Source organism: Lithobates pipiens, unplaced genomic scaffold (genome assembly GCF_037356315.1).
Source record: "Lithobates pipiens isolate NorthernLeopardFrog02 unplaced genomic scaffold, aLitPip1_a1.2 Scaffold_1, whole genome shotgun sequence".
In the NCBI taxonomy this organism is placed as follows: domain Eukaryota; kingdom Metazoa; phylum Chordata; class Amphibia; order Anura; family Ranidae; genus Lithobates; species Lithobates pipiens.
In genome coordinates, this window is record NW_027507685.1 from 237,498,582 (window position 1) to 237,570,670 (window position 72,089).

At 43.6% G+C, this 72,089-nt stretch overlaps 1 protein-coding gene across 5 annotated transcripts; it reads left to right on the forward strand.

The window, feature by feature from the left end:
- The first annotated feature begins 1,605 nt into the window (after positions 1-1,605).
- On the forward strand, positions 1,606-22,960 carry LOC143985729 (carbohydrate sulfotransferase 6-like). Of its 5 annotated transcripts, none has more exons than XM_077484742.1 (3): positions 1,606-1,722; positions 16,518-16,596; positions 18,140-22,960. In XM_077484742.1, exons 2-3 carry the CDS (start codon positions 16,572-16,574, stop codon positions 19,336-19,338), a joined length of 1,224 nt encoding a protein of 407 aa, XP_077340868.1. In that variant the 5' UTR covers positions 1,606-1,722; positions 16,518-16,571; the 3' UTR covers positions 19,339-22,960. The 5 variants fall into 5 exon arrangements, with proteins under 5 accessions (XP_077340868.1, XP_077340871.1, XP_077340869.1 ...); XM_077484745.1 differs by having other exon boundaries at positions 16,518-16,584; XM_077484743.1 differs by lacking the exon at positions 1,606-1,722 and adding an exon at positions 8,131-8,329.
- Positions 22,961-72,089: the final 49,129 nt, after the last annotated feature.

A 72,089-nucleotide genomic window follows, 5' to 3' on the forward strand; every position in this document is an offset into this window, starting at 1 on the left:
GGTCAGGGCAGAGTCCATTTAAGGCTGTGGCTCCCGGGTTTGGTGCACTTTGTGCTAGTGTCTAGTGAAGAGACAGGTTCTCTGTCTGGCAGGGACAGTGGCAGGTAAAGGTGTTAGGGGAAGTGCAGGGATTACTCTATCCCCATATAGGAAGCCTCCAGTTTTGGGTGTGGACTGGGCAGAAGCTGTTGGCATCATTTCAGAATCACAATCCTTTGCAACTGCTTGTAAGTGGCTCCGGTCGGATGTGCCTTCCTGCCAGGCCTGATTGAATGTTATTGGAACTCTCTCAATATACTATTCTCATCCACTGTTCTCTGGGTGGACTCTGATGTGATGAAAAGACTTGGTGATGGAGGACTCTGATGCGATGAGAAGACTTGGTGTCTATGGGAAAGTTTGACCATTCTTCCAGAAGCACATTTGTGAGGTCAGGCACTGATGTTGGACGAGTTGGCCTAGTTCGCAGTCTCCGTTAAATCGGGTTCAAGTCAGGACTCTGTGTAGGCCAGTCAAGTTCCTCCACTCAAAACTCGCTCATCCATGTCTTTATGGACCTTGCTTTGTGCACTAGTGCGCAGTCATGTTGGAACAGAAAGGGGCCATCCCCAAACTGTACCCACAAAGTTGGGAGCATGAAATTCTCCAAAATGTGTTGGTATGCTGACGCCTTAAGAGTTCCCTTCAATGGAACTAAGGGGCCAAGCTCAATCCCTGAAAAACAACCCCGCACCATAATCCCCCCACCAAATCATTTGGACCAGTGCACAAAGCAAGGTCCATAAAGACGTGGATGAGCAAGTTTGGGGTGAAGGAACTTGACTGGCCTTCACAGAGTCCTGACCTCAACCCGATAGAACCCCTTTAGGATGAATTCAAGCGGAGACTGCAAGCCAGACCTACTTGTCCAACATCAGTGCCTGACTTTACAAATGTGCTTCTGGAAGAATGGTCAAAGATTCCCATAGACAAACAGCCTTCCCAGAAGAGTTAAAGCTGTTAAAGCTGCAAAGGGTGGGCCAACTCAATATTGAACTTTCTATTATATTGAATATTGAATTGGACTAAGACTGGGATGCCACTAAAATTCATGTACGTGTAAAGGCAGGCGTCCAAATACTTTTGATAGTATGGTGTATATCAGGCAACATCCTAGGAGCTAAAGAAGAAAGAAAGTGGCCTCTCACTGGAACGAGAAGTATGCTTCTTTATTTACAGATGATACAGGGCCAAGGTAAATGTTTCACACGGATATGCCATGCTTGTTCACAAGCAAACTTCTCATTCTAGTGTACGGCCTCTTTCTTTCTTCTATACATTCCAGTAACGGTGGTGAGCTGGGATGAGCACCTGGAGAGATATTGCACCTCATTGGCCTGAACGGTGTATGCTTTGTGTTGTAGTCTTAACATACTAGAAGCGTTAAACTATATTTTAGGATTTTTTCTGATAAAAATGGATTTGCATTTATTGTTTTTGTGTTGTTTGTGCACTTATATACATAAGGTCCACTTTAACAGCTGGCTGTTTATAGTGAGGAACAGCTGATAAGATTTATCACAATGAGTATTGATTTATGCCTTTTTCCCTTTTTCTGCTGATAAGCTTTTCATAAAACCCCTCCAGTAAAACTGAACAGGAAGAATAGACAATGGCCAAAGAATAGAGAAGAGGAGCTCCTCACACAGCGGAATAATTCAGACTTTTATTCCTTCAATTAACGTAAGTGTTCTTTTTAGTTTTTCTCTCGTAAAATTCTCTTTTGGGTTTCTGCTTGCTGCAAAGTAATCAGCTACAGCCAAGTTCTAATTGCAGAATAAACTAATTTAGTTTAGTTTTTTTGTTTTTTTTTATGTCTCTTGTAACATATACAGTTTATTAGAGATAATTTAGCTTTCACAGAAGTATTGCACAGCTAGGTCTTCATTTGATTCTTCCAGCGCTGGCTTACTCGTCCCCCTCCTCTCCCATATTTGGTTCTTGAGGTTCCTGATTTTGAGGTACCCTTTTCCATTTCCACACATATATATATATATACATATATATATATATATATATATATATATATATATATATATATATATATATTGTACAGGAAGCCAAAGTTGGGTCCTGGATGGGTGCTATGTAGCACCTATATTCGGGTTGTGGTCCCTTTAAGGGAATCCTGGTAGGCTTCAGGGGGTCACCCAAAAATGGATGAGAAATTCCAGGGATAGTTTTTGGGAGAGGACTGACTCGCGGTCCTCTCTATATTAAGAGAGATAGTTGGGACCCAGAATTTCGGGGGCTCTGAAGTGACATTTGGGTGGGAAAGAGCCTCCCTCCCTGACGACAGGGATTCGGCACACAGGGGGTTAAAGGCCTCCGAGAAGACAGCTCGTAAGACGGGAAGTAGTATAGAGGTGGTGGTGAGGAGGAGTAGGAGAGTAACACCTGAATGAGGAGCTGTGTTGCTGTCTTGCTGTGTTTTGCTGTTTTGGAGGCTGCAAAAGATCTATGTAAGGACTCTGAAAACTTTGGGGTGAAGACTCGACTACAGAACTGTAGGTGCTTTCCTTTCTTATTATCTGTGCTGAAGATAAGCGGACTTTAATTTACATTTTGTATGCTGAAGAAAAGCCTTATTTTTGATTTAATTATAAATAAATGTATTTTGATTTCACCTTTTACCGGATTATGCACTTGGTCCTGCGGAGCTAGTATCCCCAAACTTTACAATATATATATATATAATGTGTAGCACTAACCCCCGAAGGAGCTGCTGGTTATTTTTGGGCTTACCGTTACCTTCCGCTTCTTCTTATGGCACGTCTAGGGGATGTCCCGTGGTAGATGACCCAGTAACTTGAGACTGACAATAGATCCAGTTGAATGGATTTTATTTGCAAACTTAAACCATTGAACAGTCTTTAACTTGGGATCAGAGGGTTGGAAAGGAAAGTTCAGGTTCTCTCAATGTCAAAGTCAAAAACGTTAAGGAACTTACTTACTTTGACTGCATCCAGAGAATAGCCATTCGCAGCTGGATGATCACTCAGGTTGGACAGTCCCTCTCTCACAAGGCATAGCAGCCAACAAGGTGCTTACTCAGGAACAAAGTCTATATCACCGACGTTGTTGCAGAACACATAGTAAACTAAGCTGTAGAACACTTGTAGGAAAGCTGGATCTTTCAACCAGCTTTGTGATATCCACAAGTCCGGATTCTCTTGGTTACTTCAGCCCTTCCAGGCTCTTGTTAAGAAAACCAAACTCACTCGTGGTAATCTTCTAAAGAGTCTTCCCCTGGAATGCTTGAAGTTCAATGGGTCTCTCCTGAACCAGAGACGGCACCCAACCACCTTGGAATCCTCCTTTAGTTTCCCTGCCTTGGGCTAGCCAGCCCTGAGGCATTCAAGTCGGGTGGATCCGCACCCCAGGCCATAGCCTTCCTGGGGGCTGGTCAGGAGGACCAGGACCATGTAATCAGCACTTCATACTGGACCGGAACCCTGAACCACGTGACATCCGTGTCTTAAATACCCTCTAACAAAGGGCACAGCGGGAGGACCACTCCCACTGACCTGGCTCAGAAAGAGAGTAGCTAAATGCCTGACTAGACCATAGTTCCACGCCTGCCACCAGAGACAGCTCCCCCTTGTGGCCAGACTGAACATTTCACAGCCCAGTCTGACTAACACAAAAGTCCAATTTAGACAAATAGGCCCAAACCAAACTGTAGTCTGGGTAAAGTTTTAACTTTGAAAAACATAGCGGGTGCTCTTCAGGAGCACCGCCACTACATATATATATATTAGGGCTGAGGAAATGAAAGATTAATTCCTCGATTAATCGATTAATTTTTTTGATCGTTCAGAATTCTTTTGATTGGTATGACATCACCCGCTGCTGCCCTATGGAACTAACACGATTGTCGGTTTTTCATGCTGTGTTTTTATCATCTATATGTGAGTAGTTTGTGTTTGAACACAAAAATGAAATCGTATACTTAGGCGGTGAGCACTTAGATCTTTTCTTTCTACCCATGACCTGGCGTCCTTGCTGAGATCTAAGGAGACGTGAGAGAAGTTTATGGACCGTGTTAACTCTTTTGATACCCGCTTGCATAACCACCTATTTGCACAGGGGTCCATGCCATAAGGTAAGAGTGATTAGTTAGACCGGAGGTGGAGGGATTGTCACGCTACTGTGGGAAAAAAAATGACTTAAGTCAGTGCTACAGTTTGAATTTAAAACGTATTTGTGTGAACTGTGAAGTTAAGTCATGGATTGTGGAAACTAACTAGTGTTGGGTGATTGTATATAGTGTATACCACATTTACCACTGACTAATGCAGAGTTGCAATGCAAGGAGATCAGCTAAAAGTAGTTGGATCTGTATGTGCGTTATAATTAATTGAAATTAGTCGATTAATCAATTTAAAAAAATGAATTAATCAAACACGAAAAATTTTAATCAGTAACAGCCCATATATATATATATATATATATATATATATATATATATATTATATATTATATATATATGTATAGGAAAAGAAAATGAAATCAAATACTAAGTACAAATAAAGGAGGTGATGGAATGGATTAATATGACTGTATTAACCACTTGACCTACGGAAGATTTGCCCCCCCCCCCCCCCCCCGTGACTGGGCCATTTGTTTGCAGTACGACATTGCATTACTTTAACCACTTCAGCCCTGGAAGGTTTGGCTGCTGAATGACCGGGTCATTTTTTTGCGATTCGCCACTGCGTCGTTTTTACTGACAAGTGCACGGTTTTGCGACGCTGCACCCAAACAAAATCCTTGCAATCTCTTGTGGCCGGCAGTCATCCAAACAAAACTGACATCCTTTTTCCCCACAAATAGAGCTTTCTTTTGGTGGTATTTGATCACCTCTGCGGTCTTTATTTTTTGCGCTATAAAGAAAAAAAGGGGCGACAATTTTGAAAAAAAACACAATATTTTGTATTTTTTGCTTTTTTTTTCACCATTTTTTTTTTTAAAAGCAATTTTTTTCCCTCAGTGTATGCCTATATGTATTCTTCTACATATTTTTGGTAGAAAATACACAATAAGTGTATATTGATTAGTTTGCGCCAAAGTTATAGCGTCTACAAAATAGGGGACAAAATTTATAGCATTTTTATTCTTTTATTTTAAACTTTTACTAGTAATGGCGGCGAGTCGCGATTTTTATCGTGACTGCGACATTATGACGGACACATCAGACAATTTTGACACATTTTGGGACCATTGGCATTTATACAGCGATCGGTGCTATAAAAATGCACTGATTACTGTCAAAATGTCACTGGTAGGGAAGGGGTTAATACTAGGGAGCAAGCAAGGGGTTAATTGTGTTCCCTGTGTGTGATTCTAACTGAAGGGGGAGGGGACTGACTAGAGGAAATGACAGATCGTGGTTCCTAGCTATTAGGAACACACAATCTGTCACTCCTCTCAGAACAGAACACGGATTTGTGTGTTTACACACACACTTCCGTGTTCTGTCCCTCGTGCTTGTGATCACTGGTGGCCGGCGGTCACCCAAACAAAATTTGTTCCCCACAAATAGAGCTTTCCTTTGGTGGTATTTGATCACCTCTGCAGTTTTTATTTTTTGTGCTATAAACAAAAAAAAAGAGCGACACTTTTAAAAAAAAACACAATATTTTGTACTTTTTGCTGTAAAAAAAATATCATTTTGTCTTAAAAAAAAAAAGCTTTTTTTTTTTCTCAGTTTAGGCATATATGCATTCTTCTACATATTTTGGTAAAATAAATAATGGCGGCAATCTGAGATTTTTTTCGTGACTGCGACATTATGGTGGACACATCAGACAATTTTGACACATTTTTTGGGACCATTGGCCTTTATACAGCAATCAGGGATAGATTTATGGCATTTTTATTATTATTATTTTTTTATTAGTAATGGCGGCGATCTGTGATTTTTATCGGGACTGCGACGTTGCAGTAGACACATTGGACACTTTTGACACTATTTTGGGACCATTGACATTTATACAGCGATCGGTGCTATAAAAATGCACTGATTACTGTATAAATGACGCTGGCAGGGAAGGCGTTAAACACTAAGGGGCGATCAAGGGGTTAAGTGTGTCCTAGGGAGTGATTCTAACTGTAGGTGGGATGGGCTCACTACAACCTGACAGAGATCGCTCCTCCCAATGACAGAGAGCAGTAGATCTCTGTCCTGTTGCTAGGCAGAACAGGGAAATTTCTTGTTTACATCTCCCCGTTCTGCTGCTCCATGTCACGATCGTGGGCCCCAAGCAGACATTGAGTTTGCGGTACCCACGGGCACGCTCACGGAGCACACAGCAGGCGCGCGTGCGCCCATTTGGCCGCGTCTTAAAGGGGACATAAAGCTACGTCCATTTACCCAGCTGGTGCCATTGTGCAGATGTACATCATCGTGCGCTGGTCGGCGAGGGGTTAATGACACCAGAATTGTGGTTAGCATGCCATTATTCCGAGACAACTGTGATGCGTTTTTCCGAAACGCGCAGCAAAACACGCTATTTTGTGAGGGTTGTCATCCATTTGGAAATGCGCAAATGTGATGGCAGCCTAATTGTTAATTACACCCTAATCACGGTTAGCAGATGCGTGTTTTGCCATAAGTCTTTAGTGAGAAAGAAACGCGCTACAAACCCGCACGAAAAAAACAGGTGGCGCTCCCTGACTGAAAAGGTTCTTGAACTACTTTAAGCTTCCCTTCCCTCGTCTACATATGAAAAATGTACAAAAAAGCAAGTGGGAATGCTCATGCTCGGGTGTAAATGGAACGTGTTTGGTAGGAGAGTTTTCAGGCCATCATCTGTTCACAGATCACGTGTATATATATATATATATATATATATATATATATATATATATATATATATATATATATATATATATAAAATTATATATAGATATATACACACACACACGTGATCTGACACTTCCGGGTAGGGGGCTCTTCTACTGTGATTACACACTGCAGAAGCTGATCGATGAGTCCATGGCACCTGATGTCCTCCGGCACCCGCCGACCGTTAGGCAGAGCGCTGACCTGCCTATGTAAACAGGGCAGATCGCCATTCTTTCAGGAGGGAAGGAATGGAATTTGTGTCTCTGCAAAGCTGTAGTATAGTAAAACAGTGGCTAGGCCCACGTTTAACCCTTTGACCGCCCCTGATGTTAACCCCTTCCCAGCCAGTGTCATTAGTACAGTGACAGTGCATATTTTTAGCACTGATAACTTTATTAGTATCACTGGTCCCCAAAAAGTGGAAAAAGTGGCAGTGAAGCTCCACACACACACGATCAGAAATTCTGCCAGCAAAATGTGACCTTTGGGTCAGAAATTCGGACCGTGTGTACACTCCATCGGACTTTTGCTGGCAGAATTCCAGCCAGCAAAAGATTGAGAGCAGGTCCTCTATTTTTCGGTCGGAAAATTCCGATCGTCTGTACAAATTCGGGCGTGCAAAATTCCTACGCATGCTCAGAAACAATTCGACGCATGCTCGGAAGCATTGAACTTAATTTTCTCGGCTCGTCGTAGTGTTGTACGTCACCACGTTCTTGACGGTCAAAACTTTTGTGTGACCGTGTGTATGCAAGCCAAGCTTGAGTGGAATTCCGTCGGAAAAAAACTTGGATGGTTTTTCCGACGGAATTCCGATTGTGTGTATGGGGCAATAGTGTCCTAATGTCTGCCACAATATCACAGTCCCACTACAAGTCGCTGATCGCCTCCATTTCTAGTAAAACTATATATATATATATATATATATATATATATATATATATGAATAAAAATATCCCATAGTTTTGTAGGCGCTATAACTTTTGCACAAACCAATCAATATATGCTTATTGGCATTTTATTTTACCAAAAATATCTAGCGGAATAGCTATTCTAGAAGTACGGTTATTCTGTAATAAGGTTGCTGTCTTTTCCTTTCCAACTCAAGTTGCTTTTGTGTAATTATTGGGCATTGCATAGTTATAAATTGTAAAGTCCTGGTTGGCCGTCTCAGATGTCATGTGTATTTCATAAGGAATTTGTTACGCATGACATGCCAAGTGTAGGGGAAAACTATTTTGCTATTCATGAATGGAACTGGCTTTCCTATTCAACTGTATTTACAAAAGCACCATAAAATACCGTTCCAAGTCAGTGAACTGAACACAATAGATGTTTGATGGATCTCTCTCTACATTGGCTGAATCATGCTTATTCAAGTTTTCACCACCTTCAGAAAAGTCCAACAGCTAGTTCAGTGCTGAGCATGGCGGGCGACAGGTAGGACACTTCCATATTCTTTATTTTTTTTACCCAACAATTCACAAAACTTTTCAGCCTTGTAAAGTGTCTAGCAAAAACTTTTTTTTAGTTTATGAAAGGGGTAGCAAAGACTTAAAACTCATACAGGTCTATTCTTTGCTGTCTGTGTCCCATTGGGGATATTTTCCTTCACTTCTTGTCCTAGAGACACAGCAGGAAGTGAGAAGAAATCTCTATCAAGTGAGGTGGTTAGGCAGTTATCATTTACCCACCTCAAGTCTGGACACTTTCACCCCCCTTCCAGTCCAGGCCATTTTTCACTTTTCAGCACTGTCTTGCTTTAGCCACTACAATACAGGGCACTTTCGCCCCCTTCCTTCCCAGCCCAATTTTCAGCTTTCATCGCTCTAGCGCTTTCAGTGACAATTGCGCGGTCATGCTACACTGTACCCAAATGACATTTTTATCTTTTTGTTCGCACAAATAGAACTTTATTTTGGTGGTATTTATTCACAACTCCGTTTTTTATTTTTTGCGATATAAGCGCAAAAATTGCGGAATTTTGGAAAAAAAAACAATATTTTCTTCTTTCTATTTTTAAAGAAATCCAATAAAATATAATTTTGTCATAAATTTAAGCCAAAATGTATTCTGCTACATGTTTTTGGTAAAAAAAATTCCGTTAAGTGTATAATAATTGGTTTGTGTGATCACGGACATATGTACGCAAATGATCATGTGCAGATGTGTCCAGGTGATCACATACATATGTGTGCAGATAATCATTGGGACATGTGATTTTAGTGGGACATATGTGGGGGACATGTGTTTTTATTATTTGGGGACATGTCTTTTTATTATTTGGGGACATGTGTGTTTTGGGGACATGTGTGTTTTATACTAGACTGGTGATCAGTGAGTAAAAAGCTGTAAAAACAGCTCATACTCACTGATCACCAGCCGGCTGCAGCGATTGGAGAGCCGATTGCCTAGCAACCGGCTGTTTGTTTACATCACATGACGGCTGTGATTGGACATGGCTGTCATGTGATCAGGAGGGCCAATCACAGAGCCCTCCTGCCGATCCGAGATGCGCCGTGTCCGGGTGACACGAGCGCATCAGGATTGCACCGCTGCACGTGCACGCACGCACGCGCGCGATCCCCCTCCTTCTGAAGGACGTTTCTGAACGTCCAGTCAGAAGGAGGAGGCTCCCACCCGGCCGTTTATATACATTGGCCGGGTGGGAAGTAGTTAATGGGCAATTACTCCTTCATCCAACACTGTATCCAAAATTAATTCCTTGCTTTGTGCACTGGTGCACAGTCATGTTGGAACAGGAAGAGCCATCCCCAAACTTGCATGAAATGCATGAAAGCATGAAATTGTCCAGAATGTTTTGGTATGCTGATGCCTTAAGAGTTCCCTTCATTGGAACTAAGGGCCAAGCCCAACCCCTGAAAAACAACCCCACAGCATAATCCCCCCTCCCTAAAATAATTTGTGCCAGTGCACAAAGCAAGGTCAATGAAGACATGGATGAGTATGTTTGGGGTGGAGGAATTGGGCTGGCCTGCACAGAGTCCTGACCTTAACCCAAGAGAACACCTTTGGGAAAATTAGAGCAGAGACTGCAAGCCAGGTCTTCTCATCCACATCAGTGCCTGGCCTCACAAATTCACTTCTGGAAGAATGGGAAAACATTCCCAGAGAATTCCTGGAGGACTGGACCGACTTCTCAGTCAATAACCAGTACTATAGAAGGGATGGACAGCTGGGAATGAAGATGGCCAAAAAGTTAGAGGAGTTTTTAAACTATGCGATGGGGGGGGAGGGTCCAGAGATAGTAAGCACGGAACATATTCCAGAGGGTAGTATTGGGGGCATTAGTGGTAGGTTGACCAAAGCACATAAACCCAAGGTAAGTATAGTAGCAAGTCCTAGTTGCAATCACGGAAAAAAAACAATAAGAGGATAATATGCAACCGGTCTAAACTATATGACATGTTCATCAATGCCAGGAGCCTGGCGGACAAGATGGATGAACTAGAGATACTGTTGTATGAGGAGGATTTGGATTTTGTGGGAGTTTCATGATTGGCTGGCAACCATTCAAGGGTATACCCTTTATCGCAAGGATAGAGCAGGTAAAAAAGGGGGAGGGGTATGCCTATATATCAAAAATAATGTACAAGTGAATGTGAGAGATGACATCACTAAGTGAGCTAGGGAGGAGATGGAATCCTTATGGGTAGAGCTCCAAAGGGATGAAGCTAAAGGGAAAATAATACTGGGAGTATGCTATAGGCCCCCTAACCTGAAGGAGGAAGTGGAGACAGATCTCCTATCACAATTTGGATTAGCAACAAGGATTAGAAGTGTTATCATAATGGGGGAATTTAATTATCCAGACATAGACTGGGTGGGGGGGAACCGCACGTTCATCTAAGGCTCGCCGGTTCCTAAATGTCTTGCAGGACAATTTTACGGGTCAGATGGCAGATGCACCAATTAGAAATAAAGCGTTACTGGATCTAGTGATTATCAACAATACAGACCTGATCATGGATGTGGAAATATGGGGCAATTTAGGTAACAGCGATCACAGGTGAATTGGCTTCAGTATAAATCACACAATTAGGAAACATAAGGGGAATACAAAGACACTGAATTTCAAAAGAGCCAACTTCCCTAAACTACGAACCTTGCTAGAAGGCATAAATTGGGATAAAATCTTATGAACAAAAAACAGGGAGGAGAGATGGGTTTGCTTTAAGAGCATATTAAATAAGGGAATTAGCCAATGCATCCCATTGGGTAATAAATTTAAAAGACCGAACAAATGGATGGCTTAACTCAAATGTAAAAATGCATATAAAAGCAAAGGAGAAGACCTTCAAAAAATACGAGTTTGAGGGATCAACATTAGCATTCAGACTTTATAAAGAATACAAAAAGAAATGTAAGGGTGCAATAAGGGTGGCTAATGTAGAACATGAAAGACACATAGCGGAAGAGAGCAAAAAAAATCCCAAGAAATTCTTTAAGTAGGTAAACAGTAAAAAAAGGAGGGCAGACCATATTGGCCCCATAAAGAATGAGGAAGGACATCTGGTTACAAAGGATGGGGAGATAGCAAAGGTATTGAATTTATTCTTCTCCTCAGTCTTCACAAGGGAATCGGGGGGCTTCAGTAATCAAAACTGCAGTGTTTATCCTCATGACTAGGGATGAGCCGAACACCCCCCGGTTCGGTTCGCACCAGAACTTGCGAACGACCCCCGCGTTCGGTACGAACGTTAGAACCCCATTGAAGTCTATGGGACTCGAACGTTCGAATTGGAAAGTGCTCATTTTAACGGCTAATATGCAAGATAGTGTCCTAAAAAGGGTTTGGCGACCTGCCTCCTGCCTCAGGGGACATGGGTCACTGCAAAAAAAAGTTTTAAAAACTACCGTTTTGGCGGGAGCACTGATTTTAATGATGATTAAAGTGAAAAACAAAAGTGAAATATTCCTTTAAATATGGTGCCTGCGGGGTGTCTGTAGTATGCCTGTGAAGTGCCACGTGTTTCCCGTGTTTAGAACAGTCCCTGCACAAAATTACATTAAACGGAAATAACACCATTTAAAACTGCTTGCGGTTTTAATGTTATATCTGGTTCCTGCAATATGGTTGAAAATCATTGAGAAAAATGGCATGGGTAGCCCTCCCTGCCCATTACCAGCCTATTTGGGTCTTGTACGCATATTAAGGGGAACCCCGTACCCATATTAAAAAAAGGAAATGCGTGTGGCCCCCAGGCCCTATATACTCAGAACAGCAGTATACAGGCGGTGCAAACAAGACAGGGACTGTGTAGGTTTGTTGTGTTAAGTTGAATCTGTTTGTCATTTTCAACCGGTACATTTTTAAAGTGTAGCTCCAGTCAAAAAAACTATCTTTAAGCTTTTTGGAAAACATAGGGAAGGGTTATCACCCCTGTATAATTTGTTTTGTCGTCCATCTTTTTTCATCTCACTTGCTGCTGTCTCCTTGCGTTTGCAAGTAGGAGATGTTTGTAAGTTGGATGTTTGAAAGTAGGGGCCTGCCCTATATTATAGCGGTATGTACTGGGTACAGAGCACGCAGACAGCACGCACTATCTCCTAACACTACTGACTGCAAGCTCTATTATTAACCACTTGTTAGCCCAATGTTTGCATAAAGTGAAAGATGAAGTTATGCTGAGTAAATAGATATCAAACATGTCACTCTTCAAAATTGCACATGCCCGTGGAATGGCGCCAAACGTCGCTACTTAAAAAATCCCCATAGGCGACGCTTTAAATATTTTTTTACTGGTTACATGTTTTGAGTTGCAGAGGAGGTCTAGGACTAGAATTATTGCTCTCGCTCTAACATTCTCGGCGATACCTCACATGTGTGGCACATGCGAGCACATGGGGACATGGGCGCTTTAATTTTTATTTTATTTTTTTATTGTTCATTTTACTTTATTTATTTTAGTTTGACATTTTTTTTCCCAAAAATATATTTTTGATCACTTTTATTCCTATTACAAGAAATGTAAACATCCCTTGTAATAGGAATATGGGGTGACAGGTCCTCTTTACAGTGAAATCTGGGGGGTCAATATGACCCCACATCTCACCTCTAGGCTGGGAAGCCTGAAATAAAAAATAAAAAAAAGATTCTGGCTTTGATCGTACTGGCGAGTTGGTAGAAGCACCGGAGGGCGGTGAGGGGTGGGGGGCGTCTATGGCTGGGTATTTCAGGGTATCACCGAGTATGGCTGGGTATCTCTGAGTATGGCTGGGTATGGCAATTTATGGCAGGGTATTACAGAGTATTGGCGGGGTATTGGCGGGGTACTACAGAGTAATAGCAGGGTACTGCACTGCAGAGTAATGGCAGGGTACTGCACTGCAGAGTAATGGCGGGGTACTGCACTGCAGAGTAATGGCGGGGTACTGCACTGCAGAGTAATGGCGGGGTACTACAGAGTAATGGCAGGGTACTGCACTGCAGAGTAATGGCAGGGTACTGCACTGCAGAGTAATGGCGGGGTACTGCACTGCAGAGTAATAGCGGGGTACTGCAGAGTAATGGCGGGGTACTGCAGAGTAATGGCAGGGTACTGCAGAGTATGCACTGGTATTGCAGAGTATTGGCAGGGAATTGAGGGGTTAAATTCGGTGAGCAGCGATGTGGGCACTGCAGATGCAGCCCACATCGCTGCTGACACCGATCTCTTTCCCCTCCGCTGTACCGATCGATACAGAAAGGGGAGGGAGGAACAGGCGTCATAACATGACGCCGGTTTGTTTCCAAGTGATCACTCCGTCATTTGACGGAGCAATCACGTGGTAAACGGCCGCTATGAGCGGCCGTTTACCGTGATGCGCCGGGTCCTATGGACCCGGCGGTCACGGATGCTCTCGAGTGCGCACACCTCGGGGCACGCGAGAGCAGAATTCTGGGAGGCCGTTAATTAACGGCCTCTCTGAGTTAAACAACCGCCCTGAAGCCGTTAATCGGCAATGGGCAGTTGTTAAGTGGTTAAAGCTAGATCACTAGCTATATAGGTGAGGTGAATATAGTGGTGTATACTGCAGTCAGGGCACAGACAACAACCACTACACAGCAGCAAGATAGGAAATCAGCCAAAAACGATTGGTGTGTACTGTGTTGAAGGTACACAGAACACCCACTGCTTCAGATGCAAAGTAACACACTACAGGAGGCCGCCTTAAAGGCGGCCTTATATAGTGTGGGGCGTGCACTACACAGCCTGAGTTATGATTGGCCACAGGCAGGATGCCTGTGGCCAATCATGGCTCTCCTCGCTGCCGGCGCTGCGATTGGCCAAGCATGCGGGGTCACAGTGCATGCTTGGCCAATCATCGGGCAGCAATGCACTGCGCCAACGCAGTGCATTGTGGTCCGCGCGCGCGTCACTCGAATTTTGACGCGAACGGCCAAAACGTTCGGAATTCGCCGAACGCCCGAACGGCCAATGTTCGAGTCGAACGTACGTTCGACTCGAACACGAAGCTCATCCCTACTCATGACACATCACAGGAAGCACCTCCATGGTTAACAGAGGACAGAATTAATATTAGACTTGGGAAACTTAACATTAATAAATCACCGGGACCAGATGGCTTTCATCTGAGGGTACTCAGGGAACCCAGTCAAGTAATTGCCAGATCATTCTTCCTAATTTTTACTGACAGTCTACTGACTGGAATGGTACCAGCTGATTGGAGAAAAGCCAGTGTAGCATCAATATTTTAAAAGGGCCCAAAATACATCCATGGGAATTACAGACCAGTTAGCCTAACATCAATTGTATGTAAATTATTGGAGGGGACGATAAGGGATTATATACAAGATTTTAGTAATTAGAATGGTATCATTAGCAGTAATCAGCATGGATTCATGAAGAATCGTTCTTGCCAAACCAATCTATTAAAATTCTATGAGGAGGTGAGTTGCCATCTAGATAAAGTAGACGTGGTATATCTGGATTTTGCAAAAGCATTTGACACAGTTCCTCATAAATGTTTACTGTACAAAATAAGATCCGTTGGTATGGACTATAGGGTGAATACATGAATTGAAAACTGGCTACAAGGGCGAGTTCAGAGGGGGGTGATAAATGGGGTGTACTCGAAATGGTCAGGGGTGGGTAGTGAGGTCCTCCAGGGTTCTGTGCTGGGACCAATCATGTTTAATTTGTTCATAAACGATCTGGAGGATGGGGATGGGTTAAACAGTTCTGTCTCTGTATTTGTGGAAAATACTAAGCTAAGCAGGGCAAAAACTTCTCTGCAGGATGTGGAAACCTTGCAAAAAGATCTGAACAAATTAATGGGGTGGGCAACTACATAGCAAATGAGGTTCAATGTAGAAAAATGTAAAATAATGCATTTGGGTGGCAAAAATATGAACACAATCTATACACTGGGGGATGGAAAAGGACCTGGGGGTCCTAGTAGATGATAGGCTCAGCAATGGCATGCAATGTGTCAAGCTACTGCTAACAAAGCAAACAGAATATTGGCATGCATTAAAAAGGGGATTCATTCCAGAGATAAAATGATAATTCTACAAGACTCTGGTCCGGCTGCACCTAGAGTATGCTGTACAGTTCTGGGCACCAGTCATCAGGAAGGATGTACTGGAAATGGAGCGAGTACAAAGAAGGGCAACAAAGCCAATAAAGGGTCTGGAGGATATTGGTTATGAGGAAAGGTTGCGAGCACTGAACTTATTCTCCCTGGAGAAGAGACGCTTGAGAGTGGATATGATTATAATATATAAATACCATACTGGTGACCCACAATAGGGATAAAACTTTTTTGCAGAAGGGAGTTTAACAAGACTCGTGGCCACTCACTAAAATGAGAAGAAAAGAGGATTAACCTTAAATTACGTAGAGGGTTCTTTACTGTAAGCGTGACAAGGATGTGAAATTTCAAGAAACTATTAGATAAGCACCTGGACGACCGCAACATACAGGGATATACAATGTAATACTGACATATAATCAAACATGTAGGTTGGACTTGATGGACTTGTGTCTTTTTTCGACCTCAGCTACTATGCAACTATGTAACACACTTGAAAACCTTGTGGACGGCCTTCCCAGAAGAGTCAAAACTGTTATAGCTGCAAAGGTTGAGCCAACTCAATATTGAACCCTACAGACTAAGACGGGGATGCTATTAAAGCTCATGTGCGTGTAAAGGCAGGCACCCCAATTCCTTTGGCAATATAGTGTATATTGGTGGTATTACAGGTGTTAGACTGACACAATAGTAAATTAGGCAGTTATTCAGCAATACAACTTTGTATAAACGACTGGGGTTGAATGGGTGGCCAAATGAAATGCCCTCATGACATTGCGGTCCAGTGTGGAACTGTTTATGGTCAATGTCATCCATTAAATTGTTGGTCTGCAAACGAAAAAGAATCCCCCTTACATCGGTAATCAGTGGAAAGAATGCATAGAGTGGTTGAAAATCTCATCAGGTTTTTAATTATCCCTGTTTGCTCTCTATTTGTCCTGATGATCCATAAACTCGGAATAAAAAGTGAAGGAAAATCCAAAAAGTTGAGTTGACCACAAGAACTGAAATATACAGACACTTGTCCCTCTAACAGCTATCTAACAGGGAATTTGTTACTTCTTGACAGGCGGTGAAGAAAAGCAGTGAGCGTTGTCACCCTATAATATGAAGTGGGTTACTGATGAGATTACCAGGTGAAAATAAATGTAAAAGTCTAATATTATATGCAAATATAAACTTTCAGTATGTTGATTTAAGTAAACTTTAGTGTATGACCAGCCAAAACTTTTTGTGTGTTTGATAGAGTAGGAAAGAATTAAAACGCGTGATGGGTTTGTACTGCTATCCGGGGAACTGTTAGCCCTTGTACACACGGTCGGAGAATCCGTCGGAATGTGTCCTATCGGACCGTGTTGTCGGATAATCCGACTGTGTGTGGTATGCATCGGACTGATTCCGTCGGACCCAATTTTCCAACATGTTGGAAATATTTCCCGACCAACTGGTTCGATCGGACATACTCCGATCATGTGTAGAGAATTTTGATCGGACCAAGTGCCACGCATGCTCAGATTAAATTCCTACATCAAAGCTATTGGCTACTAGCCTGAACGTAGTCCCATCGTAACGAAATTACGTCATCACGTTCTGAATGATCGGATTTTCGACAACTTAGTCCAACAGTGTGTATGCAACAGTTTCGGACAAGATCCGACGGACAAAATCCAATGGATTTGGTTGTCGAAAATCTCCGACCGTGTGTACAGGGGCTTAGAGATATTTCCTCTTTTCCTATGGGCAATGGTGTCAGAAAACAAAGAGAAACTTGGGGAAAATCTTCAAAAGCAACACAGACAGTCTTCAGCAGACATATGCGATTCCTTTTGTTACAAATCAAAATTCTGACAAAATTCTCATGATTTGGAAATTTGGATGTAACAGAATTTCTGAATCACAATTGTAACCAATTTCAACAAATCCAAAGTAAGTTATAATGCAATAAATAATCCGAATTTGAATTAGAAAATGAATTAGAAAGTAAATTTGAACCCAAAAATGAATTTGAATCCAAAAATGAATTTGAAATAGAAACAGATTACAATAAATACAGTGAGGTATAAAAGTGAAAAAAGATTATGATTTCTACTTAGGCTGCTTTACAGAATAGAATAGAACATAATAGTATAATAAAAAAGAAAAGAACAGAATAGAAAAAAAAATAATGGATTAGAATAGAATAAACAAAACAGAACAAATAGAGCCATTTTCCGACATTTACATTTTGAAATAAATTTGAATTTCAAATCAATTAAAAAACGAATCTGAATATATGTAACTTATCTGAAAACAAATCATTCTAACATAACAAATATGAAGAAAAAATATTATAAGCTTAACAAACAAATCTGAAACAAACCAAAAATTCTTTAATGCGCACATCTCTAGTCTTCTGTAGCAATGGGAAAGGCCAGAAACCCTGTCAGCTTTTTATTGCCATCTTGCCCTGCTACAGATTCTTCTTCACTTTCTGTTTGGTGAAAGTGTTGTCACACCGGTTAAGAGTGAGGGCACATCTCTCCAACGCAGCCCTTGATAGCAATAAAAACCCAACACATGGTCGAATCCTTCCCCACTCAACCCAAAACCGAAAGAAAAAAAAACGTTTTGGTTGGACTTACACTTTAATTGATTACAGTTCTTCTTTGATTACCATTTACTTACCTTAATCATTTTCTACTCTCTTTATAGGTCCCATTTCTCATCTCACTGGTTTTTGGACTTCCTGGTCATTCCAGGACATTCTTGTTCTTACTCGATTTCAGATGATGTCCCTACGTCTTAAATATGTATTCTTACTCTCTGTGTTTCTATTTTTCTTTTCTATATCCCAATTTATTTTTGGCAAAACCTCCTTCTTTACATACTTACCACTTCCTGCTCCCAAAAATAAACAGGTCCATCTCCTTATTGTGTCATCCTGGAGATCAGGTTCTTCATTCCTTGGACAGATCTTCAACCATCACAATGACGTCTTTTACCTCTTTGAGCCTGGACATCCCATCTGGATGAAGTTTCAGAATGAAGGTTCCGAGCTGCTACATTTTCCCTTAAGAGATCTTCTACGATCACTTTTCACCTGTGATGTGTCCCCTCTTCATCACTATCTTCCTGGAGGTGGAAAACATATTTCTGAATTGGGCTTCTTTGCAGAAAGTCGAGCGCTCTGCACCCCACCATTTTGTTCAGTCTTTATTCCTTCTGAAGGTTACGATCGCCTCAAGTGCTACCATCGTTGCAAAAATACTTTGCTGAATGAAATGGCAGAAACATGCAAGACATACAGCCATGTTGTGCTGAAAACAGTCCGGATTTTAGACCTTTCTGTTCTACTTCCCCTTTTCCTAGACCCTGCTCTTAATCTTCGTATTTTGCACCTTGTAAGAGACCCTAGAGCTGTTGCTTTGTCAAGGAAATCCTTTGATCTCAATATCGAGGACTATATTGTGCTTAAGAATGATGGGAAAAAAAATATTACAATAAGCAGAGTAATGGAGAAGATTTGCAAATCTCAGGTTGACATCAACAATGTGGCTAAAACAGCTGAGGTGTTGCAAGGGCGATACATGGCAATTCGACACGAGGACCTTGCTAATGAGCCCCTTAAAAACATTAAAAAAATGTACAGTTTTGCTGGCCTGTCTCTCACTAAAGACCTGGAACAGTGGGTTTACAATATAACTCATGAGGAGGTAGCAGGGAGCATGACTTTCTCACGAGAGTCCTCAAAGGTGGTCCACAAATGGAGAACTGCTCTGGACTTCAATTTGGTAAAACGGATTCAAGACAACTGCAAAGAGGCAATGGATCTATTTGGTTACAGGCCTGCAAGATCCAAAACAGAACAGCAACATTTGACTCTGAACTTGGTAAATAAGGAATGGTCATAGGAAAAAGCTAAATAATATTGCACAAGTGAACTCAGTAACAACATATCCCTACACAACCTCCTAATGCCACTAGGAAAAGTTCTCACTAGTGAATTTTTTATGTGAATGCAGCATGATGAATTGTTTTGCAGTGGCTTTGGCACATAAGGGAGAACTTTGGCTTGTAGATACCTATACTTGAAGAACATAACATGTCAATGTCTAATTCAAACCTCTAATACACATGTAAAAGAGAAATCTACAGCTGATGTTTAGGTATTTCAACTTATACATAGTTACATTGGTTCAGTTTGGACCTACGTAAGCATTTATGCGTTAGATAGCAAAGGTGCAGGACTACTACCTGCCCTGGTATCCTTCAGGGCTGAAATTACCAGTGCTCAGGAGAAGAGTCGGCACCATGGTAAATCAAAGTATTGCAGTGGTGGCACGTGCACTGTTGGCACACAGGCACCCACCCCCCCCATCCATGCGCCTACCCCCTTTCAGGACACTGGACGCATGGATTTCAATGGCGGGGGTGGTAATTTTTGAAGCACCTCATTAGAGCCAGAGGTTCTAATCAGGCAGAGAGTATGCCCTGATCCCACTCAATTGTGTGATAATAGGGAATACTATTTCCACACTAACCCTCCTCCCAGGAGCGGACAGACCATTGGGCCACTCGGGCACTGCCCGAGGGCCCCGAGCCACTAGGGGGTCCTATCAGAGTTGCCAGCCTCAGTAAAACCAGGGACAGTATTTAACAATCTGTGTTTTTTTTACATCTGTCTCTGAAATGTCCCTTACCGACATTCTTTTGGTCTAAAAATCCCAAGATTATAACTGCCCCACCTCTCCAGTACCTTCTCAGCCAATATAAACATGTCTGTGTATACTGTGTGTACATGTATGTGTGTACGGTGTGATTGTATACTGTGTGTGTGTATACTGTGTGGCCCCATAATCTCAGATTGCCTGGGGGCCCCATAATCTCCTATTGCCGGGGGGCCCCATGAGTTGTCAGTCCACCCCTGCCTCCTCCCTACCAATCAGGAGGCAGGGCATCAGACCTGCTTCCTGATTGGCCAAAGCACAGGGCAACCCTATTGGATGCCTGGCGCATATTAGGAGGAGCAGAGGAGACTCGCGTTGTAGCGGAGGTCGCTGCCACTCTGAGAGGAGTCAGAGCCAGAGGGGTAAGCTACCAGAGCCTTGATCTGCGCGCATGCGGTGGGGGGGGTGCTGCCAGAACCGCAAACCCCGCGAGTGGCATCCCAGTCTTAGTCCATAGGGTTCAAGTTCCTCTACTCCAAACTTGCTCATCCATGTCTTTATGGACCTTGCTTTGTGCACTGGTCCAAATCATTTGGTGGAGGGGAAATTATGGTGTGGGGTTGTTTTTCAGGGGTTGGGCTTGGCCCTTTAGTTCCAGTAAAGGGGACTCTTAAGGCTTCAGCATACCAAGACATTTTGGATAATTTTATGCTCCCATTTTTGTGGGAACAGTTTGGGGATGGCCCCTTCCTGTTCCAACATGACTGCACACCAGTGCACAAAGCAAGGTCCATAAAGTGCCTGACCTCACAAATGTGCTTCTGGAAGAATGGGCAAACATTCCCATAGACACCGAGTCCTAAACCTTGTGGACAGCCTTCTCAACCCTACGGACTAAAGCCTTGTACACACGATCAGATTTTCCAACGTGAATTGTGTGATGACAGGCTGTTGGTGGAAAATCCGACTGTTTATACACTCCATCGGACAACTGTTGGCAGATTTTCCACAGACAAATGTTGGATGGCAGACTTGTAAATTTTCCGTGGACAAATGTCTGTTGTTGGATTTTCCAATTATGTGTACACAAGTCCATCAGACAAAAGTCCATAGTACAAACACACATGCTTGGAAGTAAGGACGAGCCAGAAGCGGTCGGTCTTGTAAACTAGCGTTCGTAATGGAGAATTAACATTTGTGAAGCGGCAAATTATGAAATCTTGAAATGCAGCGCACAATTCTCTTCTTCAATGGGATAATAATGAAGCTGCTTTGCTGGTGATACTGATGGAGTTATTGCAAACATATTTTCAAAGGCTTTTTTTTTATAGTGATATCAAGAATAATATTATTATGCTTGTTTTTTTATTTTATTTGTTTACCACAACACCATTATCCTGTAGTTTTTAAGATCAAAGATACAACTATGTTGATGTCTGTTGTCAATTTTACATTGTATTTTTTAAAATGTCCCTACTCCCAAACTGTCATTTGAAGTAAAACACATAGCCAAGTATTATTCTCCACAATTTTTTTATTGTGCATTAAAAAAAGAAAACAAATAAAATTACACCTGCTATCTGCCAATAGAACTTAACCAAAAAGTGCACTCTATGCATCCAAAAATATAGAAAATATAACAAATCAAATCATTATTATTCAACCAAAAAATATGCATGTGTTCTGGAGTCAACAATGCCAAGAGTTGGTGAAAGCAGGGGTCCGTCATCTGGAGATATTTCCAAAAATCATCCGGATTATTCTCCTGGAGCTCCCACAGCAAAGGCATATGACATAATTGGTCACGATTAATAAAGCAACCAATTTTTTTGTCCAAGAAAACCTCCTTCTCTTGTTCCTGGACTGGACTTGTGTCAAAGCAATAACTCCAGGGCCAATAATAAATAACATGTTATCTCCTCTGATTCCGTAAAATGGCTGGTTGACGAACGGCCGTTCAGAAAAGTATGAATTTGCCGTTTGTATGCAAGACAAGTTCCTGGCCAACATCCTTTGGACAAAAGTCAGAGGTTTTGTCTGCGGAAAATCCGGTCATGTGTACGAGGCTTAAGCTTGGGATGCCCCTAAAGTTCATGTGCGTGTAAATACTTTTGACAATATAGTGTATTTTTATAGACACACATCAATAAAGCACAGCTTTATCTTTTATTGACTTTTACAACTAGATATGTCCAAAGATAACACTTTAGGTATCATGAAAAACACATTTTATAGTGCATACATCTTATGCCCCGTACACACGGTCAGACATTCCGACTACAAGCTCCATCGGATTTTGTCTGACGGATTTTGGCCGAAACTTGTCTTGCATACACACGGTCGCACAAAGTTGTCGGAAAATCCGATCATTCGGAATGAGGTGACCTACAAAACGTATGACCGGACTACATAGAGGCCAGTAGCCAATAGCTTTCATCTCCAAATTTTTTCTGAGCATGCGTGGCACTTTGTGAGTTGAAATTCTCTACACACGATCGGAAAAAGTGCGATCGGATTTTGTTGTCGGAAAATTTTAGATCCAGCTCTCAAACAGAAAAAGTCCGATAGAGCCCACACACAATCGGATTTTCCGACAACGTAATCCGAACGGACTTTTTCCGTCGGAATTTCCGACCGTGTGTATGGAGCAATACAGTATTTATGTAACGTATTTTTACTGCATGAGCTTGTCATAGTTTAAATGTGACTGTGAAATACAAAAAATGCATAGATTTGCACAAAGCAATGAAAAACCTTAGGCTTAAGGCTAGGTTCACATTGCTGCGATGCGGGAACGCCGCGAATCCGCGGCGTTTTCCCGCATCGCATACCTCCCGCCGGCAGTTCACACTGCCCTATGCGGACGGCTGGGGGTGTCAATGTTATGTTAATGACACCCCCAGATCCGTCGGCATATCGCAGTGCGATCTGCCGACTCGCACAGGAATCGGATCGCATGGTGTGAACCCCCATGCGATCCGATTCCGTTGCGGACCCAAAAAAGGGTCCCGTGCGAGTTTGCTGCGGGACCGCTGCGAGTTCAGCCATACTATCTGTATGGCTGAACTCGCATCGCTACGGAGATCGGATGTGATTTGCTGTGCGAATCACATCCGGTTCTCCCCCCGCAGCGGTGTGAACCCAGCCTAAAGGAGTTGTAAAGGCGGCAGTTTTTTTTTATCTTAATGCATTCTATGCATTAAGATAAAAAAAACCTTGTGTGTAGCAGCCTCCCCAACACCCCCTATAGCTCTTAAATGGACAATTTTTTTTATTTTTATTTTTTAATTACAATTTATTATTTTTCATTTTAGTGTACATATGAGATGTGAGGTCTTTTTGACCCCAGATCTCATATTTAAGAAGACCTGTTATGCTTTTTTTTCTATTACATGGGATGTTTACATTCCTTGTAATAGGAATAAAAATGACACTTTTTATTTTTAAAACAGCATAAAAATAAAAAGATTAAATAAATAAGGACATTTTTTTTTAAAAACACCCCGGCCCACCGAGCTCACGTGCAGAAGCCAACGCATACGTGAGTAGCGCCCGCATATGAAAACAGTGTTTCAAACCACACATGTGAGGTATCGCCGCGATCGGTAGAGCGAGAGCAATAATTCTAGCCCTACACCTCCTCTGTAACTTATAACATGCAACTGTTAGAATTTTTTTAAATATCACTTATGGAGATTTTTAAGGGTAAAAGTTTGTCGCCATTCCACGAGCGGGTGCAATTTTGAAGTGTGAGATGTTGGGTATCAATTTGCTCAGCGTAACATTATCTTTCACAATATTAAAAAATTGGGCTAACTTTACTGTTGTCTTATTTTTTAATTCAAAAAAGTTGACTTTTTCAAAATAAAGTGCGCTTCTAAGCCCTTGTACACACGGTCGGACATTCCGACAACCAAATCCGTCGGATTTTGTCCGTCGGATTTTGTCCGACGGATCTTGTCCAGGAACTGTTGCATACACACGGTCGGACAAAGTTGTCAGGAAATTCGATCTTTCAGAACGTGATGACGTAATTTCGTTACGATGGGACTACGTTCAGGCTAGTAGCCAATAGCTTTGATGTAGGAATTTGATCTGAGCATGCGTGGCACTTTGTCTGAATTCTCTACACATGATCGGAGTATGTCCGATCGGAGCAGTCTGTCGGAAAATATTTCCGGCAAGTTGGAAAATTTGGTCCGACGGATATTCCAACGGAAACAGTCCGATGCATACCACACACAGTCGGATTATCCGACAACACGGTCCGATAGGACACATTCCGAAGGATTCTCCGACCGTGTGTACAAGGGCTAAGACTGCTGCGCAAATACGGTGTGACAGAAAGTATTGCAACGACCGCCATTTTATTCTCTAGGATGTTAGAAAAAAAAAAAAAGTATAATGTCTAAGTAATTTTCTAGCAAAAAAAAAAAAACAGTTTTTAACTTGTAAACACCACATCTAAAAAAGAGGCCCGGTCTTAAAGTAGTTAAGTTTGTTTTCATGGCAAAGAGGGACTTTTAAATTAATTGCAATTCATCTGATGACTCTTCATAACATTCTGGGGTTTGTATGCTAATTGCCATCATAAAATCTGAGGCAGCAGATTATGTGAAAATTTATATTTGTGTCATTCTCAAAACTTTTGGCCACCGCTGTATATGTGTGTATATATACACATACATACATTTTGGGATGTACATGCACAGGTCAGTGACAAGTCCATTTTACACATCAAAACATAGAGTAAGGGCTCTCTGCTATGTTCATTTTATGGCAAATTCCTTATCTTGGCATCTGTGGACTGACCTGTTTATAGTTGGTTATCCAATTATAATTTGTTAGTAAAACCAGCCAATCAGATATCCCTACATTTAAATCAGTGGGTAGAAGCTGTATATCAAGTACTTTGTGGACTTTGCCATCTATCCTGGGATCCAATATATGCTCATCTCTGGGAAAGAACCAAGTGCTGCAGAATTGAAAGTGTTACTAAACCCAGGACCCTGCATTCACTATATCTGGTCTCCCACTGTACACAGGACATGGAAATGCAATAGTTTTAGTAAATATAACCTGCTAAATACCTTTTTTTTTCAACAGCAGTATTGTGACTTCTATCAGTATCTGGTTAAAGCTTGTAGGAGGATTTTTCATTCTACTCTGGCTGTCCTATGAGGCTGCACGACCCCTGACCCTCTGTCTGGACAGTGCTGATTGGCCCTGTGCTGATCACATATGCATATTATGGCCAATTTTTAGAGAGGGTCTAATTAACCTACCAGCATGTCTTTGGAGTGTGGGAGGAAGCCCATGCAGGCACAGGGAGAACATGCAAACTCCAGGCAGATGGTGTTGTGGTCAGAATTTGAACCAGTGACCCTATTGCTGCTAGGTGAAAGTGCTATCCACTGCACCACTGTGCTACCCCTTATCTAACACTCTAACGATGCATACCAAACTGAGCATGTGCAGCTTGCCCCCATGCTCTTTTCTGTCAGGAGATGGCTTGGGGACAGTACAAGAAGGGGAGGATCAGAGAAGACAGGATTAAACCATTATATTATTTTTTTGCACAATGCAGAGGATTAACCCCTTAGATTACATAGTTACAGGCAGTCCCCTACTTACAAACATCCAACTTACAAACAAATTCTACTTACAAACGGAAGGAGACAACAGGAAGTGGAAGGAAATCCACCCCTAAGAAGGAAAATTCCCTCCTGTAAGTTAATATGCTTTATCACCAGTCCATGTTTTCCTAACAAACCAAAATTTTCAAAATCCAATTGTCATTGGGACAGAAAGTGAGGTGAAATCTTTTGAACAGGGGTACAGACAGTAAAACAAATGTTACAGGGGTGATAACCCTTCCCTATGCTATCCAAAAGCTTAAAAATAGATTTTTTTGGCTGGAGCTACACTTACAAAATGTACCTGTTCCGACTTACAAACAGATTCAACTTAAGAACAAACATATAGTCCCTGTCTTGTTTGTAACCCGAGGACTGCCTGTAGTCACGTTGAAAAAAAGACACAAGTCCATCTAGTGACCAGGTTTTTAAAATGAAACCTGGGGACATATATTTTTTTTTTACTAGCAATGGCGGCAATCAGCGACTCTCTGCCCATCACCGCCATCTCCCGCCTCACAGCCTGTCAAGTCTTATGCCTTGTACACACGGTCAGACATGCCGACCACAAAATCCGTCTGATTTTTTCAGACGGATTTTGTCCGAAACTGGTGTTGCATACACACGGTTGGACAAAGTTGTCAGAAAATCCAATCGGTCCTTACGACGGGACTACGTTGAGGCTACTAGCCAATAGCTTCGGTCTCGTAATTTGATCTGAGCATGCATGGCACTTTGTCCGAACGGAATTCTCTACAAACGATCAGAAAAAATCAGATAGGATTTTTTTGTCAAAAAATTTCAGATCCTGCTCTCAAATTTTTTCCGTCGGAATTTCCGACGGAAAAAGTCCGATAGAGCCCACACACGATTGGATTTTCCGACAATATAATCTGATCAGACCTTTTCCGTCGGAATTTCTGACCGCGTGTACAGGGCATAACTCTCTGGGCCCCGGCTACTACTGGGTGGGGAGCGGAGGAAGATCACTCCGCCAGGGAAGGCAAGGAGATAAGCAGGTAGGCGGCTGGCTGGGACTTGAGCCAAGGCAGAAGAACATGGACCCGATACTGAAAAAAATATTCCCTCCACACCGACCAGCACAGGATCATCAGAAAGGGGCACAGATAATGGAAAAGATACATCCCCTTAAGCTAGTAGGAGTGGCGGGGGGGGGGGGGTGTAATTACACAGAGCATTGAGGTGGGCTTGTAAATTGGAGACAACCTGTAAGGACGCTATTCCACTGCATATCTGTTGTGGTAGGAGGTAGAGCAGAAGCTGTCACCACTAAGGGACCATCCGCATTGTTATCAAGGACCACTGATGGTAGCTTAAGCAAGTAGCGGAGCAGTGTTCTCACCAAACGGGAACGGCGAAGATTTGGAAAACTTCAACAGTCTCCGAGCCAGGGACCCAACCAGTGGATGTGACGCTTGCAGAGCAGTATTGTGTGTCAAGCCAGGGACTGAGCAGGCCAGTGGGATGACGCTTGAGGAGTATCTGTGAGTGCCAAGCTAGGGACCCAGCAGAGAAGCGAGGGTGACGCTTGAGGAAGATACTGTGTGAGAAGATTGGAAGAGCTCAGGGGATCCAATAGCAGCGGATCAGCAAGTCTAGTGAGAGAGACTGAGAGCTCAGTTGAGTGAAGATCTACAAGAGATTGTAAAGGAATTAAAAGAGTTCATTACAACTTGTGCTAGAAACTGTTACAAGACTGTTGCCATAGGAGACAGCGGTCCTACTCATTCTGTCTACCTGTAGAGATCTCTATGTCTGTCAATTAACATTGCAACTGTTAAAAGGTGCCCTGGCCCTAACCCTCTCTCCCTCAGTTCAGTTTAAGAGTCAATAAATCTCTTTGCATCCAAGAAGTGTCTGGCGCCTGTTAATCTACCTTGCATTGCACCCACCATGCCTCGTAACCCACTCTATATAGAAGGATGCCAGCTGTCCCTAACCCTGGAGGTCACCATTAGGCCTGGAGAGACCTGGGACTTGGCTATAATATTAAAAAAGTAGGGATTCGAGCACTGAACGTTGGGGTACACCACTGATAACCTTAGCCCATTCAGAGTTATGCCCTGTACACACGGTCGGCCATTCCGACTACAAAATCCGTCTATTTCCCGACGGATTTTGGCCCAAACTTGTCTTGCATACACACGATCGCACAAAGTTGTCAAAAAAAATCTGATCGTTCAGCGGTGACGTACAACACGTACGACGGCACTATAAAGAGGGCAGTAGCCAATAGCTTTCGTCTCATAACTTATTTTGAGCAATGCGTGGCACTTTGTCCGTCGGAATTGTCTACACATGATCGGAATTTAAACGATCGGATTTTGTTGTCGGAAAATTTTAGATCAAGCTCTCAAACTTTGTGTGTCGGAAATTCCGGCGGAAAAAGTCAGATGGAGCCCACACAGGGTCGGATTTTCCGACAACAAGATCCGATTGTACATTTTCCGTCGGAAAGTCCGACCGTGTGTACAGGGCATTAGAATCATTAAACATTACTCTCTGAATCCTGTCTTTTAGTCAGTTTTCTATCCATTTACAAATTGATCTTTCCAAGCCACAGTGATTAGAACACGCATGCTTTACTGCATATACAGACTGATCTTACTGTTGTGGGTTTAGTAACACTTTAATTTGAACTGGAGAGGAGTTTACATCAAATACACTCCTCTTTCGATAGCAGCACTACTGATTACAGTAATAATTATTACTCATCTATTCATTCTTCTGTTTGCTGCTGCATGGTGTAAGGTGGTGGTTTGCTGGAAAAGTAGCGCACTGACTTTTTTCGGCACGCACCACTGCCAGGGCCAGACTTACCATTGGGCTTGACTGAGCTCAAGCCCATGTGCCCCGCTGGCCCCGCCGAGATACATAGCTGAGTGTACTTGGCTCGGCTCCGCTCACAGTCACGCCCAGTCCCGCCCTATGATGGACATAACACAGGGACTGGGCGTGACTGTGAGCCGAGCCGAGTACACTCGGCTACTCACGGCTCCGCTTGGGACTGCGAGAGCACCCGAGAGCCGCTGTAACGACATATTCGGCGACCCATCGCAGTTTGCTACGGAAGTGACGTTCCGTCGCCGCCATCTTGCTACACCCCACACCCATCCGCAGTAAAGATACACTAATGCCGCGTACACTCAATCGGAATTCCGGCCAGAAAAAGACAGATCAGAGCTTTTCATCGGAAAATGCGACCGTGTGTATGCTCCATCGGAAATTTAGCTGTCCGAATTTCCGCCAGCCAAAAATTGATAGCATGTTCTCAATTTTCCAGACGGAAAAACTTTCTATCGGAAATTCTGATCGTGTGTTTGCAATTCCGACACGCCAAAATTCACGCATGCTCAGATTCAACTACGAGACAGAAGTTATTGGCTACTGGCTATTGAACTTCCTTTTTCTAGTCCCGTTGAACGTGTTGTACGTCACTGCGTTCTAAATGATCAGAATTCGGTGTGACCGTGTGTAGGCAAGACAGCTTGAGCTGAATTCCGTCGGAATTCCATCGAGAAAACCATCAGAGCTTTTTCCGACGAGAATTCCGATCGTGTGTACGCGGCATAAGAAGGGGTAAAGCGGACATGTTGTTACACCCACTGGAGTTTTGCATTTTAGACGTATTTATAACAGTAAAGTTAGTATATTGAATTTTAAAAGCAGCGAACTTCTGTCAGATTAGCAAACCTGTGAGATGAGCAGGGCTGCCGCTGCTTTTAAAATTCAAGATCTAAGTACTGTATTTCACTATATAAACTGACTTTACTGTTACAAATACGTGTAAAATGCAAAACTCTGATGGGTGTAACAACATGTCCGCTTTACCCCTTCTTAGTGTATCCTTACTGTGGACGAGTGTGGGGTGTACCAAGATGGCGGTGGCGGAACGTCACTTCCGTAGCAAACTGCGATGAGTCGCCAAATATGTCGTTATGCCGCCAAGAGGACCCAAGAGCTGTCGAGATACACAGGACTCTGTATCTCAGCGGTGCCATTTTTAAACTTCAAGACTGCAATGACAAGGCTATACTGACAAGGCTGCAAATGACACTGGACAAGGCTGTAGATAGATGGGCAAGGCCGCAGATGGACACTGATACGGCTGCATTGATGGGCATTTAAATGTAAGATTTTTTCCTTAAACTTCCCTCCTAAACTTGGGGTGCGTGTTATACTCCGATAAATACAGTAATGTATAGAAGGTAGGGCCCAAAAGTGACTCAAGCCCAGGGGCCCCCACCACCCTAAGTCCTGCCCTGACCACTGCAATGCGGTGGCGTGAAGCAGCCAGGTAGGTGACCAGGCAATTTGCTGCCCAATGCAGTCCTACCACACCTGGTGAGGACAGGCCCTAAGTCCTTCCAGGTTGCTTCAATGACATTTTGAAAACAGAACAAGAGATTAAATGAGAAATAACAATGATTATACATACTGTCAACAATTCTAACACGTACAGTATTTACTTTGTTGTGGGTCCAATGTACTGAAGGCCACATACTGTAGGCATTCTGCCTGTAAAATTAGTGAGCAGATTGGCACAATAAAAATATATCTCCACATAAAGCCTGAACTGAACTTTCACTTTAGTCAAATCAAATTTTATTGAGAAAAGAAACATGAGATCTTAAATCTTGTTATGGAGCAACCTCAAGAGCATTTAAGAGCAAAAAACGCACGTTCACAATGCATTACAGTAGTAATAAAGAGTAACTCCACTTTTACTAAGAAAAAAAAACATTGCAGGGATTTTGACAAACTTTGTTGCAGATCCCTACCTTTTATTATTCTGAAGAAGTAGCTGATTGTCTGTGTCCAGGAAGAGCCGTTGATCAGCCTTTCCTCACTCACGTCTGTCAGACGTGAGTAGAGGAGAGCCGATCGGCTGCTCCTCTGACAGAGGGGGGTCTGTGCTGATTGATTATCAGCACAGCCTTCCCCCCCGAGGATGCCCATAGCGGACCACCAGGGACACCACCTGGACCGCCAGGTATTTCACCACCAGGTAGGCCACCCTAGACCACCAGGGATGCCGATCAGTGCCCACAATGGATGCCAATCAGTGCCAACAATGGGCATCACTGATTGGGAGGCATTATTGTTTGGCACTGATTGGCATCCATCAGTACCATCACTTAGTGTACATCAGTGCCACCTATCAGTGCCCATCCATGCCCATCTGTGCCACCTATCAGTGCCCATCCATGGCACCTATCAGTGCTCATCTGTGCCACCTATCAGTGCCCATCCCTGCTGCCTATCAGTGCCCATCTGTGCCATCTTTCAGTGCCCATCAGTGCCACCTATGTGTATCCATCAGTGCTGCATATCAGTGCCACCTATCAGTGCCCATCGATGCCACCTATCAGTGCCATATATTAGTGCCCATCATCAGTGCCCATCAGTAGGCACTTGGAATTTGAGTACTGTTAACACACATAACATCATTATGAAAAAGTCCCGAGTGTAATCCCTCTAGGGGTGCACAACCGGAGATTGATAAACTCAGTTAAGTAGTAAAATTACATATCGGATCAAGTAATAGTGAATTAAAGGTACAAAAATGCAAAGATATCATCACTGAAGAGAAAAAAAAAGGAAAGATGGGCCAATGAGAGAATCTCCGCGGCACTCTACACCCTATCAAGATAGCCAATCCATGGCTGCCACGTTTTATCAAATTTCAATTGAGTATTGGTGAGAGTAGATGACTATTTATCGCTGATCGTTATCCAGTTTAGTTTATGCCTAACATATTCAAAGGATATTGTCGGTTGATTCCAACATTTAGCTATGGCAAAAGTGCAATATAATACATAAATATCTGAAATCAAATGAGTATTTAAAAATAAAGTGCTACTAATGCATTTGTGTATTTCAGGGGTCCTGGAGACATTAACATCTGTTGTGTATTAAGGTGAAAGTTCGGATACAAAACCTCATGAGTTTGGGGAATTGCCACCATATATAGTTACATAGATATATAGTTAGTCTGGTTTAAAAAAAAAAAGTCCATCTAGTTCAACCAATAAAGGTTGGGGGCATAGTGCCCAATTGGACACAAATTAAGGGTTTAATATCACTTTAAAGAGGAAGTAAACCCTGATGGGTTTACTTCCTCTTTGTCTCCCTGCAAAGGTAAAGCATAATGGACTACTATGCATCGCATAGTAGCCCATTATGTGTCACTTACCTGACACAGGAGCCAGCGAAGTCACCGCTGTCCCCTGTAGCATGAAGCATCCATCTTCTTCCAGGGTATCGCTGCTCCGGCCACTCGCAGCGCCGGAGCAGCGATGACGTCAATCCCGCGCATGCGCACGGGAGCCGCCACTAACGGCACATCGCCATTAGCAGGGGCATGGTCAGTGCGCCTGCACGCTGCTGTCTATGGCGCATGCGCCGTAGACAGCGGTGCCTGTCTTTTTGCAAATATCTCCTGCACCGTATAGGTGTAGGAGATATTTCATGGACCTACAGGTAAGCCTTAATCTAGGCTTGCCTGTAGGTCAAAGTGGTCTGTAAGTGTTTACAACCACTTTAAGGATACATTCGGCAATAATTCCATTTGACAAATTCAATAGCGATGAGTAAAATGTTTGTTGAGTACAGTTCTGTACCTGGGGTTTTGAAGAAGCACAATGTATGTGTGACACGTCGTCACCCCTTGGTCCGTTGTTTTAGTCCCGGTGGCAGTCTTTCAATAAACCTGTTGGATGGATGTTGGTGTGCAGCTAATTTTTCTCACTTGGTCTACAGTTCTGTACCTGGTTTGTCAACAGTAGCACTTTTATGTGCAGGATGTCATTAAAACGAGCAAGCAAAAGGTTTTTTTTTTATGCTTGTTTATATCTTTCTTTACAATCTGAGTTAAAGCGTTAATATACCCTTTTATGTTTTATGGCATGATTGGTGGCTATGGCTTGTCATTGCTGTCGGTTTAACATCTTCAGCTCTTTGGACATTTCTAGCATGTCCAAAGTCTGAAGAAGTTAAGCAATCAGTAGCCGCCTGGCTTTGGTGTAAAAGCTATCTTGGAAGGGTGTAGAGCCGTTCCCATCCTGTACTGTAGTTCTTAGCCTCTCCTGAACACTTGCTCCTCAGTCTTTGCTAAGTGTGAACCAGGAAGCGCTCAGCTCCGAGCACTTCCTGGTTCAGAGTTGTCAAAATCCAAGCCTTGAAACTGTGCTCAATCAGCTGGAAAAGAATACAGAGGAAACATTGGAGGTCTAATGGGAAATTTCTATTGCTATTCTATTCTATTTCTATTCTATTTCTAATAGACCCTGTCACCAGACTTACGGTGACCACATTTCCAAACTGGCATTCAGGGACACCCCCTCCCCCCCACCCCAAAAATCATCCTGAATCACAGCACAGCCAGGACGGCAGGTGCACGATCGACCCAGAAGCACTGATCACACCCCCAAAAAAGGCCGCCGCATCGCTACTTTACTTGCTGACAGTACTTGTCCTGCTCGCTGGCCGAGACCCGTTTTCCCTTGTTCCAACACTGGCTCTACACTGCCCTGCAGTGATTAGACACAAGAGTCAGGACTTATGATTTCTGAGCAGGGGGTGGAGATTGTGCCTCTCCAGACATTCTCGGCCAGGACAAGTACTGTTAGTGAGTAGAGTAGAGTGGCGATGTGCCCTTTTCTGGGCATCGGATCAGGGGGCGGGGTGGCTGTGTCAGTTTTAGTTTCATTCTGGGACACTGTATTGTCTTGGAATGAAGGTGCCTGAGACAGACCTGCAAAATACGGGACTGTCCCGGGCAATCCGGGACACATGGTCACCCTACCCAGACTATTCATGTCAATAACAATATTCCCATAAGATTATGTAGCCCTGGGCTGTTATGGGAGAAATAAAATAGGATATTGTGCTAAACCTGTAGGTAAAAGTGGGGAGGTACAGTGTAGTGCAACAGCAGTAAACCTCCACATGCACTGAACAACAGAACTGTATTGTAAATGTAATTCAAACCAGTACAACTACTCGGAGGGAAGTTAACCTGCTTGGGCGCACTCACAGTAAGTTGTAGCGCACAATGCAGTAGCAGGTCTCGGATGCACTGACGGTGTCTGTCTCGAGGGATGGAATGCAGCCTGGCTGTTCTGTGCTCAAACGGGGAGGTTTCCAGGATGGTTAGCATGTCCCTGCACTTTTCCTACTTATCTGGAACCTCTCCCTACCGCTAATACTATCCCTGACAGATGTGTGACCTGACCCTACACTACCCACGTGCGAAATGCACGCCAAGCAGAGGAGCCAGGGTCTTAAAGCAGTTGTAAACCGCATCGAACTAGAACATTGTGTTATACTTAACTTAAAACAAAGCCTTCCTGCGCCAAGATGTTAGATCTAGAGGCCACTCCCATCTTCACCTGTCTTGCCTTCTGGTTCGCAGACTCTGGCTCTGTGACTGGCCGGAGCTGCGATGATGTCACTCCCAAAGCATGTGAGCGGGAGCCGCCGTTCACAGCACAGGGCTCTGAAGAAACTCCACCGGTGGCCTTTCCTTCAGTGCGCTTGCGCCAGTGATGTCACTGGCTGCATGTACAGTAGATATCTCCTAAACGGTGCACATTTACCATGCAAATTGATTTGGGGAGCTTATATAGTATAAATGTATTGCCATTTTTAACATTCTGCGACTAAGGCTGTTGCCAAAACGCATCAGCTGTTTTGTTTGTCATTTCATGTAACCAACCAATAAAATCACTATATGGACTAACGACTTGCCAGCTCAATCCTTTTAACATTTTAATTATTATAGGCTTACCTATAGGTACAATCCAAAGATGGAAGTTAACTTCCACTTTAAATAAACTCTGCCTGACCCAAAATGACTGCCAGTGTCACATGGGCTGGCAGAATTCAACCGGATAGCTTCTCCGGTCACCCAAGAAACCATAGAGAAACCATGTTCCTCTTGACTTCTTCTGCAATGCCACCACGGTTGAGTGCCACCTGCAGTGGAGAAAGTAGGCTGCACCTGCCTACAAACAAGAGAACCAGAACCTTTCAGAAGTGGAAGTGGAAGTGGAAGAGCGGGTTTGATAATAAAGTTGGAAGTACCTCCACTTAGGACAGGGCCTCTGTGAAGAGAGGGGATTCCCTTCCTGGTAAGTTAACCAGTAATCTAAACAAAGTAATCGAGAGCAGAAGAACTACTGCAACCCGCATATAACATTAACAATAAGTATATAGGTGCACACCAGTTTGGGGATTTATATATTGTTTATTGCAATAGAGTGTATATGCAAAAATGGACGTCTTTTTTTCCCCACAAATAGAGATTTCTTTTGGTGGTATTTGATCAACTCTACGGTTTTTATTTTTTGAGCTATAAACAAAAAAAAGAGTGACAATTTTGAAGAAAACGCAGTATTTTTTACTTTTTGCTATAATAAATATCCCCCAAAAATATATATATATATATATATATATATATATATATAAAAAAACTATTTTTTCCTTTTTCATTTATACAGCAATCGGTGCGATTAAAAATGCATTGATTACTGTGTAAATCACACTGGCAGTAAAGGAGTTAACCACTTGGGGGCAGTGAAGGGGTTAAGTGTGTCCTAGGGAGTGTTTGTAACTGTGAGGGGGCTGGGCTTGAACAAAAAGGACAGTGATCACTGCTCTCGATCACAGAGAGCAGTAGATCACTGTCCTGTCACTAGGCAATGCTTTGTTTACATAGGTATCTCCCCATTCTTCCTCTCTGTGACAGGATCGCGGGCATCTAGCAGACATCGAGTCCGCGGGACCTGCAGTCACGGTCACGGAGACTGCTGCGGGCGCTCGCGACACCGCTTCCTAAAGGGGAATACCTTGTGTCGTAAGAAGGAATAGTGTCCCATCATCTGTGTCTATGGGAAGAATAGTGCCCTATTATTCGTATTATTGAGAGTAATAGTGCCCTATCATTGATATCAGTGGGAGGAATAGTGCCCCATCATTGGTATCTATGGGAGGAATAGTGCCCTATCATTGGGAGTAATAATGCCCCATTATTGGTATCAGTGGAAGGAATAGTGCCACGTCATTGGTGTCATTGGGAAGAATAGTACCACATTATTTGTGTCATAAGGAGGAATAGTGCCCCTTCATTTGTATCTATGGGAGGAATCGTGCCCCATCAAGGAAGGAATAGTGCCACATCATTGGTGTCATTGGGAAGAATAGTACCACATTATTTGTGTCATAAGGAGGAATAGTGCCCCTTCATTTGTATCTATGGGAGGAATCGTGCCCCATCAATGAAGGAATAGTGCCACATCATTGGTGTCATTGGGAAGAATAGTACCACATTATTTGTGTCATAAGGAGGAATAGTGCCCCTTCATTGGTATCTATGGGAGGAATCGTGCCCCATCAAGGAAGGAATAGTGCCACATCATTGGTGTCATTGGGAAGAATAGTACCACATCATTTGCGTCATAAGGAGGAATAATGCCCCATCATTGGTATTTATGGAATGAATAGTGCCCCATCATTGGTACCATTTGGAGGAATAGTGCCCCATCATTGGTACCATTTGGAGGAATAGTGCCCCATCATTGGTACCAGTGGGAGGAATAGTGCCCCATCATTGGTATCAGTGGGAGGAATAGTACCCCATCATTGGTACCAGTGGGAGGAATAGTGCCACACCATTGGTGTCATTGGGAAGAATAATACCCAATCATTGGTGCCACTGGGAGGAATAGTGCCCCATCATGTTTTCCTTGTTTATTACATGTAAAGAATGCTGACTGGCAGATCAAAAGCTTTTTATATTTTTGTTAAACAATACATAGGCTTTCCTTTGAAATGTCTAAAACCATTCTTGCAATTATTTAAGGCAATTGCATTTTTTTTTACCACAAACAAGTTACCCATTGAAATACCTAAGGCCTTTCCCATCTCTATTTAACATATTAATTAGGTAAATTGCATTTTACAAGTTTATCTTTGAAATGCCTAAGGCAGTTTGTGTTATAATAAACATTTAATAAGTATCAATTTGGCAGTTGGCCGACAAAAACAAACACAATTTTATTCATGTGTAAGCCATTTATTATATTGGTCCTACCGGTTTTATTGTGAGGACAGTATGGTCAGCTTTGAGGACTGTTCTCTATAAACTGGCAAGAGCTGAACTAGAACAGAAATTGGAATGAGCAGTAGTAAAAAAGTGGAAAGGGGATAATAGAGAATCATTTTTAAGATTACCAAAATGTGAATAAATTGTATCCAAACCCAAGAACAAAAATCTAAAATATTTCACTTCACTGGTCATTAGAAGCATTAACTGTTATAATTTTCTTTTTGGACTTTTTTTTATTATCATAACCTGGTGATTCCTTCTTTTCTAGGTTGACGGCCCTTGCTCATACCATATCTATGGGAAAGTAGCGTTATCACCTGGTTTGCTTTTGTGTCTTTTAAGGTTCTTTGCATTAGAAGTAAGGAAGCATAAAAAAACCTCAGTAGTGTATATTCATTTGCTTTTCTACACAAAAATGCTTTATTCACTTGTAGGAAAAACCATTCATGGCCTTCAAAGTATCACAAAATATGCATACAATATACACCAGCACAAGCTATCTATCTTTCCCAGCAAATTAGCATGAATAATGTATGCAAGAGGGAATACACTAAAAGTAAGTTGACTTGGGTTGTAGATTTAGAGTCATCCCCAGGTAAAGTTCTTTCATTCAGTCTTTGTTCTGGAGTCATCTTCCTTCTATGCAGGATCTCTTCCAGTCCACCCCTTGCTTCTCAGAGTCCTCCAGAGCTGCTACCAATTACTTTGTGTCCTCAGCACATGGCTGTTTCCTCCCCCTACTTCCTATAGTATCGCTTCCTGTCCTATGCTCATGAACCAGTCCAACTGGTTCATTAGCTAATGAATAGGGGAAGCCCAGCCTCCAAAAATGGTTATCATAGTTAAATAGATAGTTAGGTTGAAAAAAGAGACAAGTCCATCTAGTTCAACCTATAAAAAGGGAAAAAAAATCATACAATCCCATATACACAATCCTATACCCACAGTTGATCCAGAGGAAGGCAAAACCTCAAAGCATGATCCAATTTACTCTAGAAGGGGAAAAAAATTCCTTCCTGATCCCCCAAGAGGCAATTGAATATTCTCTGGATCAACGTTACCTAAATATGTTAGTATCCAGTTATATTATGAGCATTTAGGAAAGAGTCCAGGCCTTTGTTAAAGTAATCTATTGTTCTGGACAAAACCACCTCTTGAGGGAGTTTATTCCACATTTTTACAGCTCTTGCTGTGAAGAAACCTTTTTGTATTTAGAGATTAAACCTCTTTTCCTCCAGGAGTAAGGGGGGCCACTTCTGCATGCAACCAAAATACATCACTCCTATATCTATGCGATACAAATCACTAAAATAGCCATAGCAAATCATCACCCTAGACTGCTCTCTTGACGTGGACTACAATGACCTCTTCTCATCTCCATTACATAGAGAATGGGCTGTATAGGTATGAGATGATAGCAGGGCCGTCTTTAAGGCAGGGCAAAAGGGGCAGCTGCCCTGGGCCCGGTCATTGTTGTGGGGCCCAAAGCAGCTGCCTCATACTTGCCAACTATCCCAGTTTACATTCCCTTGTCCCTTGAGGTTTTAGTCCTGTGCTGTGCCCTACTGCCCAGCTCTGACCTATTGTTGTGTACAGATGACTCACCTGCATACCCTGTGTTTACATGTAAATAACCGGCATTCCTATGTAAATAGCAGTGACATGCATATGTAATTAGCTGAGGCCAACGACATTCATATGTAAATAAAGCATCATTCATAAGTATATCATGCCCCCCTGCAGTGAGGAGATGATGTGCTGTAACCTATAGCAACCAGTGAACAGTATTACTGTACAGTAATCTCTAGCAACCAATCAACAAGCAGAAATCATGTGCTGTAACCTCTAGCAACTAATCAGTGAGCCATCAGGAGTGCTGTAACCTCTAGCAACCAATCAGTAAGCAGTAATGATATTCTGTAACCTCTGGCAACTAATCGCAATCGCTGCCCGATCTGATACAGTAAACTGATTTTAAGTCTAGCTGCTATTTATTGTATGTCTCAGAGAAGGTGGAGAGTGAAATTGCCTTAGGGAGGGGGGCCCTAAGAAAATCTTCGCCCAGGGCCCAATCAATATTAAAGATGGCTCTGGATGATAGCCTAGGAAGCTGGTAGCATCAATTGAGAAATGTGACAATAATATGTTTAATGAATCTCAAAATGAGTGAAAAGAAGAGGGATTCCTTGTTACTAATTTCATAAGTAAGCTTGAGACACAAGGCAAAGCATCACCTATTCCAATGTCAGCTATAGACGCAGGAATGCAATAAAAATATAGGCCAGGTCTGTGTCAATAAGCATGTTGTAAATCGTGTTAATTCTTTTCTTAAAAAGCTAACTTTTTATGAATTCCTGTCATAAAATAGCAGTTAAAATCATCCCTTGGCCCGTTTTTTTCATAACTGGCTAATTGGAGGTCATTAAAACCATTAGCAGGTTATCTCTTACTTCAGTGTCTGCTAGTAGCCATCTACAATGCCATAAAACCTCTAGCAGAATTCTCAGCAGGCTGTAAATGACAATCAAAAAACCATTTAGAAGAAATATACATTTCAGTTTACCATTACTGTCCTGAACCTGCCTTTTCATACAACCCAGCTCTCAAAGTCTACACTGGATATGTGCAGAACGGAAACATTTGTTTTGTTTCACTTCGGATAGATTTGTTATGTTACTAATTTTGGCGTCGTCGGTGCCATCGGCGTACAGCATCAGGGGCAGTCCCTCGGAAGTCTGTGTCGACGCCGTGAGATCTTGGTCCCCTCACATACTGGCTGGGCTCTCTATGTGATGCGGTGATGCCAAGCCCCTCCTCTCTCTCAGTGACTAGCTAATGTCAGTAATGTGAGTTTATAGTTTATTTTGCAGGCTTTCCGACGTGGCTTACACTCCGTGGAACTCATGTTACTTCCTTATTTATTCCTAAAGGGAGCTCTCCAATTGGTAGGAACTTTCTAAGGGATCATTTTATTGGCTTGCATATCGAGGTTTGGAACTTAAGTCATCAGCTGACAGGCTCCCCTCCAATAGAGGCCATTTTACCTTCATACTCAATTGATTGATTTTGATTGGTTGTGATATTTTTATGTTATCTATTTATATATGTGCAATGTGGGGGAGCAGTTAGTGAGCCTCACTTTTTTGGTCCCCCTCTGTTTGAGACATTTGTTCTGTATGTGGTTATATAGAGGTTAGAGGGAAATCACTCTCAAGCTCAGTACACACTATACGCATGACTGGTAGGCCTGTCTTCTTTCAGTAATCTTTGGCCCTGTAGATGTCCTAGTAGGACAAAACATGCAGGGAAAGGTTCCCCACATTGCTTTATCAATCGTGATCACTTTTCATTCTATGTATGTTGGTTTTTAAAATAAACCTACTTTTTTTAACCTGCACTATTGGAGCTCCCCTTATTTTCTCTACAAACTGTGTTCATATGTGAGTTGCTGTGGTGCTCCAATTGGGCTACCTGCTATTCTAGTTCGGTTGATTCCCATGAGGTCCTTTGGCGATACCAATCCGAGATCCCTGGTCCCTTCAATTGATGCTGACATCCAGGTCCACCAGTCTCGGTAAGAGTATTTATTCTTATCAATCTAGAGAAGATTCACCATCTTAAATGTCTTAAATATCAGATTTTTTATATGCATTTATCGGAGGATTATCACCTTACGGTTGTGTGGGCGGCACAGTGGTGTAGTGGTTAGCACTCTCGCCTAGCAGTAAAAAAGGTCACTGGTTCAAATCCCAACCATGACACTACCTGCCTGGAGTTTGCATGTTCTCCCTGTGCCTGCGTGGGTTTCCTCCAGGTACTCCGGTTTCCTCCCACACTCCAAAGACATGCAGTTAGGTTAATTGGCTTCTTTCTAAAATTGGCCCTAGTATACAACTGGGGATCTTGGATTGTGGCTCCTTGAGGGTAGGGACCAATGTGAATGTGCAATGTAAAGGGATAGGGACAATTGTAGACACTCACTCAGGTTGAACTGGATGGACTGATGTCTTTATTCAACCTTACTAACTATGTAACTATGTAACTATGTAACTATATTGAGTTTTCCTTTTCAGGATCTGATTTGTGTTATTGGACTCATTTTTGTTCTCACCCATTTCACAATGTTGGAATCCTCCATAAATTTTTTATTGAATGTTTATTAGAATGTTCATTGTTTTTGTGTGCACTTTCACTGTATAAAAAGTTTTAGCGCTACATTTCATCTACCTTCTTATTTGAATATTTGTCACATTCTTATGTAGCAGCTTCATTCACTTTTTATCTCTTTTAGATATTTATTCGATAATAGTTTGCGCAATATTATCTCACATTCCCATAAAAACTTACCAATATGACCTGCAAACAGAAAAACTCTCCAGCAGAGGGATTTCTAATTTCTATCCCCCAGTGGCTCGGGGATCTCTCCAAGATGGCAGAGGCAGTCATTCTCCTGCTTCCACAAGGCACCTGCCTCACCAGCAGCTTCTGATGCCGATCCCAGGCAACCAAGCCAAGTCTAAGCCTCGGATCTCCACAGGCTTATTCCGCCCAGAGGTGAAAGCCAAGAACATAGATTGGGGGTGCCGCTCCAGGCTCTTTAACTATTAGGTCCGGTGACACCTGCTGAAGGAGAGCAGGCTGGGGAAGAACTCATCTCAGCTCAATGTGTGGACATGTAAGAGAAAAGGTCCCAAATGCTGCACATCCAGCAAAAACCGTGTTTAGGGTAAAAGCAGCCTCAGGCCAAGCTCCATCCAGGCCATGCCCCCCCACATGTTTGGCCCACGGGTCTTAGTCATAAACGTATAATTATGCCCTGTGGGGGGGAAAAACGTGTTGGGTCTTGTCCTGGATGGAGCTTGCCTGAAGCTGCTTTCACCATAGACACCATTGGATTTTGCTGAATGTGCAGCATTTGGGACCCTTTCTCTTGCATCCATCCATGGAAGACACCAGAGAACGTATTGATCCTATTAACTCTTTTCCCACTAGCAACCAGCCTATACTGGATATTACGTTAAAGGACATGCTTGTCTCACTATGTAGTTCTCTCCATGCTGACATGATGTTTGGTGTTCAAACTTTAAAGTAAAAGTCCAGGAGCTGGAGGGCAGGGTAGATCATTTAGAGCTCAAAATGGGGGAATTTTCTCCTCTGCCTCTTGCGTGTTGGGTGCTCACAATGAAAAGGATAATGAGATAATGGTTAAAAGCAAAAGCAGCAAATTTGAGGGACAGATCTTGACATAATAGCATTAAAATTTGCAGTATACCCAAGTCTGTGCAACCAGCCCACCTACATTAGTACGCCTTTGAGCGTATCAGCATTCCGTCTCAGTCAGAATTACTGATTGACAGAATACATCAACTGCCCAAATGTCTTGTTTACCTGATAATGTGTCTAGAGAAGTTCTCCTACGCATTGATTTTTTCGACATAAGAAGCTTTTCGCAGTTCTGCACAATTATCAGAAAAACATTCTGCAATACAAATCTACCCAGATCATTCACAATACACTTTGCAGAATCAAAAAACTTGTTTGTTGTTACTAAAGCTCTACATAATCATAAAATCATCTACCACTGGTTCTACCCTACCAAAATAATCATCAGTAAGCATGGCTGTTTTTTTTTTTCGCCTTCCTCTGGATCAATTGTGGGCATAAAATTGGGTATTTGGATTGTACGATTATTTTTTATTTTATTTATTTGTTTTTAAGGTTGAACTGGATGGACTTGTGTCTTTTTTCAACCTGACTAACTATGTAACTATGTAACTATGTATGGTTCAATTTCTGTATGATATTACCACAGTTTGGGTAGGAAAGAAGGAGCTCCCAGTGTCCAGAAAAATGCAACTTTTGATGTATTGTTCAAAAGATGTTTATTGTAGGTGTAAACATGTACACCAAGCCAATGCATTTCGGGAGGAATAGACTGGGCTCTCCTTCTTACTTCTTTTGAACCACTCATCCAAAGTTGCATTTTTCTGGAAACTGGGCTCTCCTTCTTTCCTACCCAAGCCTTCTCACTAAAATGACCCCAAGGCTGTATCGGAAAGGCAGCAGCCCAAGCCCCTAGGATTGGTCCACTAAAACCATCCACCATTGGGTATGACCCACTTCCCCTTTGCCCACACAATCACTCACCCACAACCAGTGACTGATCCAGTCAGTCCAAGCTTTCTCCAACACAATCTAGGTAATTACCACAGTAGAAGAAGACCTTAAACTTTTGCGTGAATCAGACATTGTTTCAGACCAGAATTCCTTCTCAACCACTATCTTCTCCCAGGCTGAATGTTTTTAAATAGTTGGCAGGTAGTTACGCGCATGCACAAAAATAAGAAACCTTTATCATAGGCACCTTGCACAAAATAGTGATGTAGAACAATGTCTTTCTCGGGCATATTCAAGCTAGTATCCCACTGATTACCTTCCCGATGATGTGCAGTTTAACTGCACTCAGATTCTTGTTGGGATCTTCCTTTTTTACTTGTAGTGATGGACGAACTTCCGACGGGACGTTTCGCGAACGCGAAACGCGAACGGACACAAACGTTCGCGAAAACGACCGTTCGCCGCGGGCTCCATTGACTTCAATGGGAGGCGAATTTCGCAAACCTTTAGGTCGAATTTGCGGCCACGGGGTAATTATTAGGGGGTAGCACGTAGTCCCACCACCTGGACAATAGCATAATACATGTATGAGGTGAATTTGGGATCGATAACTACAAGCATTTTTTTTTTATTTGGGAAATTGTTCTGACAATTCAGGACTATGGAGCTAATGAAGACAATGGAGGAGAGGGAAGGTCAGGGACCAGGGTAGGCAAACAAGAGGGTGCAGGAGATACAGAGCACTGACAGCAGCACCGTAATACAGAGCACTGACATCAGCACCGTGACATACAGCGCTGACAGCAGCTCCGTGACATACAGCGCTGACAGCAGCTCCGTGACATACAGCGCTGACAGCAGCTCCGTGACATACAGCGCTGACAGCAGCTCCGTGACATACAGCGCTGACAGCAGCTCCGTGACATACAGCGCTGACAGCAGCTCCGTGACATACAGCGCTGACAGCAGCTCCGTGACATACAGCGCTGACAGCAGCTCCGTGACATACAGCGCTGACAGCAGCACCGTAAGCAGCCCCAGGAGGAAGTCAGCACAGCACAGGGATGGTGTGATCCCCTCATAATAAGAACCCCCAGGAGGAAGTCAGCACAGCACAGGGATGGTGGGAGCCCCTCATAATAAGAACACCCAGGAGGAAGTCAGCACAGCACAGGGATGGTGGGAACCCCTCATAATAAGCAGCCCCAGTAGAAATATGACACCGCTCAACCTCTTCAAAGAGGAGGGTAGGGGCATATAGTACGGTGTGCTTTTTTGGGTCAGGGAAGTGAGCCAAATGAATTAAGAAGGTCTGTGTGCTTGATTCCAAAAATTGTTTATAGACATATACATGGTCTACTGATCACATGTGTTGAATTCCTCCGAGATCCATGCCTCATTCATTTTTAGAAATGTGAGGTAGTTAACACTGTCGTGAGCTAGGCGAGTACGCTTATCGGTCACAATCCCCCCTGCTGCGCTGAACGTCCTTTCGGACAGGACACTGGATGAGGGGCAAGCCAACAGTTCGATTGCAAATTGGGCAAGCTCTGGCCAGAGGTCAAGCCTGCCCACCCAGTAGTCTAGGGGTTCATCACTCCTCAGAGCGTCCACATCGGCCGTTAACCCAATGTAGTCGGACACCTGACGGTCTAGGCGTTCCCTGATGCTGGATCCGGATGACACCTGTCGATGGGTCGGCTGAAAGAATGACCTCATATCCGAAGTCACCAACACATCTTCAAACCGGCCTCTTCTTGCAGGCGCTGTTGGATTGGTACCCGCAAATCCTTCTCTGGGAGTGGGAATTGCTCCTCTGCCAGCGCACGCAAAAGCAGAATGCAGCATTTCTCGAAGCAAGGCCTGGAAGTGCTGCATTCTGACAGCCCTCTGCGACGGCGGTAACATTTCCGCCATTTTGTGTTTGTACCGGGGATCTAAGTACGTTGCCACCCAGTACTGGTCCTTGACCCTCATGCTTTTTATACGGGGGTCCCTATTAAAACACTGGAGCATGAAGGCCCCCATTTGCACTCAAGCGGAAGGTATGTGGTGGTGGTGGTGTTGTTGGTGGTAGTGTCTTTGGGGGTGCACATAGCAGAGAGTGAAGAAGAGGGTGCAGATCGAGAGGATGAGGAGGGTGCAGAAGAATAAGGCTGAGTGAGCCACTCAACCAAGTCTGGTGCGTCCTTTAAAGTAATTGAACGCACCTTCTGCAACTTCCCACTTTGGCTCAAGGCTGTTGCTCCTGCCCTACCCCTACCACCCCTGCGGAAGGGCCTGCCTCTTCCTCTGCCTGTCATTTTTTAAATCACCCTGTGACAAAACTCTTAGTCCCTATACCGCTGAAGGACTGCTGCAGTATAGGGCAGCGGTCAGCAGTAGTGCACGTCAACCCTATGTATTGTGGACCGATAGCGGTCCTTACAGAACAGCAGACTGTACTGCACTCAGGCCTATGTACCGTAGCACCCTATACCAAGTTACCAGTCCTTATAAAAACTTTTGTGGACCAAGCAGGTTGTGTGTTAGTGTTTAGCAGACTGTGCGTCAGTCCCTATACCGCTGAAGGACTGCTGCAGTATAGGGCAGCGGTCAGCAGTAGTGCACGGCAACCCTATGTATTGTGGACCGATAGCGGTCCTTACAGAACAGCAGACTGTAACGCACTCAGGCCTATGTACCGTAGCACCCTATACCAAGTTACCAGTCCTTATAAGAACTTTTGTGGACCAAGCAGGTTGTGTGTTAGTGATTAGCAGACTGTACGTCAGTCCCTATACCAATGAAGGACTGCTGCAGTATAGGGCAGCGGTCAGCAGTAGTGCACGGCAACCCTATGTATTGTGGACCGATAGCGGTCCTTACAGAACAGCAGACTGTACTGCACTCAGGCCTATGTACCGTAGCACCCTATACCAAGTTACCAGTCCTTATAAAAACTTTTGTGGACCAAGCAGGTTGTGTGTTAGTGTTTAGCAGACTGTGCGTCAGTCCCTATACCGCTGAAGGACTGCTGCAGTATAGGGCAGCGGTCAGCAGTAGTGCACGGCAACCCTATGTATTGTGGACCGATAGCGGTCCTTACAGAACAGCAGACTGTAACGCACTCAGGCCTATGTACCGTAGCACCCTATACCAAGTTACCAGTCCTTATAAGAACTTTTGTGGACCAAGCAGGTTGTGTGTTAGTGATTAGCAGACTGTACGTCAGTCCCTATACCAATGAAGGACTGCTGCAGTATAGGGCAGCGGTCAGCAGTAGTGCACGGCAACCCTATGTATTGTGGACCGATAGCGGTCCTTACAGAACAGCAGACTGTACTGCACTCAGGCCTATGTACCGTAGCACCCTATACCAAGTTACCAGTCCTTATAAGAACTTTTGTGGACCAAGCAGGTTGTGTATTAGTGTTTAGCAGACTGTGCGTCAGTCCCTATACCGCTGAAGGACTGCTGCAGTATAGGGCAGCGGTCAGCAGTAGTGCACGGCAACCCTATGTATTGTGGACCGATAGCAGTCCTTACAGAACAGCAGACTGTACTGCACTCAGGCCTATGTACCGTAGCACCCTATACCAAGTTACCAGTCCTTATAAGAACTTTTGTGGACCAAGCAGGTTGTGTATTAGTGTTTAGCAGACTGTGCGTCAGTCCCTATACCGCTGAAGGACTGCTGCAGTATAGGGCAGCGGTCAGCAGTAGTGCACGGCAACCCTATGTATTGTGGACCGATAGCAGTCCTTACAGAACAGCAGACTGTACTGCACTCAGGCCTATGTACCGTAGCACCCTATACCAAGTTACCAGTCCTTATAAGAACTTTTGTGGACCAAGCAGGTTGTGTGTTAGTGTTTAGCAGACTGTGCGTCAGTCCCTATACCGCTGAAGGACTGCTGCAGTATAGGGCAGCGGTCAGCAGTAGTGCACGTCAACCCTATGTATTGTGGACCGATAGCGGTCCTTACAGAACAGCAGACTGTAACGCACTCAGGCCTATGTACCGTAGCACCCTATACCAAGTTACCAGTCCTTATAAGAACTTTTGTGGACCAAGCAGGTTGTGTATTAGTGTTTAGCAGACTGTGCGTCAGTCCCTATACCGCTGAAGGACTGCTGCAGTATAGGGCAGCGGTCAGCAGTAGTGCACGGCAACCCTATGTATTGTGGACCGATAGCGGTCCTTACAGAACAGCAGACTGTACCGCACCCAAGCCTATGTACCGTAGCACCCTAGACAGACCAAGTTACCAGTCCTGATAAAGAGCTTTGTGGAACAAGTGAGTTGTGAATGATTAGCAGACTGCAGCAGAAGGGCAGCAGTCAAGTATAATATTCTTTCTATATTTGGAAGAAAGAATATTATACGTGTACAAGCCTATTACCGTACCACTGATACCAGTCCTGAAAAGAACCTTTGTGGAACTAATAGTAACAGCAAGTCTTTAAAATTATCCTCACTGCCTGACACACTGCTTCCTGCCTGTCCCTATACAAATTGGCAAAAAAGAGTAGGCTGGAACGATTAGCTGGAACAGCTCTTTTGTGGACCTGATAGTAACAGCTAATGATGATGATGATGATGATGATGAAGAAAGACTAATCTGGCTGAGCTGTCCCTAAAATAGCAGCATACAGCGCTCTGTCCCTTTATCTAAACTGACAAAAGAAACTCAGGCTGCTGACCTAACACCTATACCAGTCCTGAAAAGAACTTTTGTGTACCAAATAGCTAGCGTTTTCTCTGTCCCTACTCCACACAGGATCCTTTCCCTACAGTGACAGAAGAAAGAATGTAAAATGGCCACCGGATCGGGTGTATTTATAGGTTAGGGGGAATGTCCAAGTGTCCCTGAGCTGTCATGTCTCAATTGGTTGTCCTGTAACACATGATAAACGTGTCACGAAAGGTTAAAGTTCTTGTATACATTAAACACGTAAGTCCGCCGGGGCGAACGACGGAAAAAGGCGTTCGAACCCGCGGACGGCGAAAGTCGGAAATTCGCCGCGAAACGACCGCCGGGCGAAACGTTCGTCCATCACTATTTACTTGCATACTATATATATTTTTTGTTTTTGTTCTTGATCCTTTTTATGTTTTTCTTCAAGGTTTGTTGTCTGGTCACCAAGTATTGGGCAAAGTCTAACTACCTACACGGACTCCCGAAACTCAAGGCCTATTGTTAAAGCACCATTGTTACTTTACTTCACTGTTTAAGGTATGGCAATGAAAGGTGTTTCCATCAATGCAAATACCCTCAACATTCCAACTAAGAAATCCACATTATGGAAGGAAGCCAATGTTTTAAAAAAATATTCCAGGGACACCTTCTTTACTACATGTCAAGCAAGCAACTGTAAAGAGAGATGCAATTTAATTACCAGTGTGCATTCATTTAAATGGGTGTGGTTCAATAAGAGGCACATCAATAACCTACTGAACAATTTATTTTTAAAATACTGTACAGACAGAACCATTTATCATGCCAACAGAAACATTGCCAAGAGGATACTGTTCATTAGCAAATGTCTGCATGTATTTGTTTAGGTAGCGAAAACTTTAAAGCTGGCTGTACATGTCTCCTGCAGAATCAGACAAAATTTAAACCATAGGTGGCCCTTTTCAGCACTACCCAGCTCAACAAAAGTCAGCTTCAAAATCAAAGGAGCTGGGTGGAAAATTATCAGCCAAACAGTAACTGCACCCTATCAAATGTATCCTCTAATCAGATGGAGGCACTGTTAGCCCTTGTACACATGGTCGGACATTCCGATGGACAATGTCCGATAACACTGTGTTGTCGGATAATCCGACAGTGTGTGGGCTCCATCGGACTGTTTCCATCGGAGTATCCGACGGACCAAGTTTTCCAGCTGGGCTATAAAATTTTCCGACAACATGATCCAATCGGACTTTGTCCGATCATGTGTAGAGAATTCCGATCGCACAAAGTGCCACGCATGCTCAGATCAAATTCCTAAACCAAAGCTATTGGCTACTAGCCTGAACGTAGTCCCGTCCTAACGAAATAACGTCATCACGTTAAGTACGATCGGATTTTCTGACAACTTTGTCCGACTGTGTGTATGCAACAGTTTCGGACAAAATCCGTCGAACAAAATCCGACGGATTTGGTTGTCGGAATGTCTGACCGTGTGTACAAGGGCTTTGGGTGTTCAGGCACCCACAGCTACTGCTGCTTTCTAAATATAATAGCCACCCCACCAGAGGAGATTCCTTCTTCCATAATATTTAGTGTGGATGGGGGGATTTAGTTATTTCCCTCATTTGGGGATGAACAAGAGAAAGTCTTACTACTATGACTAGCCTTATACAAAAAAAGTTCCTTTCAGGGAGACAAAGAAAAAAATCCACCCTGAAAGGAAAAGATGGCTACTATGGCTGTAGCGAGCAAATAAGGGAGAGACTTAATTGATCCAAAAACAATATATTTTTTATTATGTAATAAAAAGCCACAATATCAGAAAATTACTTAGCCAAATGGCTTGATTAAAACCAATCCATATGTGTATCAGAGACTAACATACCAACACCTATGTGAATGACCATGATACACTTTACAACCAATTACTCAGACACATAAAGACAATAGACTCACATATAACAAATAACGAACAAGGCACTTCACATACCAGGCATACATAAAGATTCCGGGGAAACCCCACTATTGCCAATTATTTAAACAATCAATAAATTATATATTAGTTCAAGAATCCAATGTATGTGTGGTCCCTAGGGTTGCGGAAACCTAGTAAATCAAAGAGATACACTAAACTTATTTGAAGGGCTAACAAAATTACCAATCATGCCCCGTACACACGATCGGACTATCCGGCGGACAATCTGCCGGACTTTGCAGTGGAGGTCTGCCGGACTTTTCAAATGAACGGACTTGCCCACACTCGGAGTAAAGTTTGTTAATTTTGAACGTGACTCCAGGTAGACGGGGCTAGCGAAGGAAGTCAATGTCGTCACCTCCATCGGCAAGATTGACACCTCGTGAGCCCTTTCACCTGGTATGGATTTTAAGGGGAGCCCCTACGCTGAAAAAACAGCGTGGGGGTCCCCCCAAAGTCCATATCAGACCCTTATCCAAGCATGCAGCCCGGCCGGTCAGGAAAGGGGGTGGGGACAAGCGAGTGCCCCCCTCCTGAACCTTACCAGGCTGCGTGCCCTCAACATGGGGGGGTGCTTTGGGAAAGGGGGGCCCTGCGGCCCTTCCACCCGAAAGCACCTTGTCCCCATGTTGATGAGGACTCTTCCCGACAACCCTGGGCATTGGTTGTCGAGGTCTGCGGACAGGGGGCTTATCAGAATCTGGGAGCCCCCTTTAATGAGGGGGCCCTCAGATCCCGCCCCCACCCTATGTGAATGAGTATGGGGTACATCGTACCCCTACCCATTCACCTGGGGAAAAAAGTGTCAATAAAAAAAACACAACACACAGTGACCCCACCCCTTATGATGTCACAGTCCCAGCATCCCCCAAGACTGACATCATAAGTGGTGGGGTCACCATGTGACATCACCTGGTGACCCTGCCCCTTATGCCTATTCAAGTTCCCGCGCAACGCGTCCCCGGCATTACGCCCAGAGAGAGCGTTGTGTGTGTGGAGCGCTGAATAAATTGACAGCTCTATATGGGTACCTTAAATAAACAAAATAATAATAATAGATAAGCATCTTAATGAGGCACAATGTACAGGGATAGGGACAATTGTAGACACACACCCACACTCACTCAGGTTGAACTGGATGGACTGGTCTCTTTATTCCCCCTTACTAACTGAATAGCAATGAATGGCAGTTTACTAACTCCGTGATGTATTATGTTACCACTTGTTGATATCAACAGGAAACATTGATCAGTTATCGGTGCCCCAGCGGTTATTCACTTTTAGTCCGGCGTCCTTATCTCAGCTTAGAGATTAAGAAGCAAAGCCACTACTCCACAGGACGCTGAGTCGCTTGCCAAAGAGATCCAAGATGTTATCCAATGCTGGCCATATTGCTGCTAAAGAGGTAGAACGACTAGAGCAGTGATGGCGAACCTTTTTGAACCCGAGTGCCCAAACCGCGACGCAAAACCAACTTATTTCTTTCAAAGTGCCAACACAGAATTAAACCTGCCAGCTTTGAATGAGCCCTAAGGGACCAAAAAGAATGCAGAATGCACTGACCTACCTGACCATTGCATTCACCTACATGACACATGCACTACCTGACACATGCACTACCTGACACATGCACTCACCTACATGACCATTACACTCACCTAAATGACACATGCACTCACCTACATGACCATTACACTCACCTACATGACACATGCACTCACCTACATGACACATGCACTCACCTTCATGACACATGCACTCACCTAAATGACACATGAACTCACCTAAATGACACATGAACTCACCTAAATGACACATGAACTCACCTAAATGACACATGAACTCACCTAAATGACACATGAACTCACCTAAATGACACATGAACTCACCTACATGACACATGCACTCACCTACATGACCATTACACTCACCTACCTGACCATTACACTCACCTACCTGACCATTACACTCACCTACCTGACACATGCACTCACCTACATGACACATGCACTCACCTGCATGACACATGCACTCACCTACATGACCATTACACTCACCTACTGTACATGACACATGCTTCCTGCACTACTAACATGCCCCCACACAGTACAATGTAAATCGGAGGATCCACCCTCCTCCTTACCTTTCTATTGCCTCATCGTCCAGCTCTCCCCAGACAGCATTGAAGGAATCCCCGACATCCGGCCATTCCTCGATATCCCCGCCGCCTGGATGCCAGCTAGCAGCCATTGCACCTCTCCCCATGGAAAATCAGCTCCCAGCACCGCCCCTCCCCCTTCTCTTTTTCACAGGCTGCACTAGGACAGACTGAACCAAAGTCGTCCTGGAGCAGGGGGAGCTGACATAGGGTACCTGCAAAAAGGAATCCCTGAATGCCTTACCAGAAGTGTAGGGGTCCGGGGGAGGCAATAAGCTGCTGAACAGAGTCTGGATGGTGGAGAAAGAAGAATTTTACACTTAAATGACACACAAGGAATAAGATGACTGGCTGTCCACTCCCCTGCCGATGTCACTAGCAATGAAGCAAGGAAGAGAGCCGGCTCCTCCCTGCCTGCAACGTCAGTGCAAGTGACTGACTGGCTGGGGGATTCCCCTGGCGTGCCGACAGGGAGGGCTTGACGTGCCAGCTGTGGCACGCGTGCCATAGGTTCGCCATCACTGGACTAGAGGGTAGTCACTCAATGTCCATGGACAATACACTCCAGTTGGATTGGTCTCCACTTTCCATGTCGGGGATGACCTTGTGAGGGCCTGCAGTCCGTGGTTACATCGTTGACGTAAGGACCTCAGAAGATTGATGTCCATGGACAATAAAATCCAGTTGGATCGGTCTCCACTTTCCATGTCGGGGATGACCTTGTAAGGTCCTTACTTCGACGACGTAACCATGGACTGCAGGCCCTCACAAGGTCATCCCCAACATGGAAGGTGGAGACCAATCCAACTGGAGTGTATTGTTCATGGACATTGAGTGACTACCATCTAGTAGTTCTACCTCTTTAGCAGCAAAATGGCCAGCATCGGTAACATCTTGGATGTCTTTGGCAAGTGACTCAGCGTCCTGTGGAGTAGTGGCTTTGCTTCTTAACCTCTAAGCTGAAATGAGGACGCTGGACTGAGAGTAATTAACCGCTGGGGCATCGATAACTGACCAACGTTTCCTGTTGATATCAACAAGTGGTAACTTAATACATCACAGAGTTAGTAAACTGCCATTCATGGGTTAAGTACAGCGTGTGTGTGAGATATATATGCGATGGCCTTCCAGTGAATTGTTTGGACGGTAGCTGTGCCTTGCTGTGAATTAATGAATGACACATCTGAAAGGAATGGATGTTTAATTGACTTGTCATTGATCTCATTAACCTCCAATGGTTCAAACAAAGACACTCTATGTATAAAAACTGTTACGTTTAAATATTGTAACACTTAGGCCGCGTACACACGCGGGGACTGTTCGCCCAACTTTGTCCGTCAAACAGTTTCGGCAAACAGTCCGCTCAAACTTAGCATGGACGGACATGGCCACACACGACGGACGAACAGTTTGCTGAAACCGTGCGCGATGACGTGAACGGCACGTACGACGGGACGAAAAATACGACGTCCTATACACTGCATTATAACTTTCGGCGTGTAAATCCTTTCTGAGCATGCGCGGAACTTAGTTTGACGAACAAGCCTACACACGAGCGGACTGTTCGCTGAAACAAGGTTTCAGCGGACAGTTTTTCGGAAATTCCGAAAAACCTTGTTCGTCAAACTGTCCGCTGAAACTGTCCGCTGAAAGCCCACACACGAGCGGACTGTCCGCCCAAACACTGTTCAGCGGACAAAGTTGGGCGAACAGTCCGCCCGTGTGTACGCGGCCTTAGTGTGATTGAAGAGTGTGAACTTTATAAACCACAGAGTTAGCAAACTGCCATTCATGGGATAAGCACAGCGTGTATGATATATATTATATATATACGATGGCTTTACAGCAATATGTTTGAAGGCAGTTGTGCTCAGCTGTGAATTAGTCAACATGACATCCATGGAAGGAACGTGTGCCTAATTAACTTGATATTAATACTATTAAGTTATTAACCTTTGATGATTGGAACAAAGACATTCCACTCAGAAAAACAACTATATCTAAACACTGTATCGGTGACCATTGCCCCTTCTATGGGGTATATCACCACATGTTGTGGTTGCTGGCGGGTTGTACATTTTGCTAGATAGCAAAAATCTTGGGCAACACAATTAGTTGGAAGACAATATAATGTGGCAAAATCTGAATCATATAGAGCAAAGCTGGATTGGGGTATTCTACACTTGGCACCAATGTAATGCGGAATTTACATTGGCCACCAATGTAAGGGGGACTTACACTGACCACAAATCTAAGGGGGACTTACACTGACCACCAATATAAGGGGGACTTACACTGACCCCCAATGTAAGGGGGGACTTACACTGACCACCACTGAAAGGGGGGACTTACACTGACCACCAATGTTAGGGGGATTTACACTGACCACCAATGTAAGGGGGGGCTTAAACTGACCACCAATATAAGGGGGGACTTACACTGACCACCATGTAATGGGTAATTTTACGCCTTAAGGGGGACTTACACTGACCACCAATGTAAGGGGGGACTTACACTGACCACCAATGTAAGGGGGAACTTACACTGACCAGTATTGTAATGAAAGAATTCTACACTGAGCTGCAATGTGAATGAGAAATTTACAATACAGAGATGTGAACTGTCCAGAGTGTTTCTGTCCACTCTCTCCTATGTACTTGTATAAAGATGTCCATACACTATGCAATCTGATAGTATATTGCAGGGATATGCAATTAGTGAACCTCCAGCTGTTGCAGAACTACAAGTCCCATGAGGCAGAGCAAAACTCTGACAGCCACATGCATGACATCCAGAGGCAGAGGCATGATGGGACTTGTAGTTTGGCAACAGCTGGAGGTCCCCTAATTGCATATCCCTAGGATATTGGGTATTTAGTGAGAAGGGTGATCACTGATTGATTGCATTTCATTTAAAAAACGTGCAGCTGGGAGTGGGAGGGTGGATAATACAGGGTGTGTGCTAACGAGGTCAGCTGGTCAACTCCTTCCTGTGTCGTGACCTACAGGCTGTAAGGACGTAACACAGAAGCAATAGATACGTTTTGAATCATGGATGGAGGACAGTAAGCTACGTGTCTGTAGATTTTATGGAAAGGTTTGATATTTTTGCAAAAAAAGTACATGAATGCTGTATTGGTACATAGGGGAGCTGGAATTTAGAAGAAAAAATAAAAGGTGAACTTAGTCTTTAAGGCATTGATGAAAAAAGATTAAAGTTGAAAAAATAAACAAAAGTCCACCCTCACTTTACCACCTTTTTCTGTTGGAGCTTCCGACGGAAAAAGTTCGAGAGCTGGATTTTAAATTTTCCGACAACAAAATCCAATCTGAATTTTTCCGATCGTGTGTAGAGTATTCCGACGCACAAAGTGCCACCCATGCTCAGAAAAAAATTGGAGACGAAAGCTATTGGCTACTGGCCTCTACATAGTCCCGACATACGTTACGAACGTCACCTCGTTCTGAACGATCTGATTTTCCGACAACTTTGTGCAACCGTGTGTATGCTAGACTAGTTTCGGAAAAAATCAGATGGATTTTGTGGTCAGAATATCGACCGTGTGTATGGGGCATTAGGGTCTTCTTGCTGGTGATGATATAGGTACTTTATCTTCTCTTCAGGCCATTCCTTACTGCTGTATTAAACAGTAAATATGGTTGTATTACCAGTTAAACCTATCAGTAGATCACCTGATTTTACATTTTCCATTTGTCCATAAAAAGTGACATTTACAAACACATGGGCATCCACAGGTAGGGGCTAGGGGGGGGCAACTGCCCCCCCCCCCCCCGGAATCGTCAAGAAGGTGTTGCAGTTGCCAGCTGCAGTGTATGCCATGGCTGCCGCTGACTTTTTCTGAGTCAGCCGGCTGCTCTCTGTCCTGGCACATCTGATGTCCCTCCCTCACCCCCGTTCATCGGATGAGAGGGCTTGGCTGCTCGGCAGCTTGGCCATTCCACCTCTCCTCTTCAGTGATTGGCTGCCTGCCTGTGTATGTGTTGTGTAGATCCGGCCAGCGCTGGAACCACCGACTGCAGTCAGTGGCCGAGCCACTGAGTGATACGCTGCCAGTGCCTACTCATCATCACATCACAGGAAATCCTAACCTGAAGTAAGTGGCATATACAGTTGCAAGCAACAGAAGAAGAACCACAGGTAATAGCAGTTAGGGGGAGCATTTTGATTTATATAATGCTGGAAAGTTGGACAGCTATTGCTGGAAAAATATGTCTGTGTATGTTAAGAGATAATTAATTTTCTTCACTTGGTATAGGCTGTTTTCATCAAGATCAAAATATGGCCACAACAGATGTATTGCAATAGATTGCAATATAAAAAGATCTACATTCTCTAGGCTATATGTATATGGGCATGGACTGGGGGTACACCTGGCCTGAGTAACTTCCAATACAAGTGATGCTGAATTATCTCTTATATAACACATATATCTTTCCACTTTGTATTGGAAACTACCCAAGCTAGGCATCCCATGCCCATATAAATATAGCCTAGACTATAGTACAACTTTTTGTATTGCATGGGTGACCTTTAAAATGATGCCCCCCCTGAAAAAAGTTCTGCGAAAGCCCATGTTTACAAACCATATAACATTGCTGGGTAGGTATGTGATAACGGTGGTCTCAGATCCTGCTATGGCCACCTTAATGTGATAATCATGCTCCCAGGCTCATCCTTTTCAGAGATTTTCTAGCTCACGGGACAGCAATCTAAGTGCCGGCAAACTGAGAGTGGACAAAATACAAAAATGTACTAAATGTAACAAGTTTGGAATCCCAGAATTATTCTTTGGAAACTGGAATCTGAACAAAACGACCATGCTGGGACCAGAAGGCCTGAACTGGAAGCTGAAGAAGTAACTTCAAGGTGGAGCCTCAAATGCGGTGAGTAAAATATTTCCTTTTAAAAAAAAATCATTAATAATATAGTCAAAATGCTTACTCAGTGTGGAGTTAGTGTCAGTTCTGATAAAGTTAATAGATGGGTATTATAATGTATTAAGCACCATGGCGGTCCTTATGAAGTTGCAGAAAAATGTAAGCACACGTGGACTATGATGACGGAATTTTTAGAGAAAAATTAGTTTGATGGCAAAATTTGAGAAAGTGAAAGAAAAGGTTGTATTGCGCAGGAATTGTTAACTTGCTGTTTAACAATGGAAAGTTCTTTGAGAGGTAAGGTTGAGGAAATTGCCCAGTTACAGAATGCAGTTGATAATAGCAAGCGTTTAAATCCAGTGTTATCTGGTAAGAGGATTACATTGGGGAGTGTTACGCACGCTTACCCCAACTTGTTCATGCCCCAACATAGTTGGGGTAGGCGGAAACACTTTGGTGGGGGTGGGTCAGCCCAACCTCATGACCTTTGACCTCTGGGGGACACACCTGCTGACCTTTTACTTTTGAGGAGGTCCCTATTCCAAACCTTGTTCTTCTAGGGGAAACCCTAACCCTAACCTCCAACCCTAACCCCCTAACCCTAACTCTTAACCCTAACCCTAACCCCTACCCTAACCCCTACCTTAACCCTAACCCCTAACCCTAAGTTTTAACCCTAGCCCTAACCCTGACTTCTAACCATAACCCAAAGCGCTTACCCCCGACTTGTTCAAGCCCAAACTTGCTCATGCCCCGACTTAGTTGGGGTAGGCAGAACACTTTGGTGGGGGTGGGTCAGCCCAACCTCATAACCTTTGACCTTTGGGGGACACGCCTGCTGACCTTTGGGGAAGGTCCCTATTCCAATTCCTGAGTCCTAACCTTGTTCTTCTAGGGGAAACCCTAACCCCCAACCCTAATTTTTGCTTCTATTTTCTTTTATTGTCACTGGGTTTGCTTATTTTCACTGATCGAGTGGACTAACAATCACACCAAAAATACTTTGATTGTTTAGCACTACTAATGTTCTGGTATTTATTTGCTTTAACATATTTTTGATAATAGCAACAAGGTTTGTCAGAGGTTGACATGCGCCTGCTGCAGTGCGGGGGTGCCGATGCTCATGGCTGAGGGTCGCAATGACCACCGGCCACAAGTGATCGCCGGCACGAGAGGCAGAACAGGAACCTGTGTGTGTAAACACACAAATCCCTGTTCTGTTCTGTGAGGAGAGACAGATCATGAGTTCCTAATAGCTAGGAACAACGATCTGTTATCCCCTCTACTCAGTCCCTTGCCCCTACAGTTAGAACACTCACTGACCCCTTGATTGCCCCTAGTGTTAACCCCTTCCCCAGGGCTGGACTGGGACACAAATTTGGCCCTGGACTCCATCCAGACTGGTCCACTTTAATTTTGCATACAAGCACAAAAACAGCATATAAACTATACGCAATTGTGCAGAAAACACAAGTAGCATAACATAAGGAGTCCTCACTAACCTCTTATTATTTCACTTATTCTCCTCTGTATTTTTTCTTACCCTTCTCATATCACTGCGTAAAATTGAGGGTGAGCCGCACAGCCATTACTTGGCAGGCTGTCACTGAAACCAGCCTGCTGACCAATCGGCCCACTGGGAAACTCCCGGTAGTCCCGCTGGCCAGTACATGCCTGCCCTTCCCTGCCAGTGACATTTATACAGTAATCAGTGCATTTTTATAGCATTGATCGCTGTATAATTGTCAATCGTTCCAAAAATGTGTCAAAAGTGTCCAAAAATTTCGCAGTCATGATAAAAATCGCAAATCACCGCCATTACTAGTAAAAAAACAATAATAATAAAAATGTCATAGATCTATCCCCTATTTTGTACACAATATAAAAAAATTGCTGTTTTAAAAAAAATAATTATTTTTTTATAGTAAAAAGTACAAAATATTGTGTTTTTTTTTTCAAAATTGTGGCATTTTTTTGTTTATAGCGCAAAAAATAAAAACGCAGAGATGACCAAATACCACCTAAATAAAGTTCTATTTGTGGGAAAAGAAACAACGACAATATTTGTTTGGGTACAACGTCGCATGACCGCGAAATTGTTGTGACGCAGTGCTGAATCGCAAAAAGTGCTCTGGTCAGGAAGGGGGTAAAATCTTTCGGGGCTGAAGGGGTTAAAGCAATGCAGTGCCATATCGCGAAAATATGCCCTGGTCATTGAGCAGCCAAATTTTCCGAGGCTGAAGTGGTTATTGGTATTTAAGGACATAAAGAAATAAGAAATCTGCTACCAAATTTGTGTATAAAGAAAACGGGAGTAAAGAGTAAGGCGGAAAGTTTGAAAAGGATAAATGAAACAAGAAGAAAGAAATCAAAGATAGTGGGTATCCCTGGGGTTTCACATGGTGGTAGTCTTATATTAGAAACGTATAAAATAGGTATGAAGTAGAATTACAAAGGCCTTAGTAAGGAGGTGTCAAAATTGGGAGGAAAAAAGTGAGTCACCAAAGGACTCCATATATTATCAAAGTTGTATACTCTATCATGGAATATGGCTTCTATTTTGGAATGAATCAATGCTTGGTTTATTCTATTTTTAGGTTCAGAAATAATTAAGGATGAGGATTTCCAAGCTTTGGCAATTGTTTGTTTTGCGGCTGTGATTATTTGTAATAGGAGTTTGAATTGGATATAAGAAAGTAGATCAAATTGAAAATAAGATGGGAGAATTTGCAACAACTTTTAACGATCTGGTAGATTCCCACATTGGAAGGGAGGATGAAATAGATTGGATTGAAGCAAAAATGGCAGATATGGAAGACAGGGCCAGAAGGAATAATTTAAAAATCAGAGGAATCCCTGAATCTGTCCAACCAGGGGAGCTGCGCACATACACTGCTCAAAGAAATCCTCCCTGATCTCACAGAGCTGGATGTCACTATAGACAGAAGGGAACACCTTTGTCATACACTCTCTGGAAAAGGGCCTATCCCTACTTAAGGAGTGGCAGATCATCCTAGAACCTGATGACAAGTTTACATCTACCAGGATTGTCCCACATGTGGAACCTGCATGGAAAGAGATCACTGCAAAAAATGCCAAAAAACAATAATGACCCCAGGAAGTAAAACACAGAACCCTAAATCCCTGGCGAATGAGGTTTCTCTTCCACACAAACTTACCCCTCAGAATCTAATTGAGCAGCCCAACGCTGCATTCGGGTTTAAGTTACCTTTACTTGGCTTTGAACAGTAACACATTATGTATATACCTCTCTGGTAACTGGAGCACTTTTGTTACTGTGGCAACGTTCTCTTTTTTTATCTTGTTGTGTCATCTTTTTCTACGTTTTCAATATAGTCAGAAATTATGGTTCTACCTCTACCGCGTAGCTCTCTCTACAGGTACCATTTTTGAAGTTAAAAACCATCTTGGACATCCCACTCCAGGGAACCAAATACCACCTTGCACAAGGAAATCCACTACAGGACATTTACCTCTGTACAAAGACCTTAACCAGAAGACCTCTCACTTCACTACAAGAGCTACAAACTGTAAGTACTAACAATATATGGTCAATGCAAATGTTTCAAATCAAACTCAATACAAACTTTGATCACAAGGGGGGGCCTTGTACACAAGAACAGCTTTGCAGGGACACAAAATACCAACTTAGCATACTCCTATTGTCCAAATGGGGGTGACATTTTTCACTATTAATATGAAAGGCCTCAACCACTCTGTTAAAAGCAAAACAATGTGTAGAGAAGCTCTGCAATTTAAATGTGATGTCTTGTGTGCGCAGGAGACACACTTCAGCAGCTTAGCACCTCCTAAATGTATCAATAAAAACTTCCCATATATCTTTTCCATCAATGCGGCCTCCAATAAGAGGGGAGTTCTTACTGCAATCAGAGACACTGTTTCCTTTAACCTCCACAAAGAAATAAAAGACCCACAAGGAAGATATATGTAGCGGCCATAACCCTTTGCAGGGCGGCCTTAACTTTTGGGCTTACCGGTTAGCTCTGCTTGGCTTGTTTTTCCACGTCTAGGGGTTCCCAGGGTTGGTACCCAACAACTTTGGACACTGACACCAAAAAAGTCCTTTTGAAAGGTTTTTACTTGCAGGGGTAACATCCAACAACACAGTCTCGTATGGGAACAGAGGGCAAGGGTGAAGAACTCAGGCACCTTGAACTGCTAATATCAGAAAGTCTCCAATACCACCCAGAGAGTAGCCACTCGCAGCTGGGCGCTTAAAGGCTGAACATATCTCTAGCCAGAGATTATGGCAGTCAGCACTTTGATTCAGAACTTGTAAAATCTCTGACCTTGAACAAGTTGTAACTGAAAGTGAACAGGAACCTTTTTCCTCAGTACCTGGAACGTTCTCTGTCTCCTTGGCAGTACTTGAAAAAGCGTGGCTTCATCAATGTCCTTCCCAACTCAGTAACCAGGCACGTCTCAGGATGCCAGCTTGTTGGCCCTCCTCTGAAGAGTCCTCTCCTGGTCACTTGCACGAGCTGCGGTGCCCCTCCAAGCCGAGAGCACACCCGGACGCCTTGAATCCTCCCTCAGTTATTGCTCCTCGGACCAGCTTTAGATGCAGAGAAGGCCTTTGACCAGATACATTGGGGGTACCCATTGTTGCAGGCCCAATACTCTCTACGATTATGGCCTTATACACCAAACCTTCTGCTCAGGTGTACACATCTGGCGTCCTTCCCACCCTATTCAATATCACAAATGGAACTCGCCAGGGTTGCCCATTATCGCCACTAATCTTTAACTTACTTATGGAACCTCTGGCGAGTTGCATTCGTAATCATCCCTAGATCAAAGGTTTTACCCTCCATAATTCACCACACACCATCAGATTGTTTGACAAGGACATTATTATTATGCTCACAGATGTCAAGTCTTCCTTGGCTTCGGTGCATTAAGTATTGAAAATGTTTAATGGTCTTTCCTATCATAAAGTTAATGATAACAAGTCATACATTCTAGGGCTCAACATATTTCTGACACTATGTGAAAAAGTTGCGCCACTAATAACTGTGAGGAAATAATGGATCAGCCGCTAGCATCAACAATATAGTAGATTGTGTAATAAAATTAAAAATATAAAATGCAGCGCTGTGAAAATACATTTTTTTGTGAAAATCCCAGGAGTCACCCCCAGGGATGGAGGTTAAAAGATATTTCTGGAAATCCCAGGAGTCACCTCTTGGGATAGGTGTTAAACTAGTGACTACCAGCAACATACAGGTACACAACAAATTAAATCAATTAGTAACAAATATACTGTACAAGTGCTTTTATAAAGAGTTCCTGGAGCAACACCCAAGGAATAATGAATACACAGGTGTCTGCTGATTAGTAAAAGCCAGTAACATGAAAATATGCAACAAAGTATATCCATGTAAAACAAATACTGATATAATGTGACCAAATAAGAAAGTCTTTGTGAAAAATCCAATCAAAACAGTCTGTGGAAATCAGTGTATAACGAATACTGCTATAATGTAGCCAAGTAAAAAAAAAGTCTTTGTGAGAAAAAGTCAAACAAGGACAGTCTGTGAAAGACAAATCAATGTAGCTGGAAGCTCTTCCCTCAGAAGTTATATAATCCTATTACGAGGAAAATAGGAGTGGCGCCTCTCCGAAAGTGATGGCAAACGTAACTATATGAATGCGACAGGAAGAAGATTGGGTACGCTTACCACAGGTGGTGGACACACACGCTGTATAGTGGTGGGTCAAACGAGCCTTTAAGCCATCCACTCCAGTGGATCTTAACTGGGAAATGATGGTGTGATGGTGTACCTCGACCACATCTCAAGCAGCAACCGATGGGTGACTGGCACCAAAATCCCAACAGGTAGACGTACCTACATGGGAAGGCACTGCCCGAGGGCCCCATGCCACTAGGGGGCCCCATCAGGGTTGCCAACCTCAATAAAACTAGGGACAGTATGTAAAAATCAGTGTTTTTTTTTAAATCCCAAGATTATAGCTGCCTCTCCAGTAACTTTTCAGTGTGTGTGTGTGTGTATTCTGTGTGTATACTGTGTGTCTATGTGTGTTTACTCTATGTGTGTGTGTATAATGTGTGGCCCCATAATCTTCTATTGCCCGGGGGTCCCATAATCTTCTATTGCCCGGGGGCCCCATAATCTTCTATTGCCCAAGGCCCCATAATCTTCTATTGCCCGGGGGCCCCATAATATCCTATTGCCCGGGGCCCCATGAGTTGTGCATGAATCCAGGTGAAAAAAGATTTTTGTTTTATTTAAAAAATAAATAAAAAAGTACAATCACCAATCATGATGGGTACATAAAGTGATCACATAAAAAAATGGCGTGGTCACGAAAGCACAATAGGCTAGCAACCCTAATGTGTCTCACACTAAAACAAAAACTCACAGAAACATACCTGTATACATGGAGTTCCACAGGGATAACCTAACCTACTAGGAATAACATTAACGCCAATGGTGGAAGAACTATTCAGGGCAAATTACTCCCCATTCCTGGATGAGTTAGTTTCCAAACTTCAAGATTTAGTGAAAACAGAACTCTCCTGTCAGGTCGGCTGGCCTTTAAGGGGATCCTTCTCCCCCAATTCTTATATTAGATCAGAACACTCCCTATTCCTGTATCTAACACTTTTTTCAGTACAGCCCAAGCAATAATCAACTGCTATCTATGGCAAGGTAGGAAGGCGAGGTGCATGTTCTCTAGACTAACCACAACTAGGAAAGCGAGAGGGGTGGGATTAGCAATACTTAAGGACTATTAAATTGCATCAATCTTAACTCAACTAAAGACATGGTTCCCACACAATAACAGCACTAGATGGGAAGAACTAGAAAAGACTCAAACGCAGGGAAATAACCTATACCACTTCTTCATCACTAGCCAATTCCGCTCTCCACAAACCAAAACATTATCTCCTACTATAAGAGCCTCCCTTCAGGCTTGGAGAACCCTCCTAAGCACCTCCTTCCAAGTCCCAACACCTTCCTCACTTCCTATACCTCTCCAAGCTTACCTACCATCATATCTGACATAAATATAACGCAATGAGTAGAAAAAGGGATAAAAAGACTAGAGGACATGATGATAGGCCCAGCTCACAAAACATTTATGTCCCTACAGATAGAATATGACCTACCTAACTCAGAATATTACACCTACATACAGTTAATGCATCTTATCCGTGCCAACTTAAATACCACCATAACACTACCTTGGCGAGTAGTTCAATACTACAATACAGCTAAAACCAGGATTAAAGGGATATCATTGTTTTACAATCTGCTGAATAACAAAGACATATTTACCAAAACCTCCCACATACATGCATGGGGGGAAGAACTAAAAGCTACCTACTCCTCTGGACAGTGTCAGGCAGCACTCCGCATCACATATGCAGCAACCAGGTGGTATCTAACACCATACAGGATAGCGAAATACTCTCCACAATCCCTACATACCTGCTGGAGGAACTGTGGGGCAGTAGGCACACTGCCCCATATACTTTGGCCCTGCCCAGCTATCGCTACTTTCTGGATGGGGGAATTTTGATTACTTACACAAGTGCTTAGCATACAAATTCTCCTGTCACCAGGCCTCACACTTTGGTCACTAAATATAGACTCACTACCACCACACACCAGAAACATAGCCGTCCACATCCTTTTCAGTGCAAGACTGGTGTTGGTGCTGGAGAGACCAAATAGCCCCACCAACCCAGGAAGTTATTCTGACAACCAATACTCATTGCATATGAGATGATGTTCGCACAAAATAGACACCAAAAAATGAACTATCTGTGGAAAAGATGGGTAGAATGGTATGAAAAACCATCGAGGAAACACAAATGATTCTCTGTATGGAACCAAGATAAAGATAATTGCTCTCTAACTGTACAACTGTTTAAAGTTGTGGGCTGATTCTTATGCTTTTTATTTTTTATTTTATTACAATTTGTATATTTGGCATTTTTTTGCAAATAAAAATGCCATTTTGTACCTACACCATTGGGAGCCTGTTTTTTTATGTCTTTACATGCTACTTGCCCTTTGTGTCCTTCGAGTGATCTGAGAAACACACATTTTGATTTCCTTGGTGCCTGCGCTTTGGACTGCCGAACCTCCCAGATGATTGTGGACGGCGAGAGATCCTACACAGCCAGCGTTTCCAAGTGATTACCATTTTATGCCTATAAGATCTGGTGTCGCTGACATACAGGTCCACCAACTCTGGTAAGAGTATTTCGTCATATTCGATTGTTTTAGATGCTATTACTCTTTCAAGCACAGCTGACCGCTGACTCCCCTTGCACAGGATTGATTTCTGAGCCCTGGTGGGCCATCATCGTTTAGGAGGGACTTCTAGTGGACTCTTGCTTGGTTTTTTCAGTATTGGATTTCAAATTTTTTTAGCGCTACATTTTTTCCTTTTATTACACATATGAGTCTTTGTCACATTTGTATGTAGCTGTTGCATACCATTATAACATTATTGTTTCATTGAATTTTAGCGCAGTAATTACCACTTTTTTAACTGTTTAAAATGGCTACTCAATTAAGTTGTTTCTTCTTTCTTATTTGCTTGTATTTGCCTTCATCTTTATTATCTTTCTTCTACTTCTCAAATATGGTACTAGGTACTAGGACTGACTAAGGACATGCCTAGACAACATAAATAGACCAGTAATGGTCACTTGTGAAACTAACGCTAAACATTTAGCTTGACATCTAAAGTCATTACCTATGAAGCTAACCAAATCTAAATGCCTTAAGTCTTCTTCTGTATTGACAATTTGTCAAAAAACGAATAAAGAAATATTGAAATAAAAAAATAAAAATATAACAATAAAAAAGAACCTATGATATTATTTAAGCGGATCGCTAGAACTTTTGCTAGTACCTTTATGTCTAGATTAAGTAAAGATATAGGCTTTTAATTAGCACAAGATGTTTCATCTGACTGAGGTTTGGGAATCATTGTAATTATAGCTTTTAATGTCGCAGATCGAAAGGATTGATTGAGAAGGGAATTAAAAGCATGCGCTAATATTGGAGCAACGATATGAGTCAATAACTTATAATAGAGGGCGGAGAAGCTATCAGGACCCGGATGTTTGTTTACGAGATAAATCATTAATATACCACATGGAATCTTGTGTTTTAGGTATTAGAAAGGTAAAAGTTGAGAGAATAGTACAGCAATCAGTCTATGTAAAAGGGATAACTGATGAAGTAAACATTTCTGGAGACATACTTATTGAGATCAGTATGTGAACAATACGAGAAAATGTTTTATGAGGATGGGAATAGAATGTATAATGGCATTTCGTAGGGTTAATTTCATGCCAGGAATCTAGTAACATGTTGCTGAAGAATAGGGATGAGCTTCGTGTTCGAGTCGAACATACGTTCGACTCGAACATTGGCTGTTCGGCGAAGTCCGAACATTTTGGTCCGTTCGCACCAAATTCGTGTGGCGCTCACGGCCCACAATGCACTGCGATGGTGCAGTGCATTGCTGGCTCATGATTGGCCAAGCATGCACTGTGACCCCGCATGCTTGGCCAATCGCAGCGCCAGCAGCGAGGAGAGCCATGATTGGCCACAGGCAGGATGCCTGTGGCCAATCATAGCTCAGGCTGTGTAGTGCACGCCCCACACTATATAAGGCCGCCAGCGCGGCGGCCTTGTGTAGTGTGTTGGCGTCTGAAGCAGTGGGTGTTCTGTGTACCTTCAACACAGTACACACCGATCGTTTTCGGATGATTTTCGATCTTGCTGTTGTGTAGTGGTTATTGTCTGCGTGCCCTGACCGCAGTATACACCGCTATATTCACCTCACCTATATAGCTAGTGATCTATCTTTTATAATAGAGCTTGCAGTCAGTAGTGTTAGGAGATAGTGCGTGCTGTCTGCGTGCTCTGTACCCAGTAGTGTTAGGAGATAGTGCGTGCTGTCTGCGTGCTCTGTACCCAGTACATATCCACCTACATAGCTCTTCTCTATTTGAGACCACTTGCCATCTGCAGGAGTTATTGGAAGTTGTGTGTGCCTCCAGCACAGCACAGTATACATCTGTATATACCCCTTTATCTCTGGTGTTCTATAATAAAGGCATCTGCAGGAGTTAGTGGGTGTTGTGTGCCTCTAGCACAATATATACTACCCAACTGCTTTTTTACCCAACTCCCTTCAGGCCATTACCATGTCTGGAAGGCCAGCAAGGAGAGGCAGACAGGCGCGAGCCGATAAAAGAGGGCAAGCAGGCTCTGTGTCTAGAGACAACAGTGCTGGTCGTGGACGCGGTGTATTGTCATCAGCACGTGGCCATGGGACATGCTTGTCCTTCTTTTCGGCAGCTGGACATGTTGAACCGCAACATGCCAATGACTTGGTAGAGTGGATGACCAAGCCCTCTTTATCCTCCTCATCCTCTCTCACCCAGTCTCAGGGTACTAGCAAAGCAGCTGCCAACGCATCGTCTTCCCTCCTCTCAATGTCATCATCAGTGACTCCTTCCCTAGACCCACCACGTCCTCCTGAGGAGTCTCCTGAACTCTTTGAGCACAGTGTTGGGTACATGCTCCAGGAGGATGCCCAGTGTTTTGTGGGCTCTGATGATGACACTCAGCTAGAGGAAGGCAGTAGCGTGAGCGCAGAGAGAGGGGATGCTCAAGAAGGACAGCAATCTGGCAGTCATGTTCCACAAGCTGCAGCATACTGCCAGGTTTGCTACAGCGATGAAGAGGGAGGGGATGATGAGGGCACTGACTCCACGTGGGTGCCTGGAAGGAGAGAGGAGGAGGAGGAGGAGGAGGCACATGTCCAATGAGGCAGGATACCCTCCGGGGGCCAGCTTAGGGGCAGCACACCGACTGAATCACACCGCAGAGCTCCGCCTGTGCAGAGCGCTGCCTCTGCGCGTTATTCTAAAAGTTCTTTGGTGTGGGCCTTTTTTGAGACGAGTGCATCAGATCGCACCGCTGCTATTTGCAACATATGTCTCAAGCGTATCTCACGTGGCCAAAACATCAGCCGCTTGGGCACCACATGCTTGACCAGACATATGTTGACCTGCCATGCAGCTCGTTGGCAAGCATACCTCAAAGACCCACACCAAAGAACAAAGCGGACCTCTCCTTGCTCCTCATCAGCTGGCATCTCCAACCCCACTAGACCTTCAGTCCTCTCTGAAACCTGCTCTGAGAGGAATGAAGGTGTAGAATTAGGTGTGTCACAGCCAAGTGCTTCCGGGAACTCTGCTAGCGGTACACCCACGTCCGATTATAGCAGGCAAATGTCCCTGCCCCAGCTGCTGGACCGGCGAAAGAAGTTCACTCCCAGCCATCCACATGCCCAGCGGTTGAATGCTAGCTTGGCTAAATTGCTAGCACTTCAACTGCTGCCTTTTCCGTTGGTAGACTCGGCCCCCTTCCGTGAGTTTGTACAATGTGCGGTTCCTCAGTGGCAGGTCCCCAAACGCCACTTTTTCTCACGGAAGGCGATTCCGGCTCTCTACCAGCATGTGGAAGGCAATGTCCTTGCCTCGCTGGACAGGGCGGTCAGCGGTAAGGTGCATATTACCGCTGACTCATGGTCCAGCAGGCATGGACAGGGACGTTACCTGTCTTTCACGGCCCATTGGGTCACTCTTCTGGCAGCTGGGAAGGATGCAGGACAAGGTGCAGTAGTGTTGGAGGTTGTTCCGCCACCACGCCTCCAAAATGCTACTATTGGTTGTGACACACCTCTCTCCTCCACCCCCTCCTCTTCTTCTTCCTCCATGGCCTCTTCCAGTGCTCTGTCCTCAGAACCAGCGGTGCTCCGTAGACGTTCCAGGGGCTACGCAAGTAGGGACAGGGACAACTGACCCATGTGCCCTGTGTAGCTCACGTCCTTAACCTGGTGGTGCAGCGGTTCTTGGGCAGGTACCCCGGCTTACAGGATGTCCTGAAGCAGGCCAGGAAAGTCTGTGTGCATTTCCGCCGATCATTTAATGCCTGTGCTCGGCTGGCTGAGCTCCAAAAGGAGTTGAACCTGCCCAAGAACCGCCTTATATGTGACATGCCCACCAGATGGAACTCAACATTGGCCATGCTGCAGCGGCTGCACACGCAGCAGAGGGCCATCAATGAGTACCTGTGCGACTACGGCACCAGGACAGGGTCAGGGGAGCTCGGTTTTTTCTCACCACGCCAGTGGGGCATGATCAGGGATGCATGCACTGTCCTGTCACCGTTTGAGGAGGCCACAAGGATGGTGAGCAGTGACAGTGCATGCATCAGTGACACTGTACCTCTTGTCCACCTCTTGGAGCATACGCTGCGTGGAATAATGGACAGGGCACTTGAGGCAGAACAGAGGCAGGAAGAGGAGGACTTCCTTGCCTCTCAAGGCCCCCTTTATCCAGACAGTGTTCCTGCTGTGCCACCCATCACACAGGAAGAGGATGAGGAGGAGGAAGAGGAGGAGGAGGATGATTGTCTCAGTATGGAGGTGGAGGCTGGCACTCAGCATCAGCATCAGCAGCAGCAGCAGCAGTCTTGTAGGGATGATTTACAGTCCCAAGAAACACGTGGACTTGTACGTGGCTGGGAGGAGGTAGCTGCGGATCATGTTGTCCTTAGTGACCCAGAGGACTCCGGACCGAATGCCTCAGCTAACCTACGCTGCATGGCCTCCCTGATCCTGCAAAGCCTGCGGAAGGATCCTCGTATTCTTCGGATCAAGGAGAGGGACCATTACTGGCTGGCCACTCTCCTTGATCCACGGTACAAGGGTAAGGTTGCCGACCTTATCTTGCCATCGCAGAGGGAGCAGAGGATGAGACATCTCCGGGAGGCCTTGCAGAAAGGTCTGTGCAACGCGTTCCCAGAGACTGGGAGGTTACAAACTCCTGGTCCTGGACAACATGTTGCTGAGGCATCTGTCAGAAGGAGCGGTGGAGAAGGTGGCCGTCTGACTGATGCTTTCAGACAATTTTTTAGTCCGCAGCCCCAAGGTATGATCGGTTCCAGCACCCATCGCCAGCGTCTGATTTACATGGTGCAGGAATACCTAGGGGCAAGGTCAGACTTGGACACCTTTCCCACCGAAAATCCTCTGGCTTACTGGGTCTTGAGGATGGATCACTGGCCAGAGCTTGCACAGTATGCAATTGAGCTATTGGCCTGTCCTGCATCCAGCGTTCTTTCGGAACGCACCTTCAGTGCTGCTGGTGGCTTTGTTACCGATCACAGGGTGCGCCTGTCCACCGAATCAGTTGATCGACTGACCTTCATCAAGATGAATCAGTCTTGGATCACCCACAGCTACCAAGCACCTGAAGCTGATGTAACAGAATAATTTTTTTTTAAATATTACATCCCTTCAAGACTGCCTATGCTGAGTGACTGTCCTGTTATGTTGATTGTCTATCCTCTTCCTCCTCCGCTGATATGTTGGAAGAACATTTCTGGTTCTGGTTGATGCCATCAGCCCAATTTTTCTGCCCCTGTTTAACAGGGGCGTTTAAGTACAATTTTTGATGCAATGCTTTGCAGCAGGACTAATTCCTGCAATCAAACAAGAGTATATGGGAGAGGTTGCAGTGTGGTGGCACCAGCACCAGTGCCTAAGGCCCAATTTTTCTGCCCCTGTTTAACAGGGGCGTTTAATTACAATTTTTGATGCAATGCTTTGCAGCAGGGCTAATTCCTGCAATAAAACTAGAGTATATGGCAGAGGTTGCAGTGTGGTGGCACCAGCACCAGTGCCTAAGGCCCAATTTTTCTGCCCCTGTTTAACAGGGGCGTTTAATTACGATTTTTGATGCAATGCTTTGCAGCAGGGCTAATTCCTGCAATAAAACTAGAGTATATGGAAGAGGTTATATACAAAAAGTACTAATGCGCTCCACCTAACCAATAATGCTACTAACTATCTAATGATGTGGAAGCTGCCAACATAAATAGTGATCTCGGCACCAATAAACATAAATAAAAATAAGAAAATATGTGGCGCTACCTAACCTATTAAATACAAAACAAATAAATAAATAATTACTAAAGTGCGAATACTGCAACAAATTGCAGACCAAAAGTGCTAAAGTATATCCACCTCACTTATGTGGTATATTGTGCAATATATCCAAATCGTGCAAATAAATATAATACGTCTAATATAGAATAATATAATAAATAAATAATCAATATTCATATAAGTGCATAAGTAACCAAAAGTCCATATGTGAAACACATGAAATTAAATAAATTAATAGATGAAGATGCTTGATAAGCAATGCTGTGCCAAATGCAATGGTAAATAGTGACCATAAAACAAAGTCCATGCAGGTAAATAGTGACCATAAAGCAAAGTCCATGCAGTAAAACAATAGCTTCCAATGCGTGACTTTGTTTTATGGTCACTATTTGCCATTGCATTTGGCACAGCATTGCTTATCAAGCATCTTCATCTATTAATTTATTTAATTTCATGTGTTTCACATATGGACTTTTGGTTACTTATGCACTTATATGAATATTGATTATTTATTTATTATATTATTCTATATTAGACGTATTATATTTATTTGCACGATTTGGATATATTGCACAATATACCACATAAGTGAGGTGGATATACTTTAGCACTTTTGGTCTGCAATTTGTTGCAGTATTCGCACTTTAGTAATTATTTATTTATTTGTTTTGTATTTAATAGGTTAGGTAGCGCCACATATTTTCTTATTTTTATATATGGAAGAGGTTTCAGTGTGGTGGCACCAGCAGCAGTGCCTAAGGCCAAATTTTTCTACCCCTGTTTGACAGGGGCATTTAAGTACAATTTTTGATGCAATGCTTTGCAGCAGGGCTAATTCCTGCAATAAAACTAGAGTATATGGAAGAGGTTGCAGTGTGGTGGCACCAGCAGCAGTGCCTAAGGCAAAATTTGTCTGCCCCTGTTTAACAGGGACATGTAATTACAATTCTTGATATAATATTTCACAGGAGGGCCCCTTCCTGTGCCCACCCAGAGTAACGGTAAGGACTTATAGTGTTGTGGCACCAGCACCACAACCACCAAAGGTCAATTTTTCTACCACTGTTCAACAATGGCATGTAATTACAATTCTTGATATAATCGTTCACAGCAGGGCGCTCCAGCGCCCACCAAGAGTCACTTTGAGGGCTTACAATGTTGTGGCAACACCAACACCTTGTTCCGCCATTTCTGCAGAGCATATAGGGCAGGCCCCTACTTTCAAACATCCAACTTACAAACATCTCCTACTTGCAAACGGAAGGAGACAACAGCAAGTGAGATGAAAAAAGATGGACGACAAAACAAATTATACAGGGGTGATAACCCTTCCCTATGTTTTCCAAAAAGCTTAAAAA

What these genes read in the sequence shown, in the direction of transcription:
- LOC143985729 (XM_077484742.1), top strand. Translation starts at nt 16,572, where the DNA reads ATGAGATTACCAGGTGAAAATAAAT. An exon ending in ATTACCAGGTGAAAATAAAT is followed by an intron (nt 16,597 to 18,139) that starts GTAAAAGTCTAA and finishes CTCTCTTTATAG; the next exon opens with GTCCCATTTCTCATCTCACT.